The sequence below is a fragment of the Pleurodeles waltl genome, chromosome 7 (assembly GCF_031143425.1).
Source record: "Pleurodeles waltl isolate 20211129_DDA chromosome 7, aPleWal1.hap1.20221129, whole genome shotgun sequence".
NCBI lineage: Eukaryota > Metazoa > Chordata > Amphibia > Caudata > Salamandridae > Pleurodeles > Pleurodeles waltl.
This window is the reverse complement of record NC_090446.1, coordinates 309118474-309190562: the sequence shown is the minus strand read 5'-3', so window position 1 is coordinate 309190562 and position 72089 is coordinate 309118474.

The window sequence follows — 72089 nt, the reverse complement described above, 5'->3', positions numbered from 1 at the left end:
CCCAAGTCTCCCGATAAAAATGGTACCTCACTTGTGCGGGTAGGGCTAGCGCCCACAAAAGGACATGGCCCAAAACACAAAGTGGACACATCACATTTTTTCAGAGAAAACAGGGCCTACCTGTGGATTTTGGCCTCTAGCTCAGCCGGAACCTAGGGAAACCTACCAAACCTGTGCATTTCTGAAAACTAGAGACCTAGGGGAATCCAAGATGGGGTGAATTGGTGGGCTCTCTTCAGATTCTGTTACTCAGAATCCTTCCCAAACCTCCAAACCTCCAAATTTGCCCAAAAAACCCTTTTTCCTCACATTTCGGTGACAGAAAGTTCTGGAATCTGAGAATCTGAGAGGAGCCACAAATTTCCTTCCACCCAGCGTTCCCCCAAGTCTCCCGATAAAAATGATACCTCACTTGTGTGGGTAGGCCTAGCGCCCACGAAAGTAAATGGCCCAAAACACAAAATGGACACATCACATTTTTCCACAGAAAACAGAGGTGTTTTTTGCAAAGTGCCTACCGGTGGATTTTGGCCTCTAGCTCAGCCGGCCCCATGGGGGGCAGAAATGGCCTAAAATAAATTTGCCCCCCCAACCCCTCCCCGGGAGCGACCCTTGCCTACGGGGTCGCTCCCCTTGGGTGATATTGGCGCAAAAAAAGGAAATACCCGGTGCCTAGTGGTTTCTGCCCCCTTAGGGGCAGATTGACCGAGAATTGGCCAATCTGCCCCAAGGGGGGCAGAAATGCTCTAAATACAATTTGCCCCCCAGGGGAGCGACCCTTGCCTAATGGGTCGCTCCCCATCTCTAAAAAAAAAAAAAAAAAAAAAAAAAACACACAAAAAAATGTGCCCTGGTGCCTAGAGGTTTCCGCCCCCAAAGGGGGCAGAAATGGTCTAAATACAATTTGCCCCCCAGGGGAGCAACCCTTGCCTAATGGGTCGCTCCCCATCTCTAAAAAAACAAACAAACAAAAAAAAAAAAACACATTTTTTTTTTAACCTGGCGTCTAGAGGTTTATCGGCCTAATAATAGGCCAATCTGCCCCCAGGGGGGGAAGAAAAGGCTTTCCAAAAAAATGCCCCCCCCGCGAGCGACCCTTGGCCAAGGGGTCGCTCCCTCATGCCAGTTTCACACACAAAAAGAAAATCCCTGGTGTCTAGTGGGCGTTTCAAAAGCCGGATTGCAAGCAATCCGGCTTTTGAAACGCTCAGAGAGACTTCAAAGGGAAGCTGAGCTTCTAGCGCAATGGGAGGAGGCCCTCTGTGATTGTCAGCGCGCGATGCGCGCTGACGTCTCGGGGGTGTAGGGGGGTCGGGGTGGAAGGGGTAGGGCTTCCCCTTCCATCCCTGCCTGGGGGGGGTGGGTGGGGAGCTCATGGGGGGAGCGCTAGCCCTCCCCCCAGTTCCCGGGTGCAGGATGAGGTGATCTCGTCCAAGGCACCCAGGAACCGGTGCCTTGGATGAGATTACCTCGTCCAGGGCACCGTAGGGGTTAATATGGTGCCCGGCTGGCGCTGTGGATTGGCGCAAGCTGGCACTATACTTTTTGCCGCAAAACTGCGTATGCACAGTTTTGCGGCAAAAAGTATAAATCTGGGCATTCGTTTTTTAATTTTATGCTGGTGATGTACGCGATTATGATGGACTTTTGTGTAGTATCTAGATATATATTTATATGATTTTATTTGTTTTTAGATTTCACTCATTGTGTTTTTATGTTTGTATGTTTGAAATATTTTATCTTTATTTATTTTATTATTCATTAGCCATATGAGGTTTTTTTGTGTCTTGTTTTATTGTGCTGTACTACGTTTCTGTGGCTTTTAACCACCTTGTATGGCCTCTGAGACAAAATAAAGGTTTTTCTTAACTGAAGTGCTAAAAATAAATTCAGAATCGTTGTATTTATATAATCTCTGGGTGTGTTATTTTCTGCAGGTGCTAAACTTAAGATATTAACACTATCGGTGGTAATAGTTTCATTTGTTAACATTGTACCTAGATTTCTTGCTGGTATGTTATCTGAAGAATCTGATGAACCATTTGTTTCTGATGTTTTACTGTAATTGTTTATTTCTTGTGGGATATATTTCCAATCTGGATTAACAGCAATTCCATATTCTTTAAAGATTTTACTATTTTTTGCTAACCATACTGCTGCTTGTTTGACTTTACTTAGTCTAACATATTTGAAATGTGTATAAGGTTTATAAACTAAATTTCATTTTCACATTATAGGTATTGTCATGTCATCATTAATTTGCCTTGATGATATTGTAACAGTTGTCACAAAATCTGCAGGTACATTAACCACAGCACCAGTTAATGATTTTTGAAAGCCATGTGGTAATGTTTTAATTTGTAGAAATTGAATTCTTGGTGGAACTAGTATTTATCCTAATTCAGATAAATGTAATTGCACTGGTATATTTGGAAATGTAATTCCATTGATAAATGAAAAGGGTGGTATTTTTTTGCTGCTAATGTGTGAATAGCAAGTTCTGAGTATATAGTCCATTGAGGGGTTATGTTACATTATTTTAATGCGGGATGTGAACTAATGTTGTTGATATTTTTATAGCACTTGTTTATACCATAATTGGTTATAAATAGTACAAATGCATTCTGGACCGTATAATATTTCTTTATGAAATTTGCCAATTATATTGAATGTTTGTATATTTATTTGCATATATGACTAATTGTTTGCTGTGTTGTATATTTTGGAATGTTGTATATGTGCTTTTTGTTGGAATTCACTAGATATGATAAGGAAACATTTCTTATACTTTTTAGTGCATTTTCAAATGTGTTAGTTTCAGAATTATTAAATTGCTTCGTAGTTAGATTTGTTTGTGATACAGAATTTGGTATTGATATTCAAAGCATTTTCTGTTTGTGTATGAGGTATGAATATGTTGCTAACTGTATTAATATGTGTGTGTGTGTCATGTCCCAAAATTGTATTTATTGTAGTATTTTCTGTTTTTGTTTTGTATTTTAGGTGTGCTGCCTAAAGTGTTTTTATTGCCTTTAAATGTATGGGAGTTGGTTCATCAGAAATATAATTTTCATATGGAACTTTAATACTGTTTGCAAGTTGCAAAATAAGTTGTATTACTCCTTTGCAGCTCATTATTTGAATAGTAATATATGTTCCATTTGGATGAGGCATTCCATTGTCACCCCATGCTGTTTGAATTTAAAATGAAGTAAGTATGTGCATTTCTGACAAATTATATTCTATATGTATTAATGGAGAGTAATATCCCTGAATGCAAATTTACTGTTACATTTAATGCAGTTTTATTATCAGGATATAAAGGATCAATACAATATAGAATGACACCATAATGAGGTGTTATTGTGTTGTGTATAGTTACATCAGCAGGATGCACATGCATTTGATTATTAACTAAATGCATTTCAGTATATAAGCTATCTCCTAGATCCATAATGTAGTGTAAATAATTTTGATTCCAAGTATTAGCAGGTTTATAGTAGTTATGTAATATTGTAAAAGTACTATTTGGTAGGCATTCGCTGCTCCCTTGGATTCATTTTACATTTCCATGGCCTTGATCAGAATTAGTGGGTATATTTTATTCATAGTAATGTTGTTTATATATTTGTTCTACATTTTATGTAATGGTTCTACTTTGATTATATTTTTTGTTAATTATAAAAAAAGTAGTTTGTTTCATTTTTGTGTATGTATTTGTTTATGAATAGCTATTGGGTTGTGTAATGAGTTGTAGGTATGTTGTATATTATTGTGGAGGTTGTTAAAGATGGTTAAAAATTAGTGTTGGTTAATGTTGTAGGATGGAGTAGGGTGAGTAGTATGTTTTTTGGAGTAGAGTGTAATATAGTGGAGTGGGGAGAGTACAGAGTTATAGACTATTTTGGATGGGAGTAGATGTAAGTGTTTGAGTGGTAAAAAGTTTTGTATAGTGTATTGTGCTATAGCTAAGCAGTTTTAAGTGGTGTGTATATGGTGTGTATGCACTAAATTTATATGTATTGTTTTGTATAAGATTGGGATGGGTTTGAATAGATTGTAGTGGTGTTTATTGAATTAAAGTTAAAGTTTTTGGTTGTGGTTTGTTGTTTTGTATTTGTTTAGATTGTATCGTATTTTAGTGGATAGGTTGTGTGTAGGGTCGATTGGTGTGCAGTGGGGCTGTTTAAATTAGAGTGGTGTGTTCCAGTTTGGTTTCAATTGTATGGATTTTGCTTAATTTATTTTTATTGGTATGTTATCTGTTTGTGTACTTCTTTAGGTTATTTGTTGTATTGCTTTTATATTTGTTAAATATATTATACATTTCTAACTTACCTTTTAGAGTTCTTTTTGCCCTGTAAAAAATTTTTTTTTTTAATTATCTTATGTTTTTCAATTCAATTGAACTTTATATGCACAACGACCATAAAAGCACATAGAAGAAAACACATAAAAAACCATTGCATTATATCATATAGTACAAAAACAATTGATCAAGTCCATGAAAGTCATCTAGATAACAAGAAATAAAATAGAATATAATATAACTATAATATGCATACATTAAAAAGGACCTTATAAGTCGTTAAGCAATCTGCAAAAGTATGACTCCCAATAAATATTAGAATAGCTGGGGTAAACATGGGTTAAACATGGGGTAAACAAAATACACAATACTAAGCCAGTTTGAACTGTAACCCTGAAAAAAAAACCACACAATTCCTAAGACCTTAGCTCTCCTAGCAACGATTACCTAAAAAGGTGGTGCAGGGGTTGTAAACCATTAAGAGCTATCAGAATCAACTCATAATCCACAAAACTGCCTATAGCACCTTGCACCCATGATCAAACCTAATAAAAGTATCATATATCAATAAATCAATGCAGCCTGATCATTGAAGACAATAAAAGATCAATATGTTCTAGTGAAATCATTGATTCTTAAGATGCCTTGATACTCAGAAAGTCCTTTTGTTAGTAACAAAATGAAGTAAGTATGTGCATTTCTGAATAATTATATTCTATATGTATTAATGCAGAGTAATATCCCTGAATGCAAATTTACTGTTACATTTAATGCAAGCCATTATATTTACTGGTTATCATCACCCCTTTGTGAATTGGTCTTGGCCACAAACTTATACTTACTCGATCGATTCTCACTTAAAAATTTGGCAGGCTAATGCCATACGGAGACAAGAAATCTGAGTATACAATTAGTCCTGTAGTGTTTATCCTAAACAAACACAGTGCCACCAGAAAGTTTGCAATCCCTAGACATAAGCAGAGAGGTCGGAGCTATTGATGTCTTGCTACGCAGTAGCCTGGACAGACAGTAACAATATGATTAAATGACTCAGAAGCCAACCCACATACAGGACATAAAGCAGATACATACCCCTCGGACAAAGTGCTCCAAGAAATGTTCAAAGGAAAACACCCATACCTAAATTGCAGGTAAAGGCACTTAGCCAGAGGTTGAGAAACAATTTCCAGGAAGGGCTCAAACAACAGAGCAGTTTTAAGATCTAGAAGCCTTTCTGTTAAGTGGCCCAAATTGGTCCTAGAAAGTTGGTGCTCCAAAATGTAACACCAACTTGACAACCTGTTTATCCACCTTATGAATCCACTGGGGATTATCCCAGAGTGCCAATAACTTCAGCCTCCTACTCCAGCTATAAACAAACCTCAACCAAGGTGTTTTGAGAGCATGGTTGTGGCTTGATAAATCCCGTAAACTATCTCTGTAATATTCAATTCGAGGGTTGACCAAATGCTCACCCAGTAGAGGAGAGGTTTCAACTGGGCAAGGTCAGACACACCATTGATGCCTACATCGTGGCGCAGGGGGATGAGTGGTGTACTAACAGGAACAGCCAATAGGGCCCTATTAAAATTGTTTTCAGCAACTACTAGCCTGTGTATGTTTGTGTACACCCAAATTTCAGCTTCATAGATGGCCGCATTCAAGGCTTTAGCACGGTAGGTCTCAAGAGCAGGTAATATTGATCAAGTGAAAGTTGCTTCAAAGAAGCATACAATGGCATTAGACCTGTGTATCAGCTTGAGCAAACTCTGTGCAGTTCGGGATTAGCACCTAAACTTATCTGTCAGAGTGACTCCCAAGTAGTCAAAGCACAACACCCTCTCGAACTTTGCATTGCTCAAACCTGACACAATTATTTCTAGAAGAGTTCTTACTAAAGACCATGTATTTCATTTTTGTGTAGTTTATCTCTAAGGTCTTTCCACACAAAATGACAGAAACGTAGTCAATACATTTTGGAGACCCATAGGTGACTTAGAATTTTATAACGAGTCATCCGCAAAAAGAAGAATCAGAATATTTTCCTTGTTTATGGTGGGTGAATCGTTAACACACTATCTCAGGGACTCTGTTGCATCATTTATGTAAAAAGAAAAGAGAGCGGGGCAGTGGTGGAATTGATTGGTGTGTGGCAAATTGGAGTAGGATGAATTAAATTTGTATGAGATGTATTGGATTGAAGTGGGGGTGGTTTGAAGTGAAGTGAATTGGAGTGTGTGCAATGTTTATTATTGGTGTTGGGGAGATTAGAGAATGTTTTATTGTTTTGGATTTGTGTGGGGTAGATTGTAGTGGGGCATATTGTTTTGAATAGTGTTGGAGTATATTAGAGTGGGGCAGATTGTTTTGGATTTTAGTGAGGGTAATCGTAGAGTGGTGTGTTGTTTTTGATTGTAATGTGCTATATTGTTTTTTAAAATGGATTAGATTGGTGTGTATTAGATTGTTTTGGATAGGAGTGGGGTAGATGGTAGTGGGGAAAATTGATTAGGATTTGAGGGACGATATTCTTTGTGATTGCAGTAGAGTATATTGTTTTGGTTTGGAGTGGGGCATACTGTTTTGATTTAGAGTGGGGTAGATTGGAATGGTATAGATTGTTATAGTTTGGAGTGGAATGTATTGTTGTTTGTTGGATTAGAGCGGGCTATATATTGTACAGAAAGTGGAGTGGATTTGATTGAAGTGACATGGATTGGATTGAAGCGGAGTATATTGTATTGGGGTGCATTGAATTGGTGTATGTTTTATTGGATTGGAGAGGTATGGATTGTGGTGGATTGGAGAGGGGTGAATTGACATGGAGTGGGTGGATTGGGGTCAGGTGGTTCGGATTGGAATGTGGGTGATTGGAGTGGCACGTATTAGACTGGCATATTTTATTTATCGTACTGGAGTAGATTGTAGTGGGGAATATATTTTTGCTGTGGGGTGGGTAAGACTGTATTGGATGTGTTTGATTTGGTTTGGGGTGGACTGGATTGGAGTGGGCATATTATTTCAGATTAGAGTGGGGTAGATGTTTTTGGTTTTGAGTGTGGTGAATGGAGTGGGGCAGATCTGAGTGTGACAGATTGTTTTGGATTAGAGTGGGTAATATTAGAGTGGGATGGACTGGGGTGTGGCAGAATGGAGTGGGGACGAGTGGAGTGGGGGCAAATAGTTTTGGAATAGTGTTGGGTAGATTGGAGTGGGACAGATTGTTTTATATTGGAGTGGCACTGATGGGTGTGAGGCAAATTGTAGTGGTGCAGATTGTGTTGAATTCTAGTAGGGCATATTGGAGTAAAGTGAGTTTTTTGGGGATTGGAGTTCTGAGATTGCTTTTGATTGTAGCATGACAGGTTGTTTTGGATTGGAGTGAGCAGATTGTTTTGAAAGGGAGTGGTATAAATTGGAGTAGGATACATATTTTGGTTTAGAGTGAAGTGTATTGTGGTGGACTGTATTGGAGTGGGGTTTATTGGATTGTGCTGGATTGAATAGGTGTGTGGTACATTGGATTGTTGGGCTGTGCATTGTGGTGGATTGGAATGGGGAATTAGATTGGGTTGAGGTGGATATGATTGGGATGAGGTGGATGGTATTAAAGTGTGGTGGATTAGAGTTGTGTGGATATATATATTTTGGATTGGATTTGGCATTTGGAATGCTTCATATTTTTTGTATAGGAGTGAGAGGGAATGCTGTGAATCTATTTCTGGATTGGACTATTGCTAATTGGAGTGGGGCAGTTGTGAGTGTGGCAGATTGTTGTGGATTGGTTTTGAGCAGATTAGAGTGTGGTGAATTTGTTTGGATTGTAGTGGCAACACCTTTTATTGTAGTGGTTAGATTGTTTTTGTTTGCAGTGGGAAAGATTGTTTTGGATTGAAGGTGGCAGATTGTTTTGAAATGGATTGGGGTAGATTGGAGTAGGGTAAATTGTTTTGGTTTGAAGTGCAGTTTACTCTGGTGTATGGAACTGGAGTGGGGTAGATTATGTAGAAGGTGGGATGGATTTTATTGAGGTGAGGTGGATTGGATTGAAGTGGGGTACATTGTATTGTGGTGAATTGAACTGTATTTTGTATTGGATTGGAGAGGTATGGATTGTGGTGGATTATAGTGGAGTGAATTGGCATGGACTGGGTGGATTAAGGTGAGGTGTTTTTGACTGGAGTGTGGCACACTGTAGTGGGGTGTTTTAGACTGGTGTAGATTTTTTTGGGATTGCAATGTGGTAGATTGTAGCGGGGTAGATTGTTTTGGTATGGAGTGGGTAAGATTGTAATGGGTTTGATTGTTTTGGATTGGAGCAAAGCAGATTGGAATGGGCAGATTATTTTGGATTTAAGTGTGGCAATTTGGATTGTGGTAGATTCGAGTGAGGTAGATGTTTTTTAAAGAACTGTGGCGGATTGGAGTGGGACAGATTTGAGTGTCACAGATTATCTTCAATTGGAGTGGGATATATTGGATTAAGAGGGATTTAATTGTGGCAGATTGGAGTGGGCAGATGTTTAGATTTGTGTGTGGTAGATTGTACTGGGGTAGATTTTAGTGGGGTAGTTTGTTTAGTATTAGAATGGAGGAGATTGGAGTTGTGTGGTTTGGAGTGTGGTAGCTTGTAGTTTGGCAGATTAGAGTGGTGCAGGTTGTAGTAGGACATTTTGTTTTGTATTGCAGTGTGGAGGATTGGTTTGGAGTGTAATGTGTTAGATTGGAGTGGGGCAGATTGTTTTGTATTTGAGTGGGTTTGATTAGAGTGGAGTATATGTTTGGATTGGAGTGTGTCTGTTTAGAGGGGGGGCAGATTGGAGTATGGTAGATTGTTTTTTATTGGAGTGGTTGAGAATGGAGTTGGAGGGATTGTATTGCCGCAGATTGTTGTAGATTTGAGTGAGGTAGTTTTTTTAAGATTGTTAGGTTGTGGTTTTTATTGGGGCAAATTTGAGTGTGGTAGATTATTTTGGAATGGATTGGTTGTGAATTGAGTTGGATGGATTGTAGTGGGACAGATTGCAGTGGGCAGATTGTTTTGATATTAGTATGGCAGATTGTTTTGGATTGGAGTGGTGTAGATTGGAGAAGAGTAGATTGTTTTGATTTGGACTATTGTGTATTGTGGTGGATTGGATTGGAGTGGAGTATATTTGGGAGGGAGTGTAGTGGATTGTATTGTGGTAAGGTGAAATGGATTGGAGGTGGGTTAGCTTTGATTAGGGTGGATTGGATTGTTGTGTAGTGAATTGGATTGAAGTGGGGTGGATTATGGTGGACTGGAGTGAGGTGAATTGGGATGGAGTAGGTGAATTGGGGAAGTGTATTGGATTCGAGTGGTGCAAATTGGAGAGTGGTGGATTGGAGTAGGGTAGAATTGTTTTGCTGGAGTGGATGAAATTGTATTGTTGTATATTGTTTTGATTGTAGTGTGGGGGGATTGTAGCAGTGTATATTGGAGTGTGGTAGACAGTTTGTGAGTGGAGGGAGTGACTCTGGAGTGGGGAAGATTGTTTTGAATTGCAGTGGGCCAGATTGGAGTGGGGCAGACTGGAGTGTGGCAGATAGTTTTGGAATGGTTTGGGGTAAATTGGAATGGGGTAGATTGTTTGGACAGATTAAAGTGGGGCTGACTGAAGTGTTACAGGTCGTGATGGTTGGAGTGAGGTATTTTGGAGCGGTGCATATCTTTTTAGATTGGAGTGACAAGATTATTTTTTATTGTAGTGGGGTAGATTGTTGTGGTTTTAAAGTGGGTCGGACTAGTTTTAATGTGAGTGGTATAGATTGGAGTATGGTAGATATTTTTGGTTTGGAGTGTTGTGTATGGTGGTTGATTGGATTGGAGTAGGGTGTATTGGATTGTGGTTAGTGAACAGGTGTGGCAGATTGGATTGAAGTGGGGTGCATTGTAGTGGATTGGAGTGGGGTGAATTTGATTTGGTCGAGTTTTATTTGATTAATGTGAAGTGTATTGTATTGGAGTGGTGAGGACTGGAGTTATGTGGTTTTGAGCGGATAAATATGTTTGAATTTGATTTGGGCAGTTTGGATTGGTTTATATTTTTTTGTATAGGAATGGGGGAGAATGTTGTGGGGCACTATTTTGGTTTGGAGTTGTGTTGAATAGAGTGGGGCAGTTTTGAGTGGGGCAGATAGTTGTGGATCGGAGTTGGGCAGATTGTAGTGTGGTATTTGTTTGGACTGAGTGGTGAGATTGTTTTTGACTGTAGTGGGCAGATTGTTTTTGTTTGTAGTGGGGCATATTGTTTTGGATTTGATTGGGGCAGATTGTTTTGAAATGGAGTGTGGTAGATTGGAGTAGGGTAAATTGTTTTGGTTTGGAGTAGGGTGCATTGTAGTTTATTGGATTGGAGTGGGGTAGATTGTGGAGAAAGTAGGGTGGATTTGTTTGAGGTGAGGTGGATTGGATTGAAGTGGGGTATATTTTATTAGGGTGGATTTAATTGGTGTATGGTGTATTGAATTGGAGAGGGATGGATTATGGTGGATTGAAATTGGGTGAATTGGTAGGGAGTGGGTGGATTGGAGCGAGGTGGTTTAGACTGGAGTGTGGAGGATTGATGTGGGGCATATTAGACTGCTGAATATTTTTTTAATTGGAGTGGGATACATTGGTTAAGAATAGAGGCCCATATTTATACTTTTTGACGCAAAACTGCGCTAACGCAGTTTTGCGCCAAAAAAATTTGCGCCGGCTAACGCCATTCTGAAGCACCATGCGGGCGCCGTATTTATTGATTGGCGTTAGCCGGCGTTAGCCGACCGGCGCTGCCTGGTGTGCGTGAAAAAAAACCACGTACACCAGGCTGCGCCGGCGTAGGGAAAAATGGCGTTTGGGCGTCTAAAAATGGGGCAAGTCAGGCTGAGGCAAAAAAACCGTCTTAACCCGATTTGCGCCATTTTTTTTGGGCGCCCAACCCCCATTAACATGACTCCTGTCTTAGCAAAGACAGGAGTCATGCCCCCTTGCCCAATGGCCATGCCCAGGGGACAGGTCATTGGGCATAGTGGCATGTAGGGGGGCACAAATCAGGCCCCCCTATGCCACAAAAAAAAAAAAAAACATAATTACCACAACTTACCTTTTCTTCCCTGGGGTGGGTCCCTCCATCCTTGGGTGTCCTCCTGGGGTGGGCAAGGGTGGCAGGGGGTGTCCCTGGGGGCTTGGGAGGGCACCTCTGGGCTCATTCTGAGCCCACAGGTCCCTTAACGCCTGCCCTGACCCAGGCGCTAAAATCCGGCGCAAATGCGGGTTTTTTAGTCCCGCCCACTCCCGGGCGTCATTTTTGCCCGGGAGTATAAATCCGACGCAATAGCATCGCAGTAATTTTTTTAGACGAGAACGCCTACCTTGCATATCATTAACGCAAGGAAGGTGTTCACGCAAAAAAATGACGCTAACTCCATGAACTTTGGCGCTAGACGCGTCTAACGCCAAAGTATAAATATGGAGTTAGTTTAGCGTCGAATTTGCGTCGAAAAAAACGACGCAAATTCGGCGCAAACGGAGTATAAATATGCCCCAGAGTGTGTAAGATTGTAGTGGGTTTGATTGTTTTGGATTGCAGTGGATTGGATTGGAATAGTTAGAGTAATTCAGATTGGAGTGAGGCAATCTGGACTGTGGCTAATTATTGTGTGGTAGGTGTTTTGGGATTGGAATGTGGTGGATTGGAGATTGGAGTGGGGCAGATTTGAGTGGGGCAGATTGTTTTGTATTGGGTTGGTTATAATGTAGTGGGGCAGGTTGGAGTGTGGCAGATTGGAGTGGGTAGATCATTTGGATTTGTGTGTGGTAGATTAGAGAGGGGCATATTTGAGTGGGATAGGTTGTTTAGCATTGGAAAGCAGCAGATTGGAGTTGTTTGCATTGTAGTGTTTTGTGGATTGAAGTAGCATATATTAGAGTGTGGTAGATTGTTTTTTATTTGAGTGAGTGAGTACGGAGTGTGGTAGATTGTTTTGGTTTTGGATTGGAGCGGCCTAGATTGGAGTGGGGCAGACTCAGAGTGTGACTGTAGTGTTGCGGATTGGAGTCAGCATATTGTTTTGGACTGGAGTTGGGTGGATTTGGAGTGGGTCAGATTGCAGTAAGTCATATTGGATTTGGGTAATGTTTTTTGGAATGTAGTAGGGCATATTGGAGTAGGATGGATTTGAATGCTGCAGATTATTTTGTGACCTTTTGTAGTGGGGTGTATTAGAGTGTGGTTGATTGTTTTGGATTGTAGTGTGGTGGATTAAAATGGTGGATATTGGAGTTGGGCAGATTGGAGTGGTGTAGACTGGAGCGCTGTAGATTGTTTTGGAATAGAGTTGGATGGATAGAAATGTGGCAGATTGTTTTGGACTGGAGTGGCGCAGATTGTTTTGGATTGGAGTGGTGCGTTTTGGAGTGCTGCAGATTGGAGTGTTGCGGATAGGAGGGAACTGCACAAATATGTATTAAAGCATTAATTGAGAAATTACATATAAGAAAGCAACAGTGTTCCATACCAATATTTATAAAAAGATAATCCTTATCTTTTTAGAACATCTCCAAAATTAAAAGGATACAAAGGCTACATGTAATGTTTAGAGAAAATTAATCTACATTGTAAACTTGGTGAATCTGTATGTATTATTATTAAATGTATTTGCTTTAATAATACAATCCTAATGTCTTCTGAGCTGTAGAATGGAAATAAGAATAAATGTCTGGAGCATTCTGGCCAGTGGATGCCACTTGAATTTATCCTAATAATCCTGTCTGTTTTGTTTAATTTATGATAGTAAGAATCACAATTTCAATTAAAATGTTTATCCACACTTGTTTTTTGTACCTATCATCTATCTTCCTATCGTCAATGTAATGTTTGCTTCTTTGTTTTTGCACATGCTCCTTTGCTGACAAACTAAACTATTGAATAATAAGGTGGCAGACGCTGCTTTGCCACTATATTATAAGCAAATGGGCTGAGTGAAAGTCAGAGATTAAAAGAGGACTGTGCAATGTAATGTAAAATGTAAAATGCTGATGTGTTTGATGTTTGTTTTATTATGCAGTACTTTATTGTATTGCAGTTATATCATAAACAATATTTTGTAGGCTCTACCTGACTGGGGAGAGGCGGTACAGGGGCTAGGGGAGCTATGATTTGCCTTATGATGCTGAAGTATGATAATTAGAGTAGGTGTGTTTTAAGATTTATTATTAATGAGGGATGCTTTGCCTTTGCAGTAATTTAGTCCCAGTGTGTACAATAGCATTGGTAGAGCATACCATACACTATGCATTTATGTGCGTTTTTTGTCTGTTTTGGCTGTAAAGGGTATTATTTTTGTGAGCTACGCAATATAAGCAAAGAAATGCATATACAGTAGTGCTTATTGTAAGCTTAATCGTCTTTTGGCGCTGGCAGAAATTGGTTGGGCAGCTCTATAGATGTTACAACACTTTAAAGAAAACATAACTTTTGGATTTTCAATTTGTAACTGTTGAAAATTGCTCTCTCTACAGGGTCAACCCAAACATTTTGCCTTGCTCCTACATTTTAGTGGAGTTTTGCTTATGATCCTTAGAACTCTGTGCACTCTACCACTGCTAACCAGTGCTAAAGTGCATGTGCTCTCTCCCTAAAACAAAGTTTGATTGGCACATACCTGATTAGCATATTTAATTTACATGTAAGTTCCTTGTAAAGTGGTATACCATTTACCCAGGACCTATAAATTAAATGCTACCAGTGGGCCTGCAGCAACTTATTGTGCACCCCCTTAAAATTTGCCCCAGGCCTGCCATAGCAACTTAAAGACTTGGCATTTAAAACCACTTCTCAAGAGTTGGACTACCTTTTTATTGCATATACGTCACCCCTAAGGTAGGCCCTAGGTAGCCCATAGGGCAAAGTGCTGTCTAATTAAACGAATGGACATGTACTTCTTAGTTGCACATGCACTAGTAGTGAAAAACTCCTGAATTTGTCTTTCTCTACTGTGAGGCCTACCCCTCCCATAGAATAACATTGGGGATTCCTTATTATACTTAATATGCTGTAATTCCTAAACCAGAGGTGGTAGAGATGTCACGTTTGTTATCTATGAACTTGTAATGATTAATCCTTTTTAATGATAAAGTCGGATTTGTCAATACAAGTTTGAAAATAACACTCTTCGAAAGTTCAAAGAACAGATGATGGATGGAATGCTGAACAAATCAAACATTCACCCCCAATCACCGATCTGGGTTTAATCCATTGTTTTTTTGCTCACCATGGCACCCCAGTTTGGATCCAGCCATCTGCAAATCAATCTTGACCCTGCTTACCATGGGAACAGTCCAGCCTGAACTGCCAGGCTAGGCCCTCCCTGGACCGTAAACAAGCATTCTTGGACTGGTTTTGAAGTTTCACCCCTCATCAGCTAGGATAACTTGATTCCAGTGGCACACTGAGCCCGGGCCCACATCTGGTCATACCCTTCCAACTTAGGGAGACAAAAGCAAAAAGAGCAGATGATAGACGGAATGCTGAACAAATCAAGCATTCAACCCAGCCATAGATATGGGTTTAATCCATCCTTCTTTTTTTCTCAACCTGCCACTCCAGATTGGACCCAGCCATCTCCAAATCAGTATTGACCCTGCTTGCAATAGGACCAGTCCAGCCCGAACTTCCAGACCAGGTCCCCCTTGGACCAGAAACAAGCATCCTGGGACCAGTTTTGCGATATCCCCTTCATCAGCCAGGCTAGCTTGAATCCAGTACAAAAAGAATAGATGATGGATGGAATGTGGAACAAAAGAAACATTCACCCCCAGTCACAGATCTGGGATTAATCCATCAGTTTTTTTGCTTGCCATGTCATTCCAGTTTGGACCCAGCCATATGCAAATCAGTCTTGACCCTTGTCCTCATGGGAACAGTCCAGCCCGAACACTAGGCCAGGTCCTCTCTGGACCAGAAACAAGCATCCTGGGACCAGTTTCGGGGTATAACCCCTCCCCAGCCATGCTAGCTTGAATGTGGTGGCATAGCAAGCATGGGACCCACATCTGGGCATACCCTTCCCACTTAGGGGGAAAATTGCAAAAAGACCAGGTGATGGACAGAATTTTGAATAAATCAAACATTCACCCCCAGTCACAGATCTGGGTTTAATCCATCGTTCTTTTGCTCACCATGCCACCCCAGTTTGGCTGGGTCCAAACTGGAATGGCATGGGCAGCAAAAAAACGATGGATTTAGGCCCAGATCACTGTACTGGGGGTGAATGTTTGACAGTGTTCAGCATTCCGTCCATCACTTGTTGTTTTTGCTTTGTCGTCCTAAGTGGGAAGGGTATGCCCAGACGTGGGTCCCGTGCTTCCCATGCCACTGGATTCAAGCTAGCCTGGCTGATGAGAGGTGAAACCCCGAAACCGGTCCCAGGATGCTTGTTTCCAGTCCAGGGAAGACCTGGCCTAGCAGTTCGGGCTGGACTGTTCCCATGGGGAACAGGGTCAAGACTGATTTGCATATGGCTGGGTCCAAACTGGAATGGCATGGGCAGCAAAGAAACGATGGATTTAGGCCCAGATCACTTTACTGGGGGTGAATGTTTGACAGTGTTCAGCATTCCGTTCATCACTTGTTGTTTTTGCTTTGATCACAATATTCTCACACTTCTTGATGCTGATACCTGTTGCCGCTACTGCTTTAAGGCAGCCTGGCAGCACTGCTGTTACTGGGTCAAGTGTAGCAGAAACGTAGGCCACAGGCCTCCTTGGATTGCCATGCATTTGTGTAAGCACAGGCCTCCATCTCACTGCAAAAGAGAACAAACAACTTTCTCTCAGCTCCAGGAAGGCAACCAAACAATTATTATCCCAGGGTAATGAATCAGACACATCCTTGTGTGACAGCCTCTGAAAGGCTTGGCCACTAGGGAAAATTTGGGTATCCACTGGCGACAGTAGCCCGCCATTCCCAAAAACATCCTGACGCCCCTCTGGATAGTTGGTGGATTAATTTTCAGGATTGCTGGAATCCTCTCTTATGACACCTTTCTCTCTCCTAAGTCAATTTGATGTCCAAGGTACTGAACCCACTGCAACTTTAATAGGGACACTTTATGTCCATTCTCAGCTAGATGGTTCAGCAAAGCAATGGTGTCTTGCTTACAAGCTTCCTGTGTTTACAACGCCACTAGTAGGTTGTCAATATATTGTACTAGGACTGAGTTGCAGGGCATGACTAGGGTCTGAGGATTTATTTTGAGGATCTGATTGAAGATCAAAGGGCTCTCAGTATACCCTTGTGCGACTCAGCAACATGCCAAAACAAGGTTCTGGAGAGAAAGAGGAACTGGCTATCCTTGTTCAATGGTATAGAAAAGAATGCCTGTCACAAATTGATAACAGTGAACCACTTATGCTCACATGAAATCTATAACAAAATTACAGCTGGATTTGGTACTGTGGGACACCATGGAACAACAATGATGTTCACTTTTTTCAGATCTTGAACAATGCAATACTTACAGCCAGGCTCCTGCAAGCCCATAATGGGTGAGTTACATGGACTTCCCATTATCTCTTTTAAAATATCTTGTTGCATCATGAATTTGATTTGATTACCAAAGTAATCCCTGCAATTGTTTCGAATCGGTCAAATTGTACTGTGGGGTTCTTGGGTACTCAACATTAGGTTTCACTATAACGTGGACAGGCTCAACACCTTTGATGAGACCTATGTCCTCTCCTGAAAAGTCCCCAACTTCAGGCTTTACCTTATCTCCGAGATCCCGCTGTAACTCATCAATTGTCATCATGGGGAACAGTGCAATGGAAAGACCGTCTCTTGACATTTTAAAGGCAACTTCCTCACCATGAGTTTGTAGTTCAATACCTCTTGAGAAACAATAGATGTTGCAATTTTGGTTGCACAAGAGGTCTCTTTCCTAGAGAATCACTGGACTGGAAACACTTATCATGAGCTGGTTATTATCTTCAAAGGACCCAATTTTAGCAGGCACTTCTTCTGTTACTGGGTTTCTCATACACTTGTTTGCAACTCCTACAACTTGGATTTATTTTTTCAGAGAGGGGTAGGTTTAGAATTTCCACTGTTGTGGTAGTAGAACGGGTAGCACCAGTATCGACCAAGAACAATATGGGGTGGTAATTCATCTCACCATCCACAAATGGATCACTCTGGGCTACCTCTAACACTGGCCCAAGCACGCAATCTTCCCCCCCTCTCAGGCACTATCATAAAGACATCTAAGGACGGTAGTTCTCGAACACTTCAAATATAGGGAACTGCTGGAACGCACCCTGATTTTGGCAAAAATCTTGGTTCAGATTTGGGACCTGATTTGAATTCACTCTAGGATCTCATGCATTCTGCTGTGCATTTGAGCTTGGGGAACCTACATCGCTGGTGCTTGAGGCACATTCAAATTTTGTGTTCTCTGTCTGAGGATTCATACGACATTCTTGCTTCCAGTGCCTCAACTTAATACAATAATGGCAAGGATTTGTCTTTTTCAAAGTTGCCACATCAATTCCAGGACTCAGATTAATTGGAACAACACGTCTTCTACCCTGCCATGGGAACCCATTTCTACCCTGCATCATCGGAGCTCCCTGTTGATACACCCTTGCATATTACCTATATCTCCCACAAATGGTTAATTCTGACTTCCTCTTTGGGCTGCTTTCATCTCTGCCACCATCAGCTTCTCTTTCAAATGTTTATGCTTCATTTCCATTTCTTTACTGCAATATTTTGCATAGCTCAAAATCTCAACTGACTTATTCTCCTAACAAATCAAATGCTGTTGATTCATCAAACTAATCTTAGGTCTCAATCCCATCACAAACCTCAACACAAACGTTCTCACATCTTTAGGTTCAAGAATCCACTATACACTATGTTTAAACACCTACAGCAATCTCTCAATAAAAAAACATGCGCTGACTTTTTAGGCTCTTGTTTTCATTTCAATCTTAAGCCAATCTATGTCTTTTGCTGGTGTTTTACCTTTCAAAAAGGTCATCCCTTGTTGATATATTTTCATCCCCAAAGGTGAAGGGGCATTCGTTATTGGATTTCTCTGAGGCTCTCTCTCTGGCCATTTTATAGCCACTTTACGTTCCACCCACAAGAACGTTTTTAAATCCACCCACAAAACCTGCAAAAGCTTCACAAATAGCTCAACCTGTTTATACCATTAGACGGTTTTCTCTTTCAATCTAGGAAAAATCATTGGTGAACGACACAAGATTACTCCTACTCCAAGGCACATAGACATAACTTCCACCAGGCACTTTTATTAATTGGAAAGCTGAGGTACCTTCTCCATTCTTTATGGACGGAGGAGGCTGTTCCTTCGGTTTCTTTTGTTTTTTCTTTTTCTTCCACCTTCTTTCCCAATTATCCAACTCTCTCCATCTTCAAATGCTCTTAATTAATTCTCCAGTTTGCATTTTCATTCCTGCTGTTCTCATACTACAAATGTCATTCTCATTAAAACATACACTTTTTTTTCTGCAGTGACTTGGTTCAACTCAGATCTATCTAATATGTTAGAACCAATTCAGGCAATTTATCATGAGTTTTCCCTGCATGCTTGGTAACACCTTTGCACATGAACACAAGTTTGTTTTCCTGGTAGGTATCCAGTCAGGAAATATCAAGATTCACAGATATCAGTTGGCTATATTGGACTCCCCAGAATTTTTGCAGGCGCCAATTCTGAAGTGTCGAAGGTGTGGCCCTCCGAAGGCTAATAATGAGCATCTTTTTTATTCCTGCACTGTCATTAGAGGTTTCTGGAAGAATGTCCAGACCATTATAAAAGACATTCTGGGAACTGACATTAATTTGAACTCTAGCCTGGTTTTGTTTGGGGTAGATGGAGTTTCACCCTGCCTTTTAAACAGAGCACAGAAGGGTCTGTTATTCTGTCTCCTATTACTCGTTAGAAGAGAGATCTATAAGCATTGAACTGATCCATCTTGCCCCCTCTGCAGTTGACTGGCTTGAAGTCCTACATTGGACATGTCAAATGGACATTGGGTGTAAGGCTAGTAGGCTAAAGTCTGGACCGACTATCTTAGGTGGAGTGGTACGATGGCAATGGCATCAGTAGAACAAATGGTCCTCTGATTACACCTGGCACCGCTATGAGTGACAAGACCAAAGGCCAAAGCTGTAGCTGTGGAGCTGATGCATTTACAGAGGGCAGAGGGTCGTATACAAATCGGACGCCTGAGTTTGCAGAAGCCATGGTGCTATGAGGACAAAAAAATGAAAAAAAAAGATTCCCAGGTATCATCTCATCTAATTCGAACTTCAATATGACCACATGCACCATATTTTCTCTCACTGGAGTCTGAGTTATTTCTTGGCTTGATCCTGAACTTTCCCCTTCTCCTGGGGACCCATTAAAAAATCTAATCAAATCATCTAGGACTTGATAATTACTTCCATTTTGTACAATAGGAGTACTGGGTATGGCTCTTTTCACCCAGACGTGAGCTCCAATTAAACAAGTCAATGATTTGTAATCTTGGAGTGGACCCTCCTACAGTGACAAATCCTGTCTGATTTACGGTTGACCTTGGGGGAAAACATGAGGTTTACTTATGTGTGTCGGTATTAAAGTAGTTCTTCCTTTAGGAACTGTCAAAGTATGTGCTTCAGCTCCCATTGACTCAGGTTTGTACAATGGGACTGCAGGACCAATGGTGAATAGGATAGTAATCGCACCTGAGGCATTCTGGACTACAGGGTTAGCAGAGGTATTAACTCCTGAACTCCATCCCATCAGTGTTGGATTCACACTTACACCTGTATTTGCTGGTGCAGACGACACTGCTAAACCTTCATTTGGAATGGGCTTCTCACTCCTCCAAATTGGGTTTCATTCTTTCAGGGTGGATATGCTGATACAATGATCCAAGATGTCATCACTAAAATCACCACTGTTACCATCTTTTTCCATGCTTTCTATATTCTTGGCCTTTCCCCCTTTCAGTGTCTTTGACTTTCCTTTCTCCTTACCCGTCTCTTCACACACTAATCCTGGGTACAATCTAGCTCCCTCCATCATGTCAGTCCTCCACGTTTTCTGTTCTGCATCCATCTAGCATCTGCACAAGTAGGAATTGACTTTTGAACCCTATCCTGAAATTCCTCTCTCTGCTTAGCTCGAGCTGCATGTTCCCAAGCATTAAGGCCCTGATTTAAGCTTTTTGCTGCAAACCTGCGTTAGCGCATGTTTGTGGCAAAAAGTATAGCGCCGGACAGAACCATTCCTAGATGCTGGCCGGGCGTCATATATAAGGAATGACGCAAGCTGGCACAAAGGGTGGGCTAGCATCAAAAAATTGGCCGCTAGCCGGGTGGGGGTGGCGGTGTAAGATAGGGGGGTTTAGCACCAAAAAATACGCTAGGCTGGTTAGAGTAAAAAAAAAAAGACTCTAACCAGATTAGCGTCATTTTATGGCACTAAACCTACCGTGCCACATGACTCCTGCCTTAGAAAAGGCAGGAGTCATGCCCGCCACTACAATGGCCAGCCCAAGGGACAAGGGTCCCCTGGGCATAGCCATTGCACCCTGTGCCATGTATGTGGGCCCATTTCAGGGCCCCCTATGGCACTGTAAAAAATAAAATAAAATACTTACCTGTACTTACCTGGGATGGGGTCCCCTGTCCTCCGCTGTCCCTATGGTGTGGGTGGGGGTGTCCCTGGGGCCTGGGAAGGACACCTGTGGGCTTATTCCAGGGTGTTCCACCATGGACATAGGCCCACAGGTCCGCTAACGCCTGCTCTGACCCAGGCGTTAAAAAATGGGTCAAAGCAAGCTTTGCACCATTTGTTGACCCCTCCTCCCTCCTGTGCACCATTTTTGCACAGGAGTATAAATGAGGCATTTAGGCCATAGAGTCATTTTTTGCACAGGAATGACTACCTTGCATCTCATTAAGGCAAGGTAGGTTTCCATGTCCAAAAAATGACTTTAACTCCATAAATTTGGTGCTAGACTGGTCTTGCGGGAAACTATAAATATGGACTTAGTTTTGCACATAATTAGAGTAAAAAAAATGACGCTAATTTGGTGCAAACAGAGTTTAAATATACTCCTAAGTGCTTCATACAGTGAAGGTCTAAGTCTTAGTTTCACAGCATACAGTATTCTCCTCAAATTTTCAATAATTCTCTGATTAAATGTGCCATAGTATGAAACTCTCAATGCAGCTTACTTCTCTGTGATCTTATGCAATTGGATCAGCCAAATACATGTTTAGAGACAAAAATTTATAGCCATATGATGACCTGGTGTATCTTTGGGCGGTGCTTCTTTCCTAACCCGAACAGGTATTTGCACATATCTTCTCAGTAAGTGTCGTAAGGCTTTGAAATTTTTTTTTTCAACAATAATTCTTAGCAATTACAACTTTTAAATCAATTTCAAACTAAAATTAACACTTCACCCACAGTTCTCATCTGCGAGTAACATCCAGGAACAGGGCAGCACTTTATGACATAGGCAATACCAGAGCAGCTCAACACCAATCGACCAATACCAGGGTGGCACACTGTGGCGTCAACTTCACTGCTTGCAGTGGCTCACTCTCCTTTTTACAAACGCCCTCTTCTCAATGCTAAACACGAGAAACAAATTGCTAAACAAATTTAACAAATAACTTTGTCTGCTCCACTAAAGAAATTGAAGTAATCAATCACACTAGAAATGTTCCACTCTGACTCATGCTTGAATGAAAACCTTGACTTGCAGAGAATCTCTCGGGTTGGTGTAACTCCTCCCTGTGCACTAGAAGTTTATCAAACCAATCACACCTTACTCTCATGCAAAGATAAATGTCCCAACCTCAACTGTGCCATCGACAACGTCTCCCAACAAGCACCACCAAACTTAGCACTTACAATATAGGTCCTTATTATGAACCTGGCGGTCGGTGATAAAGTGGCTGTAATACCACCAACAGGCTGGCAGTAACTATGGCCAAATTATGACCATGGCGGAAGGATCACCGAAAGACAGCCACTGTGACACACCGACTGCCAGTGCGGAAACGACAGCCACCACGGTGGTAGCCGCCTACAGCCAGAAGTCAAAGTTCTGCCCACCATATTACAACAACACAATCCGCCACCTTTTCCGGGGCGGTACCAACGACATCAAAAGCCTGGCGGAAACAGACCTCAGAAGTGAAATCACACACCTTTGGAGACACAAGGAAGAACCATGCCGCCATGGAACCCGAACTGCATGTTTTTCCGATGATATTCTATGTTCTGCTCCACCACGAACACCAATGCCGGCAAAGACGACGACGGTGAGTACAGCTGCCTAGCACACAAGGGAGGGGGGAGAGGAAAACAACAGTGACACACACACGCACTATCCACACCCCAGACACACACACCATACACACAACCAGCTTCCCAAGAAAACAAGTTAATCCCCGTAAATTGGCTGCATAATGCAAGGACAAAAAAAATTTGACAAAGTTATTGTAATAAGATCAACACAGTACAAATAATAATTTAGGCTATGTAACAGATATATACAAATGTACAGAACAAAGGACACTGCCCAGTCCTCATTTTGCATGGGCCACATGGCCACAGGCCAAAGTCCAAGGCCCCACTTGTCACCTACATCAACATGAAGAGAACACTGCAGGGGCATCAGCTGGTAAATAGGCAGGCACCTCAGGGGGATAGGAAGGAGGGCACCTCAGCCGGGAGCTGAAACAAAACCACTGGTTCTGGAGGGGGCAACATGCCCTGTGCTTGGTCCTGGGGAGTGCAAGGCCACAGTCTCTCATGTGGGTGTCTTGTCCACGGGTTCTGGAGGGGGCAACATGCCCTATGCTTGGTCCTGGGAGTGCAAGACCACAGTCTCTCATTTGGGTGTCCTGCCCACTGGGTATGGAGGGGGCACCATGCCTTGTGCTTTGTCCTGGGGTGTGATGAGCTACAGTCTCTCGAGTGGGTGTCTTGCCCACTGGTTCTGGAGGGGGCAACATGCCCTTTGCTTGCTCCTGGGGAGTGCAAGGCCACAGTCTTTCATGTGGGTGTCTTGCCCACTAGTTCCAGACGGGGAACATGCCCTGTGCCTGGTCCTGGGGAGTGATGGGCCACAGTCTCTTGAGTGGGTGACTTGCCCACTGGTTCTGGATGGGGCAATATGCCCTGTGCTTGGTCCTGGGGAGTGCAAGGACACAGTCTCTCGAGTGGGTGACTTGCTCACTGGTTCTGGAGTGGACAGGCCGCACAGCAGCCCATGGATGCAGGATTACATTGCATCCGCCAGCGGTAACGGCTGCACTGTGTTGGTGGTGGTGGGAGGCTCCTGCACATCCCCTGCCCCCTCAGACGGATGCACTGTGGTGGTGTTGCTGGTGGTGGAAGGCTCCTGCACATCCCCTGCACCCTCGGATGGATGCACTGTGGTGGTGCTGCTGGCGGTGGGAGGCTTCTGCACATCCCTTGTACCCTCGGATGGATGCACAACCATGGTTGGTGGTGGGGGATCCGTCACAGCTGCTGGTCCAGGCTCCTTGCCCTTCCTGCCTGCTGGTGCAGGCTCCTTGCTCTTTCGGGTGGCAGGTGCAGGCTCCTTGCCCTTCCTGCTTGCTGGTGCAGACTCCTTGCTCTTTTGGGTGGCAGGTGCAGGTTCCTTGCCCTTCTTGCCTGCTGGTGCAGGCTCCTTGCCCTTTAGGCTGGCTGGTGCAGGCTCCTTCCCCTTCAGTAAATGTGGCCTGGATTCCTTTCCACCACAAGTAGGTGCGGATGGAACTGGGCCCGTGGACTGTGTGGCTGAGGTGCTTGGCTGGGTTTGTGATACCCTGGCCATACGTGCAGGGCAGGGGAGGGGTAGGGAAGAGGTCAATGGTGGATAGGAACAGTTTTTAGGGACATTGGGGCGGGAAGAGGGAGAAGGAATGGGAGTGGAGGATGAGGGAGTGGTTGTTGGCGTTGTCTGTCTGCTGTATTTGGGTGCAGGTGCATGGGCTGTATGCTGTTGTGAGGTGGATGGCTGTTGATTGTCTGAGTGCTTGCGTTTGTGTACTTTAGAAGGGGGGGCAGACACAGTGGGATAAGACACAGGGGATGTGTGCATGGATGTTGTGGAGGTGTCTGCCAGCGAGGTGTGTGCTCTGCTTGGTGTGGTGGTGGATGATGATGTAGTGCATGCAGATGTGAGTGTGTACGTAAGTAGGTGGGAGGAGGAGGAAGAGGGGGAGACAGTATAAATAGTGGATGTTGTGTCTGCAACTGGATGGTGTTTGTGTGAGTGCCTGTGGGATGAAGTGTGGTGCTTGTGTTTGCCTGTGACACTCTTGGGCGTTGTCTTGTGTGCATGCTCGTCTGTATGTGTGCCTGGGATGTGTTGGGGTTGAGGAGAATGGGACTGGGCAGTGGAAGTTGGAGGGGGGAGGGTAGAAACAGGGACAATGGCTGCCATCAGAGAGGAGGCCAGAGCCTGAATCGATATCTGTTGGGCCGCCAATCCAGTGTCAATGCCCTCCCGGAATGCATTAGATTGTTGCATCTGGGCTGCCAGCCCCTGGATGGCATTCATAATGGTTGACTGCCCTACAGAGATGGAACTCAGGAGTTCAATAGACTCCTCACTCAAGGCAGCAGGGCTTACTGGGGCAGGGCCAGAGGTGCCTGGGGCGAAGGAGTTGCCCACCTTCCTGGGTGAGCGGGCATGGGCAACTCAATGAGAAACTGCAGGAGGGCAGTGCTGGTTCGGAGGGTGGAGGATGTACTTGTAGCTGGGGTGGTCACGGAAGTGTCCGCCATCACCAGGGAGCTTCCATTGGAGGAGGTATCTGTGTCTGAACTGTCCCCTCCAGTCTCCGCCATGGTGCTCCCCTCGCCCTCTGTCCCACTGGTGCCCTCAGCGTCGGTGGACTCTGCCTCCTGGGTCCTGTGGGATGCAACTCCCTCCGTCGCCTGTGCCTCTGCTCCTCCGCCAGATGATGCTAATGCACATAAGGACAGGATGAAAAAACAAAAAAGGGGGGGAGAGAGACAAAGGACACACTGCTGCACCAACAGCACCGTTGGCGTACACAGCACCCTCACACACAGGGAACAGGCCTACGCACTATGGATTGCACTACCAGTGATATTGCTAGCCACCAAGGCATGGTGAGGGGCACACACAGGCAAATGCAGCACACCTGGGACCCACACAGCCCTGACCAGTAGTGGATGACTACGAGCTAGGTAGCAGTATTATCCCTTCAGAACCCTAGCCACCAGGGGACCTACGCTGCAATATCAGGCCTGGCCTAGGGGCACCCACTGACACATATCTACCACCCAGATACCACCCTACTATGTGTAGGCTGTAATGGTGGGCGCTGTATTCACCCCCCTTGTGGCTGCTGTGATGCCCTCAAGCGCCCATCCAGCTCTGGATAGGCCACTGCCAGTATGCGGGCCATCAGGGGGTCAGGGTTTGACAGGCACCCCTTCCTCGTTGGGGGCCATCCCCAGCTGGGCCTCCGCCGTCTTCCATGCCCAGCGTCTCAGGGCCTCCCACCATTTGCGACAGTGAGTTCTCCGCCTGCCATAGACCCCAGGGTCCGCACCTCCTTGGCGATGGCACGCCATATAGCCTTCTTTTGATGGGTGCAGATCTAAAGAGGCAATACACACAGGAAAATACCATTAGACAACGAGTCGAGCCTGTTACACATATGGCCCACCATACCCGTTACCATCACCATTGGAACACACATAGCCCAGCACATTACCTGTATGCCACCAAGAGGACATCCACCCACCCCCTTGCACAAGGCCTTCACACACACCATTCCATGCATCCTTCCCAAATGCATCATGCCCACAGTGTACCCACCTGTTGGTCTGGAGCCCAATACAGCAGTCTTTAATAGGTTAGGACCCCATCCACCATTCTCTCCACCTCCTCCGAAGTGTAGGCTGGGGCCCTTTCCCAAGTCACACGGGCCATGGTAGGTTCCAGACACAGGTCACAGCAGCACATGCAATGCAGGTCCTCTCCTATGGAAAGACAAGTAGCAAGTGATGAATTTGATAGAAAATGGCCATCACGTCCGTGGCGGTGCATACCGTCACCGCCGGCGTAGATCACCATTGGCCACTGTACCCCATAGGGCTCAATGTTAACCATTGAGGAGTTGCACTGAGTTTCCTGACCGCCTCCTGCAATGGTGCACAGCGTCAGCCGAATTACCTCACACCCACCTGTCCCTCCACACAGGACAGGTGGACGCCATTTCAGGGGGGGGCAGGCCTCTGGAATAATGCTGCATCAAAAGAGATCTTAGCACATACTGGACAAATCACACTGACCCATTACCTGTTTACAGAATGCAAACTACTGTTCTAGCTCCATTGCTCAGTTTGTGACCGGCTCCTCACTCTTTTGTCCCTTAGATTCCTACCACTGCGGATGAATAGGAGATGGAGACATACCCCCGTGTACAGACCCCTGGTGGACTTGGCAACACTAGAGGACAGGCACATTATCCACACCTATAGACTTGACAGGGCCACAATCACAGAGCTGTGTGCCCAATCGGAGTCTGACCTGATATCTGCAATCCGTCACCCCACTGGGATCCCCATCTTGTGCAAGTACTATCGGTACTCCATTTCCTGGCAACTGGTTCTTTCCAAGTGACAGTGTACTTGGCAGTAGGAATGTCACAGCCAATGTTCTCAAATGTGCTGCAAGAGTGTTGTCTTCCCTGATAAAACACATGTGCAGCTACATTGCTTTCCCCCAGGTTGAGGATTTGGCCACAGTGAAGGCCGAGTTTTATGCAATGGGACATATCCCCAATATAATTGGTGTGATTGATGGAACACAGATTGCATTTGTCCCCCACACCCCCCAACAGAATGAACAGGTGTTCAGGAATCGTAAGAGTTTCCACTCCATGAATGTTCAGATGGTGTGCTTGGCAGACCAGTACATCTCCCACGTCAATGCTAAGTATCCTGGGTCTGTGCATGATGCCTTTGTCCTGAGGAATATCACTATCCCAGATGTGATGGCCCAACTACAGAGGCACAGGGTGTGGCTAATAGGTGAGCCCTAGTTCCCACCCAGTAGATGTTAGTGTATTGGTATGTTGTGGGCCATATTGGATAGTGTGTGTCTAAATGTTTTCCCTCAATATTTGCAGATTACTCTGGTTACCCAAACCTATCATGGCTGCTGACCCCTGTGAGGAATGCCATGACAAGGGCAGAAGAACATTATAATGAGGCACATGGGTGAACCAGAAGGGTTATTGAAAGGACCTTTGGCCTCCTGAAGGCCAGGTTCCGGTGCCTCCATCTAACAGGTGGAACCCTGTGCTACTCACCCAAGAAGGTCTGCCAGATAGTAGTGGCATGCTGCATGTTGCATAACCTGGCCCTCAGACGCCATGTCCCTTTTCTGCAGGAGGAGGAGCCTGGAGATGCCCATGTGGCAGCAGTAGACCCTGTGGTCAGTGAGAATGAGGAGGCAGAGGGTGAGGATGAGGACACCAGAACATCTGTGATCCATCAGTACTTCCAATGACACACAGGTGAGACAGTGTAACTTTACCCCCGAAGTCCACTCTGATGGGCAAGGAGGACCAGGCAACAAAACTGAAGTTTAGTAAATTATTACAAATATGTAGTCACTCCAATATTTGAGCATATTAAAATCAGATTATAAAGGTGGAGAATCAGAATTAGCAAACTGAAGCATTGAAATAGGTTCAATCACCTCAGCATGAAGCATGTGAAAATTACGGTCACAGCAATGCAAAAATGAAGAATTAAGAATTGACATTCTATGAACAAATGTAGGTTTCTTCTATTTAGCAGTAATAAATGTAGGGATGTCTAGCTAGGTTCTAAAGCAGTATGGGATGCAGTATAGAGGACTCGGAACAGAGCAAGGTAGTTGTCAGCATCGCAAAGAAGTCTTCAGAAAATAAATATTCCAGTGTTAGCATGAAGCTATACACTATAAGTGCAAGGGAGTCTAAGAGGTCTGCACCTCTCGAAGTCTCAAAGAATCTGCCATAATTCTAACAGTGTAAACATTAAATTAATGTGGAAAGTTCCAGGACCGTCCGTATCTTCTGAACACATCATCAGAATCCCAATTATTTCTCCTTCTCACAGAGAGCACTCGCAACATGAGGTGATTCTCCCATCACACGAAACACTAATGACCTTGGGCATCTCCACACGAGATGAGCAAATAATATATGGTTTCTTCTGTCCAAAAAACTGTCCAGTCCGTGATAAGAAGTTCCTTCTCATGCCTCGCTATCACTAATACACAGTTCTCCTTTCCCTAACTAATGAACAACACATTTTCCAAAGAAAAACAAGCAAAGCACAGAAAATACATTTCACATTAAAATGAAGGCCTGCATATGCTAATTTAGCAAGCCACGGCTAATATGCGCTTTTATCTCCTTCTGTGCCCAGGACGTAATGGTTATGTCCTGAGGCACAATGCTCCTGTGCCCAGGACGTAACCATTACGTCTGGGCACAGAGCCCAGAGGGTGCGCTAGCGCTCCCTCTGTGGGGTTCCCCCCACCCCCCAAAGGCAGGGATGGAAGGGGAAACCCTTCCCTTCCACCCCCGACCCGCCTACCCCCCCTGTGACGTCAGCACGCGATTGGAGGCAAGGGTCGCTCCCCGGGGGGTGGGGTGGGCACGGGGGCAAATTTATTTTAGGCCATTTCTGCACCCCCTGGGGGCAGATCAGCCTATTGTTATTAGGCCAATCTGCCCCCGGGGGGGCAGAACCCTATAGGCGCCAGGGATAAAAAAAAATGGGATTTTAGTTTTTTGTTTTGTTTTGTTTTTTAGAGGTGGGGAGCGACCCCTTAGGCAAGGGGGGGGGCAGAAAGCCCACCAGAGGCCGGGAAGTTTTTTAAAAAAAATAAGGGGGTGGGGGCATGGCCGTACCCCCACCCCAAATAAATGGGGCCAAAGTTGTTCTGCCCACCAGTGGGCAGATGGGGCAATTACCCCTGATCCACACCCCAGGGGGCAGAAAGTCTACTAGATGCCAGGGAATTTAAAAAAAACTAAAAATATTGGGGAGGTGGCTACCAACCAGTATGGGCCTGGTTACGCCCCCATCTCAACTGAAGGGGGTAACAGTCTTTCAGCTCTTCCCCGCACTCTAAAACATCTTATCCCACAGCAAGCAAGAAGACATTTGATTATTTGGGGTTTTAGTTTTACATTTGGGCCATGAGAGTTGGCTTACTCTCAAAATCGTCCCACTTGGAATGGTGAGGGCTGCACTTTATAGACTTTGGGACGCTGTCATGTAGAAACATCCACAAGACCTAGACACATCTGAAAACTAAACATCTGGGTGATTCCAGGATGGTGTGTTTCACATGCACCCCGCACCATTTTGTACCCACAATCCCCTGCAAACCTCCAACTTTGCTGGAAATCACACATTTTTCCCACGTTTTTGTGATGGAACCTTCCGGAATCTGCAGGAATACACAAAATTCCTACCACCCAGCATTGTGTCATCTATACCGATAAAAATTCTGCTGCACTTGTCAGCCTAAAAATGTTTTTTTGCAAACTGCCCTTTTGGACCCCCTTTGTTCCCCCTCAATATGGACATGTTTTTGGCTCTTCCCTTTCACAAGCACTTGGCCCATCTACACAAATGAGGTATGTTTTTCACCGGGAGACTGAGGGGAACATTGGGTGGTATGAAATGTGTCCCAGTGCGGTGATCCCACACAGAAATGTTGGAAAAATGTGTTTTTTTTAGCTAAATTTGAGGTTTGCTGAGGATTCTGGGTAAGAAAACATTGGGGGATCCACGCAAGTCCCACCTCACTGGACTCCCTCGGGTGTCTAGTTTTCAGAAATGTCTGTGTTTGGTAGGTTTCCCTAAATGGCTGCTGAGCCCAGGACCAAAAACACAGGCCCCCCGCAAAAACAGGTAGTTTTGTATTTGATCATTTTGATGTGTCCAGATAGTTTTTTGGGGCATTTCCTTTCCTGGGCAGTAGGCCAACCCACAAAAAGTGAGGTACCATTTTTATCGGGAGACTTGGAGGAACTCTGGGTGGAAGGAAATTTGTGGCTTCTCTCAGATTCCAGAACTTTCTGTCACCGAAATGAGAGGAAAAAGTGTTTTTGGGCCAAATTTTGAGGTTTGCAAAGGATTCTGGGTAACAGAACCTGGTCAGAGCCCCACAAGTCACCCCATTTTGGATTCCCCTAGGTGTCTAGTTTTCAAAAATGCGATGGTTTGCTAGGTTTCCCCAGGTGCCGGCTGAGCTAGAGGCCAAAATCCACAGGTAGGCACTTTGTAAAAAACACCTCTGTTTTCTGTGGAAAAATGTGATGTGTCCACATTGTGTTTTGGGCCATTTCCTTCACCGGGCGCTAGGCCTACCCACACAAGTGAGGTACCATTTTTAGCGGGGGACTTGGGGGAACGCTGGGTGGAAGGAAATTCGTGGCTCCTCTCAGATTCCAGAACTTTCTGTCACCGGAATGAGAGGAAAAAGTGTTTTTTTGGCCAAATTTTGAGGTTTGCAAAGGATTCTGGGTAACAGACCCTGGCCAGAGCCCCACAAGTCACCCCATTTTGGATTCCCCTAGGTGTCTAATTTTCAAAAATGCGCTGGTTTGCTAGGTTTCCCCAGGTGCCGGCTGAGCTAGAGGCCAAAATCCACAGGTAGGCAGTTTGTAAAAAATACCTCTGTTTTTTGTGGAAAAATTTGATGTGTCCACGTTGTGTTTTGGGGCATTTCCTTTCGCGGGCCCTAGGCCTACCCCCACAAGTGAGGTACCATTTTTATCGAGAGACTTGGGGGAACGCTGGGTGGAAGGAAATGTGTGGCTCGTCTCAGATTTCAGAACTTTCTGTCACCTGAATGAGAGGAAAAAGTGTTTTTTTAGCCAAATTTCTAGGTTTGCAAAGGATTCTGGGTAACAGAACCTGTCAGAGCCCCACAAGTCACCCCATCTTGGATTCCCCTAGGTGTCTAGTTTTAAAAACTGTGCAGGTTTGCAAGGTTTCCCTAGGTGCCGGCTGAGCTAGAGGCCAAAATCCACAGCTAGGCACTTTGCAAAAAACAGCTCTGTTTTCTTTGTGAAAATGTGATGTGTCCACGTTGTGTTTTGGGGCATTTCCTGTCGCGGGTGCTAGGCCTATCCAGGAAAGTGAGGTACCATTTTTATCGGGAGACATGGGGAAACACAGAATAAAACAAGTGTTGGTGCTCCTTGTCTTTCTCTACATTTTTTCCTTCCAAATGTAAGACTGTGTGTAAAAAGGACATCTATTTGAGAAATGCCCTGTAATTCACATGCTAGTATGGGCACCCCGGAATTCAGAGATGTGCAACCACTGCTTCTCAACACCTTATCTTGTGGCCATTTTGGAAATACAAAGGTTTTCTTGATACCTATTTTTCACTTTTTATATTTCAGCAAATGAATTGCTGTATACCCGGTATAGAATAAAAACCCATTGCAAGGTGCAGCTCATTTATTGGCTCTGGGTACCTAGGGTTCTTGATGAACCTACAAGCCCTGTATATCCCCACAACCAGAAGAGTCCAGCGGAGGTAATGGTATATTGCTTTAAAAGATCTGTGATCGCAGGAAAAAGTTACAGAGTAAAACGTGGAGACAAAAGGCTGTTTTTTTCACCTCAATTTCAATATTTTTTTATTTCAGCTGTTATTTTTTGTAGAAACACTTGTAGGATCATCACAAATGACCCCTTGCTGAATTCAGATTTTTGACTACTTTTCAGAAATGTTTAGCTTTCTGGGATCCAGCATTGGTTTCTCACCCATTTCGGTCACTAACTGGAAGGAGGTTGAAAGCACAAAAAATAGTAAAAATGGGGTATGTCCCAGTAAAATGTCAAAATTGTATTGAACAATGGGGTTTTCTAATTCGAATCTGCCTTTTCCTGAAAGCTGGTAAGATGGTGATCTTGCCTCCGCAAACCCTTTGTTGATGCCATTTTCAAGGAAAAAATCACGAGCCGCCTTCTGCAGCCCTTTTTTCCCATTTAAAAAAAAAAAAACATTTTCACTGTATTTTGGCTAATTTCTTGGTCTCCTTCAGGGGAACCCACAAAGTCTGGGTACCTCTAGAATCCCTAGGATGTTGGAAAAAAAGGACGCAAATTTGGCGTGGGTAGCTTATGTGAACAAAAAGTTATGAGGGCCTAAGCGCAAACTGCCCCAAATCGCCAAAAAAAGGCTCGGCACAGGAGGGGAAAAGGTCTGGCAGCGAAGGGGTTTTACACTATGTTATAATAGCAAGCATAATATCAAAATAAATGCAAAGTATAAGCAATGGAATCATGAGCTCATGGGCAGTGTGCTTTTGATAAATGCAATATCTCAAAATACAAGTGTAAATGTGACTGGGAATTACAAACGCTAGACATCAGAGCTTACACATATAAAGGAAAACATTAGTTTCTACAGTAAATGCACCTTCAATAATAAAGTTTGATGCTTCACTTTGCATTAATAAGGTTATGGCACCCAGTGCATATGATGTTGATTACACTGTTAAGTTACTTCTGTAACGTGTAGGGAGGCAATCAAATCTGCACTACTCCAAAAACATGACATGTGGTAGTTTGTTTTTCCATCCTTTTACAAAACTTTCAATTACATCCTAGCATTAAGAGGTGTGATGGCATCATTTTTAATATTTACATAGTCTATAACAAAATCAAGAAATGTTTGCATTAGTGCCTGTTAGGACACCATTCACATTCTGGTTTTTCACTTTTGCTAGGAGTGAGTGTTACTTTGCTTTAAGTTGCCATCTTGTTGCAGCCAGCTAAAGGTAATATGAATCTATGATAGGTTAATGTGCAGTGGCTTTCAAGAAGTTTCAGAAATTTGGTTAATCAATCAATCAATGAAATAGAATTTATAAGAGCAGCTAATCACCCACCAGGGTATCCAGGAGCTTGTATGTCTGATCAGCTCAGTCGAACAGCAAGGAATTGAGGGCACTACGCAACATTGGAAGTAAGGTCATGGTCTGGAGATGTATGGAGAGACTGTTCCAGGTTTTTGCTGCTACGTGGGAGAAGGATCATCCTCTGCTTCTGCTTTAGTGGATGCTGGGAGTATGGGCAAGTGATAGGGAGATGGAGCATAGTCTTCTCGATGGTTGGTGGAATTTCAGACGGTGGTTAGTGTAGGCGGGTCTTTGGTTGTGTAGAGCTTTGTGTGCATGGCTGAGCAGCTTGAATTGGTATCTCTTCTGCACAGGTGAGGTGTGGTGTGATGTTGTAGTGAATCCTAGTTTGTTTTAATGGGATAACGGGAGTTAGCTTAGCCTTTGGCTTGCAGACTCATGCCCCCGTCACCTCTTGTACAGTTCATTATCTTAATCATTGCAGACAATACAATTTACCGCATTATATTAAATGAAAACTATTGAAACATTACTGCATCTTCGTTATTGCCTGTGTTTGGTTGAGACATAATATATCTGTGAGAAAGAGGTAATCTCTGTTTAACCACGACACTCCTTAGATGTCATACTTCTGAGTCCATGTGTAAAGGCTGCCACAAATCACCTTTAACTGTTTGGGTTGTTGGTGAGGTACTGCTAGTGAGCCAGAAGGGTTGGGACTACAGTTGCAACTTGTTGTAGGATAGGCATAGTCACCTACAAACATAAGTACTGTCATCCTTAAACCAGCAGTCTTGCCCAGAGAAAGAGTCCAAACTACGACATGGCTTAGCCTTTGGCTTGCAGACTCGTGCCCCCGTCACCTAGTGACTTTTAACCTACTTAGCTTGCTCTGTCTGTCGATTTATTTAATTAATTCTTCTAAGTTGGCTGCCTTGTTTATAGTTAGGCCCTTTTGTTTAGTGTTATGTTATCAGTGTGACCGCTCTAAGGAATCAACTCATACAACAAAGACAAACAAACTGTAGGTTGTAGGATAAGCATAGTCATCTACAAACATAAGTACTGTCATCCTTAAACCAGCAGTCTTGCCCAGAGTAAGAGTCCAAACTACGACAATGTGGGATCGTCCGTGTAGGTCAAGAATGACTCTGACTGTGGAGATCTGTATGGTGCTAAGTCTTCATAGGAGGTGTGTGGCGATTCCTACATAGAGGCTGTTGCCATAGGCTGGTGATGTGGGCCTGTGTCATGTGAAGAAGCAGGCGGAGGAGACAGTGTTGATCTGTGATTACATGGTGGGATTGTTGTCAGTGATGATTCTGGGGTTTCTGGCGTGTATGGAGGGAATGGGTGCATCTGTGGAAGTTTGTTTTGGTGGTGGAGCGGTCGCCGGTGAGTGAATGGATGAGTTGGGTGTCCTCTGCTTAGAAGATGATGTTTAGACTGTGGAATCTGATGATGTTGGCTAGTGGGGCCATCTATGCGTTGAAAGCATGAGGCTGAGGGAAGATACCTGGGGAACACTTCAGGTGATACCTTTAGCTACGGAGGCAAAAGGAGGTAGGTAGATTCTATGGGTTTTTCCAATAAAGATAAAGTGATCCATCTGAGTTTGTCTCCTTGGATGCTGATGCATTGAAGACTTTTGATCACTGTGTGGTGGGATATGGTGTCAAAGGCTGCTAAGAGATCAAGGAAGATCAGGGCTGCTGTTTCTTCTTGGTTGAGGAGGGTTTGGATGTCATTGGTGGCTGCAATCAAGGTGGTCGCTGTGCTGTGATTCCTGTCGAAACTTGATTGAAAAGCATTGAGTAGCTGGAGCTGCTCCAGGTATGTCATGAGTTGCTTGTTGATGATTTTTTACAGTGCCTTCATTGGGAATGGGAGCAGGGAGATTGGCCGGTAGTTTTTGAGTATGCTGGAGTCTGCAGAAGGCTTTTTGAGTAGTGGTTTGACTTTGGCGTGTTTCCAAGCATCTGGAAATGTTGCAGTGGTGATAGAAGTGTGAGCAGAGTGGTGAGTTCATGGCCGATTCTTTGGTTTCAAAGGTGTCCTGGGTTGAGAGTAGGTAACAGGTGGTTAATCGGTGGTTGGTGTTGCTGACGTCTCTGTGGATGAAGTCCGTAGGTGTAGTTTGAGTTTCAAAGTTTCTGTACATGACGCAATCTTGTTGTAAAAGAAGTTGACAAGGTTGTCACATAGCTCCTCTGAGGGTGTGATGTTGTTTTCACTAGCAGCTGATTTGGAGAATTCCTTAATGATTGTAAAGATATCCTTGGTGTTGTTGCTGTTGATTTTTATGTATGTGGCTACTGCTGCCTTCTTTGTTGCAGTCAGCAAGAAGTGGTAGAGGTTGAGTGAGGTCTTGAATGCTGCCCTGTCAGAGGTGTCTTTGCTGGTGTGCAAATTTCTCTTCAGCTGTTTGCTGACTCGTTTAGCTGTTCCAAGATCAGGGTGTACCAGCTGACCTTTTTGGTGTGTTATCGCTGGATGGTGCTCTTGATAGGTGAGATGGTATTGCTGCAATTGGTGACCCAGGAATTGAAATTCTTCACTCCCTGTGTGATTTTGGTGGCATGTTGGTCTCAGAAATTTTACTCCACTCCTGGTGGGGGGCACTGGTCATCTTGGGGGTTGTGCCTCGTGGGGTGGAGATGCTAAAGTGAATGATGAAGTGATCGGTGCATGTGAGTTTGGTGACGTGGCAGTATTTGATGCAACTGCTGGAGGTGAAGATGGGGTCCAGTCTGTGTCCTGGCGTGTGCGTAGGGTCGTGAATGATCTGAGTCAGTCCAAAGCTGCTCATACTATTGAGGAGGTGTGCGGTGTTTTGTCATTTGGGTCATCAATTTGGAAGTTCAGGCCGCAGAGGAAAATGTAGTTCTTAGAGTCTAGGGGCGCAATGAAGTCTGCGATGGTGTTGCAGGAGTTGGAGCATGGGACTGGGAGTCAGTATGCCAGTGTCCCTCTGATGGCAATTGTTAGAAATGGTTCTGATGAGAGAATTTTCCTGAAACTTTTAGCTTTTTTTCTCCCAGTCTTTGCTGACTCTCTGTGCATGACCATAGGACTCTGGCCACTTCCCCACCATCTAGCAGTGGGAACGTGGGCTCACCCATTCTATCTATGGTAGGAAAGAGCAGGTAAGGACAAGGTTGAGGTGCTGTACCCAGGAGGGCCCTGTGAAACAGGTATACTGCATACCTTACCTGGGGAAGGTATGGCCCTGGCTACTAGGGGAACATGCACTGGCTATGCCACCCTCAGAAGACCCCGTTAACCATGTCCTAGATCTATGGTAGAAGCCTGCAGGGGCACTAGTGTGCCTGAACTCAGGGTGGGAGTCCTGAGGCGGGGGCCAACTCTGAGTAGTCTTACGCCTTCCTTGGAGGGCCCTGATGGTAGGCGGAAGGCAGGGCATGGATAGAATGGTGTACCCTGTTCAGACAGGGGAGCACCTCCATGTGGGTGTCCCCTACCTATCGGGGGTCTTGGAGGCATCCATAAGCATGGGCCAGTGCTCTACTAGTGGCCGTGGGAATACTCACATGTGTTTGCACTACCTATGAGTGCTGCTCTACCCACAAGGTAACATGGGAGATTGAGTCTTATTAGGTCTGTCTGGAATAGTGGATTGCGGAAGAGCAGCCTCATGATATTTAGTATTGTTGAATTCAGAATGAGAAACCCCTTCTGATGGTAAAGGAGGTTTTGTCATTGATGCCCTAGAAATGCCACTTCTAGGAAGTGGAAATTTTGAGGTGCCAAAATGTTTCTGGTGCCTTGTAAATTAGGCTTCATTCTACGGGTCACAGGGAAAGAGCACATCTGTACATTACCCATGTGACCATTATAAAACTTGGGCATTCAGAACGACAGATCCCTTCCATTTGGGCCCTGGATAGATTGGTTGGGGAGAGAGGTGTTTGACCCTTGGCCTTTCAAAGTCAGGGCATGACCCTACTAAATATAAAGATCTGCATTCGAGACTCTCAGGGCAGACAGGGAGGAAACTTAGGGGGATATCTGTGGTTCAAAGTAGAAACCTTTGAACCACCCTCAACCTCAAAGGAAACATCTAGTACAACTAGGGCTACTCAACATCTGCAAGGCAGAGTAAACTTTACGGCGATGTGCGACCAGTGCTGCTGGAGTGCATGGGCACACTGCCAGAAGATCTGTTGTGCTCAAGATACGAACTGCCTGAGGAGAGGATCTGCACTGCCCTTCCTGTTTAGAGACTGGCCTGGGTTATTGCCTGCTGCTGTCTAGCATCCCGAAGGGTAACTCTCCAAGGGCAGGATGGCTTGCCCCTGTTCTCTGAGGAGGTCTCAGGGATATCAAAGGGGGACTTACATCGACACACCGGAAATATCAGGAGAGCGGTGCCCTCTGCTTCGTCTACATTGTATGCTGGACTTCACCTGGCAGCAGCGGCGTTAGTGTGGCCTAAGTATTGTGTCTGAAGACTGGAATTGCCTCTTGCTGAGCTTTCCAATGACTGGCGGCACTTCAGGTGAGCGGCCCTGCATTGTGGGGACCACTGCATGTCGAAACGTCCTCTTGGTGTAAAGAGGATCACCCGGTGTGGGACCCCAGGGGGCCCGCTATTGTTGAGTGTGTCACATTTCATCATGTGAGCCTCAGCCTCGTGCTCATTGTGTCTGGTGCCATGTTCATTGGTTTCGACCCCTGGAGGTGGGAGTGCAACCTGAGTTGTGCTGTACTTGGCCTTGTATGGAACAAATTAACTTGAGTCGAAGTGTGTGACTGGGGAGTCTGGCGTGACTTCAAGTCACAGTGTACTAGACAATGTGCTTCATTCTAGAGAGGTACGGAAACCAAGTTCTGAGTCTGACCAGATGGTCTAGTGCAACTCAAGTTATTGTGTACTGGACGTTGTGCCTCTCAGAGGCGTGCAGGATTTACATCCTATGTAGGAGGGTCTGGTGCAGTTTAAGTCATCACGCACTAGACGGGTGTCTCTGTCCAAGGAGGTACCGCCGTGGGAATTGGCTTGTGAATGGTCGTATGGTCAGGGTGCCTCAGATCAGCAGACCCCTGATGTTGTGCCTCCAATTTCGGGACATATGGCACTGAGCACTTTTCATGTGGAATCATAACCATCTGTTAGTCTTTGTGCCCCAGATGCGGTATCTACTTGTACATGAGGTGTGGGCCTAGTAACTTGTCATGTGCCACTGAAAGTATTGAGGGCGACCCACGTCAACAAGCCCTGATGGCGCCTCTACATTCCAGAGGTGCTGAAATTGGTAACTATTTGGTAACATTTGGCTGGGCTGGGCACCTCAGTGTCTAACTGCAGCCCCAGTGACCCTCCACCTGTGTTTTGCAGACCTCTGAGTGAACCTCCTGTGGGGAACCTGAATGTGGCCACCTTAATTGTTTACTGGCAGTTGTCTGTCCTTTCTCCCACCTTGGCCCCGGAACTCTGAGACTGGTGACTTAGCTGTGAGTGGCCCAGTAACCAGGGAAAGGGTGATGCAATCTTTGGTTCGTGGAGGGGTGGGATAGTTGAAGTTGGTTGGTGGATGAGGGGCAGTTTGGGATCTAGGATGCTTGCAAACACAGTGACGGGTATCAGGGCACCGCATTAGGGTGCGGGAAGTGTGTGCATGCGCCGGCTGGTTCTTGTGACACCGCATCGCAGTGTTGTAATTTAGCAGTGATTAGATTAAGCATTAGCAGAAGACATCTTGTATTTAGTAACTATTGTGAACATTTTGCGGAATCCATTTTGTATTCATGGCAGCCATTTTCTCTGCTACATGCTGCCATGTGCTCACCATGTGCTCTGTCCTACCTTTCTGTTAACTGCTCTTGAAATCTGCCTAGTGACAAGTTATATTTGGCATCTCTTACTTTCGCACATGCTCAGTAAGGTCTGCAGCTGTTAGTCCTTGAAAACTGTTAGCTCCTCCTACCTGTCGACTGTGCATTTTCCACATGACCTTACATGTATACAAGTCTTGTTTCCATAATTGTACCATCTCCTTTTAGCCCCTGTGTGGGTATAAAAGGACCATGCTCTCTCAGTTCAGTGTGCTACTTCAGACATTACCCAAGGGTGCTGTCTGAACTGTATTACCACCTCATGAGGTTAATAAACTTTTGTCTTTTATTCCAGTTTCTGTGCCAACTTCTTCCTACATGGTCTGAGGACTTTGTGCAGAGAAAGGTGAACCCCTTGCACTAGTAGGCCTTGCTGAGGCTTACTTCAACAGCAGTGCAGAGTGGATGTGAGGGAGTGAGTGTGGGTGAATGCGAAGGCATGGCCGTGGTGCTGCTGGTCACGCTTATCCTGTCAGGAAGTTCGTACAGTTGGCATTATTTCTTACTAGTCCGACTTCAGGCGCAGTGCTACGCGAAAGTGTTGTAAAAACTTGTATGTACATTTTGGTGCTACCGTTGAGCGCTGGGGTGCACTCTGAATTTATGTGTTACACTGATTGTGGGGAATACTAGAGTGGGTCTTGTGCTGACAGTGTTTGTCACTTTATATGGGTGCGAGGAGGGAATGTACCATTTTGCTCATATGTACATACAGTAGTAGTGCTTAACACAGCTGGGCCTGACTTCCATTGCAAATTGGGCATAGTCCCAAAGTTACATTATACCCGTACTGTGTAGACAAGGTGTGTGTTCAATGCAGTCTTTTTATACATTCACTGTCTGTGAAGTCTCCTTTGTGCCATGAGCGTGGTTGTGGCAGGGAAGTGCTGTGTCTTTGCTTTACAAATTGTCTCTGTGATAAGCCTGATTGCTCTGTGTCAAGCTGTCCAAGGAGGAGCACAGGTAAAACAGTAAGTGTAATCACCCACCCTTGATGGGAGTGGCTGGTTCTGCCTGGCTAGGGTCCTGTCTTAGCCAACCAGAACATGTCACCTCCAATCAGTAGTCTTGTCATCCGTGTGGAGCTTGACGTTGAGGTGTTCCATGATTGTGGTGGTGTTGTCAGTGGAGATGGTGCACCTTATGGTCTATTTGTGTACTATGGCTGTTCCTCCTCCTGACTTGTTGGTGTGATCTTGGTAAGCGATTTTGTATCCATCAGGGATCGCAGGGGCAATGTCTGAGGCAGAAGTAGGGTTGAGCAAGGTTTTGGTTAGGAAGGGAATGTCCAGTGTGAGGGTGGTGATGAGGTCCTAAAGTGTGGTGGAGTGCTTGTGCATCAAGCGTGTGTTGAGGAGTAGGCAGTGGGGGTGGTGCACTGCTTCTGCTGTATTGTGGTGTGAGTATGGTGTGTTGTTGTGCATCATGGCAGTAGGTGTTCAGGTGCAGGTGAAGGTGCATCTAACACAGAATGGTCCTACCATTGAGTGTGGTGTGTCACAACAGCAGCTTTCACTGGGTCTTCTGGTGTTCAGAGTGACAAGGGTGGTGGCGCCCTATCTGTGGGTGGGTCGGGGACCAGGGGTCCTGGTGCTGGGTGTAGTCGAGGCATGGACAGGCACAGATGGGATTAGCTTTGGCCCACCTTTGGCGCACACATGACACACCCGCTACGCACAGCTGTGCTGCAGCCTCTATTCAGCAGGCCCTGGGAGGAAGGAGGTGTGTTTTTTAGGCAGTGGGTGGGATTAGGCAGAAAGTTGGAAAATAGACAGCAGGGATGAGGGGGGAAATCCAGCGGCAGGCGGGAGCGAGTGGCCCAGGGGCACAGCGGTGAAGAAAAAGCAGGTGAAAATTGAGGGAAACAAGAGAAAAGCAGTTAACAAAAGAAGGTAAATGAGGGAAACAAGAGAAAAGCAGTTAAGAAAATAAAGCAAAACGCAGTTTAAAAAACAAGGCAAGAAACAATAGAAAAGCAGCTCAGAAAACAAGGCAAAAACCGGGAGAAAAGCAGTTAAGAAAATGAGGAACAAGCGAAGGAACAAGACAGAAGCAGTGTTGAATAGACAAAAAATAAACACAACAAAGGAGACAACAGAAGAATGCAGAGGAAGGGCGATGCAGCAGCAGAGGGCGAGCTGGGTCTGGGGACCTGGTAAATGTTGTGGAAAAAAGACTAGTTCAAAAGGTTTTAATATTTTATTTTTTTATCTAATATTCTTTTATATAACATTTTATTTTTCTCCAGATCAATGGGTGCTTCAGCACCTACAGCATTCCCTAGTTTCAGTGCACTAGGGGGCATACGAGGGGTTTGCGCTGGCTACGGCGCAAGCCTCCCAACCATATCTATGAGGCCACACAAAGTCACTTTGAATGGCTTTGAATGCCTCATGGATATGGAGTAAGACAAAGCAGCGCAAGTCACTGCGTTGCCTTACTCCACGTCAGGGAGGCTTTCCATGGGCATTGCGGTGGGTCTTCCCAGGCAACACCCATGGATTTTGACGGTGCCCCAGATTTACTTAATCACGTAAACCTGCCAAAACCTTATGCCTCTCCAGAGCAGGCGTAATGAGGAGAAATATCTTCATTTCTCCTCGTTTTTTCCTCTGTCTATGTGTGATGCATTCTGCACCACACGTTGAAAGAGGAAAACGCCTCTTGGGATTGTTTTTGAGCAGGAAGGAGCCCCTTCCTACACAAAAACAATTCTGCATGCAAAGCAGGCACGCTTGCACCATGCGTTGGTGCTAGGCAGCCAATTGAGCACCAGCGCAGGGGGGAAGGACAGGAATGCACCATATTGCCCTTTCACATTGGCGCAGAACAGTAAGAGACTTTCGGCACTGCCCTGCGCCAATTCCCCATAAATAAGCCCCCTGGTATCCAGAGTTGAATTTAATTGAACATCAATCTTCCCACATGCCCTTCCAATCCAGATATGGCTCTAAACATTGGCATTTTGCAGAGCAGAGAAACAACAGTTCTGTTCGAAAGGTTGCATTGAGTTTGGTGATGTACCTGAATGATTACAAGAATTTGAAAAGACGACTTTCATTTTTTATTATATTGTCCTTATTTCTTCTGGCAACATACCATATTACTTATTTGTCACTAATAATCTAATATATATGCTCATGTGATTCCTCTAAAATTTTGATTTAAGATTTCAGATTCAGCTTTTTAATTGTACTATTGCTTAATTAAACCCATTATAAAAAAGTTAAAAAAAAAAAAAAACACGTTTGCGTGGGTTCTTATGACTAAAAATGGGCACAAGTAAACTAAGATAATGTACTCTTACATTCCACGTAAATCAATTCTCGAAACAGAGATGTGGTGTCATCAGTCTTGTGTGTGGCTCAAAAAGCCAAATCATAAAACCACAATGACGGACTTCAGTCCGATTTTCTCAGGGCGCAATGCACACAGTAAACAAAAAAAATGCAAAATTAGCCTTAGTCAGAGTACATTCCTCAGTATGAAATCACTGGCGCCCAAGCATGCTGGGTTCTAAGAAACCGAAAGATTTGTCCCCGGGGCAGGAAGAGAACTGCCACATTTAACACAGAGAACTGCCACATTTAACACGAGCCACTGTATATATATATATATTCCAGACTACTGGGTATAATTATATGGTACAAAATGTCACATAGTTCGTGAGAGAGTGGCGGACTTGGAACGAAGCACAGAGAGAGTGTGAGAATGCCAGACTTATCCCCAAGCACATTCGGCAGAACAATTTAACAATGCCCCGTCGCAGGGTATGTTGGAAATCCCATTTTTAGATTAAGCCACCAGGGGATGACGACGATGGTGTACTTGTCTCAAAGTACAGCACGTATTCAAGAATTCAAGTTCTTCTGTGCAGCAGCAGAGTGAGAACAGTGCTGGAGAAGAATGGGAACTAGACAGATTTCGTCCCTATTGGTTTGTCACACCTCTTTCCAGGTGCAATACGTGATCGCCTGCAGGGGTGTAGGAGACAATCATTTTCTGGAGGGAACAGCGACAGCCTTGGGGGCTTCTCAATTGACCCTATACAAATCGCACATTGTTTGCGAAATGCAGGCTCCGATAAACGTACACAATTATATAGTTTGGACGTGACATAGGGAGAAAATAAGGCATGTTGTCAGTTAGAAAGCATGTTTTATTGTGATTTACATTCACAAAGTATTTAGATCAAATGTGAAAAAAACATGTTGATTAACCTTGTATCTTCATGCACCAAGCAAATAAAGGTAGGAGGGAGAAAAGGAAGAACATACCTTTTGTGCCCACCGATCATGCCTCTCACCTCATGCAAACTGAAACCGCACTAGAGATATCAAAAGTAATCAGGTACAATCATTGTAAATTGTGCTCTGAAACGGTAGTTCTAATAACACTTCTGCACCTCTGTGCGATCTTGGGCAGGTCAGCCACACATCAGTGAAAACTGGGAGCATTTACACTGAAGAAGCTCTTGGTGTTACAGACTATTTAATACATGGGATTCTGTGATCTCTGATAAACAGCAGTCATTAATTTCTATATAATCGGCTACTTCTGATGTATCTGTATCAAGTCACCGATTATAAAGAAAATACGTCAGAACTCGATTATTACAGTCCAGTTTTGACCTGCATTCTGCCAGAGCCAGCAGCCAATGTGAAAGGCAGGTCAGGACATGGAACATAATTAAAGCAGCTGTTTAAAGAAACATATGCTCTATTTTATTACCTTAAAATTACAGAAGCTATCACTAAGGCAGTGATTCCTAACCTTTTGACTCCTGAGGACCTCCACTGAATCACTACTGGAAGCCGGGGACCCCTAAGAAATTTATATAATTTAAATTTCAAACATTAAAACAGTAATTATTAAAAAATACACAAGCAAGTCCACACCAAACAAATACTGAAATTACTAAAGATCTAATTATTTTATAATGAACAAATATCCAAGAATCAAAACATTTTAATGGTAAGGTTAGCGCTGCATCTCAGGTGACTAACTTTTGAATGTTTGGTCTTATTTAGGAAAGCTGAATCCTCAGGTCAGATTCTACATTTCCCAAGCGATTTCTGTTTTTATTTTTTAGGCATGAAAGATCTGAAAAGGCTTTTTTCACATAAATATGTGGTGGGGAAAGGAAGTAAAGCATAAGGGCCTCGCATCTCTCCATAGCCTTTCTGTCATGTATGATTTATTTGTTTAATAACACCTCTCATACCAATGTAAGGTGTTGGAGCACTTTACAGGGGACTACAAGGTGTAGGATTCACATGCCATCTACACTAAGAGTACTTGTTGTGGAGAAGCACAAACACGGGATTCAGAACGTAACACAATGGTTAGCTTTGGCTTTTATAATAAGAGTATATTTCTATGCAACAAACATTTATTAAGAAAAATGAAATACTGGGAAAGCAAAACATAACTTTCTAATTTGTGTCATGCAGTTTGCATGTAGCTCTTTGATGGCAGTTCAGAGCTCATTGTGATAGATTACGATTTTAACTTATGACCTGCACAGTAACAAAAGATTCTCTGTGACAAAAGTAGTAACCCACTGTGCCAGGCACATGAAATACTGTCCTTTGCATGATACATGTTCTTAGCAGCATGCATATCAACCATCTGCACTACGCTAGATGAGTCAAAACTGCCACTAGACAAAACCCCAACCTTTCTCCAGCAGGTACATTAATCACCAGAGTTACCTTGGTGCTTTTATTTTTGCCCGAAAGCCTCTGGTGAATGCTAAGAAACAGGGGTGGCAAGGCAGGGGGATGAAAACAAAAAAAACACTTAATCTGTGTATGGCTGCCGTCTCTCCTCAGGTCCTCTTCTCTTCCTGAGTCCCAGCAGCACAAAAACACACAGGCTCCCAGACTCCCCTGAACCCATCAAAATGCGGCTGTCATCAGCATGACAGCAGCGTTGTGATTGGTCTGAGCAGCCTTGTTCAGCACTCAGACAGGGATTGGGAACCTGTTCATGTTCTCCACCTGTCTGTGCAATACAGCCGGGTGGGGAAATACTATGTGCGCATGTCTGTTTGGCCGGCCCAAGACGGCCGGTTAAACCTTCATGCGCACTGATGGTGCACATTCCACTGCTCCTCTATGTGACACAGCCCATCCCACCCGCCCTAACTTGGCTCTGCACTGAAAAAGAAAAATGATAATAAAATTGTTTTATTATCATTTCATTTTTCCTTTTATGCACTGCTCAGAGCATTAGGGCAATGCTCCTCCCCCTTAGCGGAGGAGCCACAGCTGCTGGATGTGCAAGGAACTTTGCAGTGCTTTAAAACTGCTCCACAAAGGAATTCATACCTATAAAAACATGTGTTTCTAGATGCTTCAGCTGGAGAAGTGCCTTTTTGCTGGCAAAGGTCTGCGGATTCCCTGGGAAAGTGTTACAGACCGTTGGGAGGCCTCAGACCACAGGTTGGGAACTGCTGCACAAATGTTTTAAGTGGCTTGTGGGTAAGTTGATGGTGTGACCATGTATTATATGGGCTATTTTACCCCTTGGCATAGATGCATAAGAATACTGCACGTCATCTTGGAGTTCCATACTTTATAAACAAGCATTGGCAAAGCCAATAGGTCTCACCTATGCAGAGCTATTGGCTTTGCTAGTGTGTTTTAGCCATGTTGTAAACTAGCATGGCTGCTGTTCAGTGTGGCTATAAGTTAATGGCATAAAGGAGAATGACATGTCATATATGTTGTTGACTGGTGTGGCATTGAGTGTGGAGCAGTGAGTAGAGTGTCGTAGAATGTAGTAGAGTCAGAATGGAGCGGAGTGGAGAGGCATAAAGAAGAGTGGAGTGGCATGGAGTGGAGTAAAGTAATGTGGAGTGCCCTAGAGAAGTGGTGGAGAGTACAGTGTTGCAGAGTAGATTGGCATAGAGGGCATTGGTTTTTAGTAAAGTAGTGTAGAGTGCATTAGTGGAGAGTGCACTGGTTTAGAATAGAGTGTACTACTATAGTGGTGAAGATTAGAGCCACAGAGTGGAGTGGTACAGCATAGATTACAGTGGCACATAGTGCAGTGGTGCGGAGTGCTGTGTCATAGGGTGATGTGGTGCATGGTAGAGTGGAGTGCTGCAAGATTTGCTTGGGCACACGCAAGAGTCACAGCAAGCAATCAAGAGACATCAGAGGGACAGAAAATGCTTACTTTAGATCCTTAGGAAGGCTGCTAATGCCTCATTTCAGGGTCAATTATTAGGTGTTTTTTCCTGTGCCTGGGGCAGTTGGACCTCAAAATGAGCCCCGACTTTACCTTTCCACCTGGCCCCTGAACATAAACAGCTATCCACGAGAGGAAACACATCTTTACTTAGTGTGAGCCTTCACAAAATGTTAAGAGAAAAACAGCGATTTTAAGTGTTCTGCTTTAAGGCCTAACACAATACTTTGTGTTATATACTATGCTCTCTGTAGCAGCCACATGACCCCTCAGTTTTACTTTGTGACACGCGATTGCACACAGACTACTCCGGCCAGTGCATTACAATACAATTGCTTACCAGAAACTCGCTGGAATCAGATATTTGCAAAAGTCCCTTAAACACATCAGCTGCCTTAAAATGCAGTTTAATTGTGACCAAATATGTAAGCCATTGCAACATATCAACTAGCAACAGGGGTAAAACTATCATGTTTTCCCCTGTTGCTAGTTTATTCTGTTAAACATACATGCCGTTATAATCCTTCAAAATCTCGGTTTATTACAAATACAATTTCAGAATGATTCGATCTGGAAGATGTATTAACACCAAAAACATTTAGAAAATCAACTTTTTAATAAGGCGTCACAGACTCCCGGTAAGAAATTAGGTTGGTTGTTGACTAGGGTGTGAGTCCTGGTCAAGCAGCAACCTCAATCCTTGTCACGGTGAGGCGCAAGCCAGCCCTAAATTAACCTGTGCTCATCCCCCTCAGTAGCTTGGCACAGAACATTCAGGCCTAACATAGAGGTAATATGAAAAGTATTTGTGCAACATTTCAAACTGTAACACATTAAAAACACAAGAGAATCCCACATCAGTTTAGAAAAAAATAGTAATTTTAAAAAAATAAACCAAGACCATAGCAATGAACATCCAATCAGTAGCACTGTAAATATGCAGGTTTGAAGATTTGATATTAATTTTTATAAAGCACAGCATATGCCCGAAAGCGTTTTGGTGCTAGGGTCTACAAAAGGAGACAGATGCTGCAGATGATAAAAGACCCACCACTAGATAGTGAGTGGGAATAGCCATGTATTGACATGCTTTCTGAAAGTCATCAGATTCAACTGGCATTTGAGGTGGCAGAGTATCCAATTCCAGAGCTTGCATGTGAAGTATATAAAGCTTCTCCCACCCCAATAGGCAGTATGGATTCTGGGCACCCTGACTGTGTTAGAAGATGTAGATTGAAGGCATCTTCTGGGAGAGTACCAAGAAAATGTGTCCTCATGGGAATCAAGGCCAGTGAGATAGAGCGCTCTGTGCGTTGTACACAGCACCAAGAAACTCACTCTCTTTTTTATTGAAAGCCAGTGAAGCTCCTCCAGAACCTTTGAGACTGGATTGAATTTTCTGATATTTTTGAAGAGTCATCCAACAGCGTTCTGCTCTCTCTGCAATTTCTTAAGGAAACCTTGCTGCACCCTCAAATAAAAAGGCATTATAGTAATCTAATCCCAGTAAGAACAGGGAGATAATGACAACTTTCTATAAATCTGGTGGAATAAAAGGCAGGATTTTCCTCAATGTTTTTAGCTGGTAAAAGAAGGTGGATATAAGCTTATTAGTCTGTTCTGAGAATACGAGTTTGGAGTAAAACATTATGCTGACGTTTCCCACTTTACGAACTCGGGAGGGAAGAGAACCCAAGGTCTGTGGCCACCATGACTTGCTCTAGAAAGAGGTGTCCCTACCCAAGCAGAGTCCCTCAGTTTTTTCAGATTTCAGTTTGAGGCGTGGCTGCTCGTCCAGCTGATCACCGATCGCATACAGTTGTTAAACAGATGCACCACCTCCTCGATTTTAGTAGTGATGGCCACTATGATTTGTGTGTCGCCAGCATAGGAGATGGTTGAGAAGCCAAAAGATCTTATATGTTTTGCAAGGGGGGAACACGTAAATGTAAAATAGGGTTGGGCTGAGTGAAGACCCTTGCAGGACACCACACTGCAAGCAAAAAGAATTAGAGAGGAAATCTCAAAACAAGAACAATTGCACTCTTTCCATGAGGAAGGTGCTCAGAGGATCCTATGTTAGCCCACTGAATCCTATCTCCTCTAATCTTTGCTTCAGGACAGAGTAGTTACCATGTCAAAGGCTGCAGATAGGTCTAATAGGACCACCGCAGCCTTACATCCATTGTCCATGATGTTCTGTATCTCCTCTGTTGCTACTACCAGTGCTATCTTTCTACTGTGAGACTTTCTGTAGCCAAACTGGGCTGCATACAGAATCTCGTTCTGGTCTAGGTATTGCAAGATTTCAGTGAAAATAGCACCAAAAACCACAACGCACCAAATGTGGATATCTGGCCGACCGTGTTGGAGTGCGAGCTGGCCAAATGGACCCCATTAGGCCAACTGAACAAGGTACTGTAGGTCCTGGTTGCGGAGCGTTGTGCAGTTCTGCACCAAGGATGTGTCATACAGCCAAGGTGATGAGTCTGTTCTGAGGTGCTGCAGAGCTGCGATGCGAGGTCCTGTGTCAACGTCGAGGATGCGTTGTGCAGTTGAGGTGATGCGTCAGTTCTGAGGAGCTGTGACACTGTGATGCGAGAACCTGCAGTGCCATTGAGGATGCTGTAGTTGAAAAATGCAAGGGTCTGAATCGGGAAAGCTTTATGCAGGCGGTGGTCCCAATGTCGAGCCACAGCCAGTTGCGTCTCGACAACCCTTGCAGCCGAGGCGGTATGTCGATTCTGCTCAGGATTCTGTTGCACAGCAGAGGGGATGCGGTGGTTCAACTGGATTCACAGATGGGTTGTCAGAGTACCTTCAGGCCCACTTCCAAGGATCTAGGACAGGGGCGACACTACTTGGAAGGGTAGGACTCATAGGTGGTAGAGTCCAGGTGCCTGTTTCTTGGTTGCTGGAGCCTATAGTCCCTGGGTACTCTGGTCAGGAAACCAGCCAACCAGCCCTTAGATTCACTTTGGAGTCCTAATTTCATTTGATGCAGGTCCAGTCCTTCTCGCCCAGGCAAGAGGGCAGCAGGTCAGCACAGCAGGGCAGCAGCCCTACAGACCAGCAGTGTAGCAAAGTGGCAGTTCTTTCAGCAACACAGCATTCCTTCTTCTTGGCAGAGTATCCACAAGTCTGGAATTGTACTGAAGAGGTGGTGTCTGAGGCTCAATATTTATACCTGGCGCCCTTCCTCCTGAAGGTGGGAGAAACTTCTAGAAATTCTCTTTGGAGTGTACAGGCTTCCTGCTTTCCCTGCCCATGCTCCAGACTAACCACAAGGGGTATGCAGCTTTTTTGTCTGGAGGCAGGACACATCCTATTCAAGTGTAAGTAGGGGCTGATATCAGCTCTGCGCTCCTATCCTGCCAGTGATGGCCCATCCAGGCACACTCAAGCTTTCTATTGTGCACGGCCATCCAGGTGGTATACACAAAGCCCAACTGCCCGCTTCACTGAGTCATGTGACTCAGGATCAGTCTGCAGGCACCATATGGACAAGGAAATGCCAATTTTCTAGAGGTGGCATTTTCCGATTTGTAATTAGAAATTCAACTTTACTATTAAAGAGCCATTTTAATTACACTTCTTTAGACACCAGACTCAAGCTGTCTACCTGCTCCAAATTGAAAGTTTCAGCTCATTAAATGTAATAAGGTAACTCCAATGTTGACCTATGGGAGAGGTAGGCCTTGCAGTAGTGAAAAAAAAATGTAAGTTTTTTTTTCAATACCATGATATGTAAAACTAAAAGGTACATGTCCAACTTTTTAAAAGCACTGCGCCCTGACCTCAGGGCTCTCCAGGGCATACCCTAGGGGTGACTTATATGTATTAAAAAGGAAGGTGTGGGCCTGGCAAAAGGTTTATTTTGCCAGGTCGACGGGGCAGTTTAAAAACTACACACAGGCAGCAATGGCAGACCTGAGACATGTTTAAAGGACTACTTATGTGGGTGGCACAAGGGGTGCCTCAGGCCCACTAGTGGCATTTAATATACAGGCCCAAGGTATATGTAGTACCACTTTAATAGGGACCTACAAGTAAATTAAATGTGCAAATTGGGTGTATCTAATTCTACCATGTTCAGAGGAGAGAGAGAGACACAAGCATGTTACTAATGATTAGCAGTGGTAAAATGCACAATCCCAAGGACAGCAAAAACGAATTCAGCAACATATGTGAACTTTACATCAAAGAATTTGGAGATGACCCTGCAGAGATGGCTAAGTCAAACACTCCCCTTAAGCAGGTTATGCAGTGACTTACAACACACCACTTAGCAAAAAACAAAACTATCTTTAATAAGTCTAAGATAACAACATTCTATAGAAGGGTGATCCACAAGGAGAGATCACCGCAGTGCTCGTGAAAGTGAGGGCACACCAAAGGACAAATGTACGACATTTATTCTATCAATAAGAGTCTGTGAACAGTTATAAACATAGTTTGACAAATGCGGCAAATTGCCAACTCCTTGTTCAGCTTCGTTTTTTTTTGCGGACATAGTTCATCAAAAATAATTCATAGGCTGAATATCATTAATCTCCCTCTCTCGACTCCAACCCCCATGCTGCAGCTGCCCTACCAAACTCCTAATCTATTGGATCCGAAAGTAAATGTCTTCCATTTCCAGGGTTCAGTGAGAGAATAGGCCATAAGGACAGCATGCACAGACCAATTTGCGACTTTTCCCATGACACAGTATGTTTATGACAATTTTAGACTAGTTCCTGGGCACAGAAGTTACGAGGCAATACTAGACATGAGTCTAGTTAAACAAACCAGGCATGTCCATGTAAGAGTGAACATTACATGTGCACATAAGGATATTAGGCATTCCCATATAGCACCGTGTGCCAGGAGAATACCATGGCTGAACAGGCATGCAACACCCATTGAGTTGAAAGGCCTTCAGCACCGCCCTCCCTCACCTCTCCCATGCAATGCATGTCTTAGCCCAGGCTGCTGCAGCTTCCAGGTCACACATAGTTATTTAGGTGATGTGCGCTGGGCTGATATGGAGATGGGGCCTCAATGACAGCCTCCTACAGAGTATTTCCTAAGTCATCTAACAGCTGAGATACATTAAAGAACACTATTAGGAATCTGATCCAGAGTTCGATGTTGGAGATGTGGATAAAAAACAGACCAAATTATTCTGCTACAAATTAGTTGCCATTTACCTTCAGGTAACTGCATTTAATATATAACATAAACACCTAAAGTGAAGAATAAGGCCCTCATTACAACATTGGCGGTAAATCCCGCTTACCGCCGTGCAGAAGACCGCCAACACACCGCCGCGGTCGCGGATCCCCGCCACTGCTATTACGACCCACAGCTCGGAATCCGCCAAAATCAGACACCCACACAAGTCCGCCACACCAAAGGTCAGTGATAAACTGGCGATAACAAAACCTCCACCATCACGCCAACAGGAATACGCCCACACTATCACGACCCACGAATCCACGCGGCGGTCTTTCAACCGCAGTATTCCATTGGCGGTACACACCGCCGCGCTCAAAATACACACACTCTTACAAAGCACTACCACATTGGACAAATCGAAATACACACACCTGATACACATACACACACCACTCCCACACACCCATTACAATATAAAACACACACCCACATCACCCACAAACCCTTACAACGAGAAATTTGAAAGAAGGCCAGAGAGAGACACCACCAGAAACAACACTAGCATCCACAGAGACACAACATCATCACTCACACAACATCCACGCACCTCAAACAACACACACAAACACATCCCCTCACACATCACAACACACACCACCTCACACATCACCCACAACACCCCATGGCACCGCAAAGGCACCCCAGGTTCTCAGAGGAGGAGCTCAGGGTCATGGTGGAGTTAATCATCCGGGTAGAGCCACAGCTATTCGGATCACAGGTGCAGCACACCTCTATAGCTAGGAAGATGGAGCTATGGTGCAGAATAGTCGACAGGGTCAACGCAGTGGGACAGCACCCAAGAACACGGGATGACATCAGGAAGAGGTGGAACGACCTACGGGGGAAGGTGCGTTCAGTGGTCTCAAGACACCACCTTGCAGTGCAGAGGACTGGCGGCGGACCCCCACCTCCTGCCCCACAACTAACAATATGGGAGGAGCAGGTCTTGGCTATACTGCATCCTGAGGGCCTCGCAGGAGTAGATGGAGGAATGGACTCTGGTAAGTCAAAGCTTTTACTACTTCATCCCCCACCCTACCTGCATGCCAACACATAACCCCACCCTCACCCCCATCACTGTAACTCCTCACAGATGTCTCATTATCACAAACCACACATCCCAACACCAAGCCCTGCATGCAACAACAGAGCATGGACACCCATCACCAATGCATGGCCACTGCACATACCCACACACACCCCTAAACAATTAGCACACAAGCTCCTACACAAGAATGCAAGCACTGGGGTACAGGGTCACCCACCCATTGCACACCATGGCACACACAGATGCAATAATCATGCCTTCACACCCTTGCATGACCCCTACCCAATGTCACAGCACAGGAGGTTCCAGACGTGTCCACTCCCCCCACAGAAGAGGCCCACAGTGATGACAGCAGCTCTGTCCAACTGGATCTAGATGACCAGCCCGGCCCATCTGGGACCCCAGGACAGTCAGTTCCCCTCACACTGGCACAAGCCACAACAGAGCCTCCCCCCTCTGGAAACACCAGCACAGCACCCACCCAGTGGGCCCATACCTCTGTCCCCAGGAGACGTCAAGCAGCAGTGTGTCCACCACTAAAGGGAACCCAGGCTAACCCACCACCCCAACAAGAACAGGTACCTGGGGGCAGTGGGCACACGGTTCAGGGAACAGAGGCCCAGGAACAAAGGGGAACTGGGAGGGCTGCTGTGCGACAGGGGGAGGACAGGCCCAGGGAACCCACTCTCTATGAGGCCCTCTCCAACATCATGGGAGCCTACCACCATTCCCATGAGACGATGGCAACGGTACTGGCCAAGTTTCAGGAGACCCAGCGGCTGCAGGAGGAACAGTATTTGGGCTTCAGGGAGGAACTCAAATCCATCAACACCACCCTGGGCACCATTGTAGGGTTGCTGAAGGAACTCGTCAACACCAGAAGGGACACTGTGGCACAACAAGGGGCCCCTGACACTAGCCTGGACGATGAACTGCCCACCACCTCCGGATGCGATAGTGGACAGGAGGCACCACCACAGGACCACGACACCAGCACCCCACCCCGTGCAGAAGGAGAACCACCCCGCAAGCGGTCCCTGAGATCCAGGACAAAGACAGAGAACAATGCCAAGACCCCGCCAAGAAATGAGACCACCCTGATTGTCATTCTTTTGTCCCACTTTGTCACCCTGTCCATCCATCAACTGCCCCAGCTCCACTTCCTATGCCCCTTTGGACAATGCACCTGTGAGACTAATAGACTGGACTCTGCCATGGACATTCCTCCACCATCACCCCTGACCATTTCAATACCCCCTCCACTATTTAGCACTTAAATATACACCCTTAAATCACAAAACTCTCTGGAGTGTATTTGCAATAACTGTGGAAAAACAGCAATATCCATTGTATTGTCAACATACCTATGTCACACAGCTCTAGACAATGAGGAAACAAAGCAGATGTCGCATAGTGGGACCCACATCTGTGAAATCGAAAGGGATAGTGGCAACTCAGGGTCCATATACTGGGTGTAAGTGACAGACAGATGTGAGGTAGAACTAGAGCATCAGATGTAGCAGGCAGTAATGTATTCTTACCTGTGTCTCAATGGAAGTATTGATGAATAACCTTATTTCTATTGTCGATATCCTCTTCTTCAGCTTCCTCGTCTTCACTTTCCACAGGCTCCACAGCTGCCACAACCCCTTCTTCAGGACCATCCTCCTGCAGAAAAGGCACCTGTCGTCGCAAAGCCAAGTTGGGCAGCAAACAGCAGGCCATGATGATCTGGCACACCTTCTTTGGTGAGTAGAATAGGGAACCACCTGTCATATGGAGGCACCGGAACCTGGCCTTCAGGAGGCCGAAGGTCCTCTCTATAACCCTCCTAGTTCGCCCATTTGCCTCATTGTAGCGTTCCTCTGCCCTTGTCCTGGGATTCCTCACTGGGGTCAGTAGCCATGACAGGTTGGGGTAGCCAGAGTCACCTGCAAATGTCAAGGGACAACTGTTAGACACACACTAACCCTTAGGGACAACCCCAGACCCAGACACCTAGTTACACTGTATAGGGTCCATGTCCTCACCTAATAGCCACACACAGTGCCTCTGGAGTTGCTCCATCACATAAGGGATGCTGCTATTCCTCAGAATGTAAGCGTCATGGACTGAGCCAGGAACCTTGGCGTTCACATGGGAGATGTACTGGTCGGCCAAACACACCATCTGCACATTCATCGAATGGTAACTCTTCGGTTTTCTGTACACCTGTTCACTCCTGCGGGGGGTACCAAGGCCACATGTGTCCCATCAATGGCACCTATGATGTTGGGGATATGTCCCAGGGCATAGAAGTCATTTTTCACTGTGGGCAAATCCTCCACCTGAGGGAAAACGATGTAGCTGCGCATGTGTTTCAGCAGGGCAGACAACACTCTGGACAACACGTTGGAGAACATAGTCTGGGACATCCCTGATGCTATGGCCACTGTCGTCTGAAAAGACCCACTTGCCAGGAAATGGAGTACTGACAGCACCTGCACTAGAGGGGGGATCCCTGTGGGATGGCGGATAGCTGACAACAGGTCTGGCTCCAACTGGGCACACAGTTCATGGATTGTGCCACGGTCCAGTCTGTAGGTGACAATGACATGTCGCTCTTCCATTGTCGACAGGTCCATCAGCGGTCTGTACGCCATCTCCTCACCTGCCCCAGCGGATGTGCTCTATGGCGGAGAACAGCGAGCAGAGGGTCAGCCAACACTGAGGTACGAAAATAACAACTTTATAGCACAATATTTCAAATCCGCTAGGTGCCTGTCTCTGTGTGTATGCAAGGCCTAGATATGTGTGACACATTTTAAAATAATGCCATGTGGCCCCCTGAAATGGTGGCTGCCTGACCTGTAATGAGGGACAAGGGGATATGAGGTAACTGCGCTGGCGTTGTACACCGTCGCGGTAGGCGGTCGAAGACCGCAAACCTGCATTGGTTAACATTGGGCCCTATGGGTCCCAGGAGCCAATGACGCTGCGGACGTGACCGCCATTTTCTCTCTGTACACTCACTTGATACCTGATCTTCGACAGGAGAGGACCTACACTACAAGTGCTGCTGTGACCTCAGCCTGGAAGAGACAATGGCTCATGTGTCTGGTGAAAGGGCCCCTGCCTTCACCACGGAGGAGTTGGAGAAACTAGTGGATGGGGTCCTCCCCCAGTACACGCTACTCTACGGTCCTCCAAACAAACAGATAAGTACACTGTGTGCATGCTGTATGGGCAACGCCTGTGTGGAGTGGTGTGGATGGAAGATGGGGGGGGAGAATGAGGCGTGCATGAATTGACGGTGAGTGCATGTGCGTCATGGCAAGGGTAGGGACGCGGGCCAATGACTGTGATGGTCCGGACGGTTATATCTTCTCCTTTTCCTCTGTACTATTCCTGTAGGACAGCGCCCACCAGAAGAAGGATATTTGGCGTGCCATCGTCAAGGAAGTCCGGACCCGGGGGGTCCACCACACACGGAGCACCCACTGCTGTAAAAGATGGGAGGATATTCGCCGCTGGAGCAAGAAGACGGCGGAGGCTCAGCTGGGGATGGCCTCCCAACGTGGGAGGGGTGCCCGTCGCACCATGACCCCCCTGATGTTCCTGATCCTGGCGGTGGCGTATCCGGAGTTAGATGGGCGCTTGAGGGGATCACAGCAGCCACAAGGGGGTGAGTACACTCACATTCAGCTGATTCAGCGCACATTGGAGGTGTCTGAGTGGGGGAGGTGGGCTGTGGGTTCCCCTAGGACAGGGCGAGTTTAGTAGGCAAGGTCCCTTTGTAAGGCAGCCCATGTGGCACCCCAACCCACCAGTGTTCAGAGCCAACCACACCTAGTCAGGCTCCTGTGACTTCCAGGTGTGCAGCAATCGGGCATAGGCCTTTACCCCATGTCCCTGTGATTAATTAGTGAACTCTAAGTGCACGGTGTAGCGCAGAGGGCTTCTGTGTCTGTAGTGTCCGCCAACGGTAGCGGTATTGCATGCACTGCACATTTCTTTCTTCTGTCTCCCCCCCCCCTTTTTGTGGTCTCCCTGTTCTTGTGTACAATAGCATCATCACGCGGAGGAGCAGTGGCACCGGAGCAGGAGGGAGCTGCATCCCACAAGGCCCTGGAGGGCGAGACAACGGACTCAGAAGTCACCAGTTGGACAGAGAGGAGCTCCACGGCGGGGACAGGAGCAGAGACCAGCGACACGGACTCCTCCTCTGATGGGGCTCCCTTGCGGTGGCAGGCCCTTCTGTGCCCCCCGCATCTACAGGTTCAGCCACCACCCACCCTACCAGCACCGCCCTCCCAGCAGCCCCTCAGCGTGTGCCCCGTGGCTGCTCACCCAGGAGGGTGGGCATCTCCTTCGCCCCAGGCACCTCAGCCCCTGCCCCTGTCAGCCCTGCTGCCCTCAGTGAGGAGGCCATTGACCTCCTCAGATCCCTCACTGTTGGGCAGTCTACCATTCAGAATGCCATCCAGGGGGTAGAGAGGCAGTTGCAACAGATGAATGCATACCTGGAGGGCATTCATTCTGGTCAGGCGGCCCAACAACGAGCTTTTCAGACTCTGGCCTCAGCACTGATGGCAGCCATTGTCCCTGTGTCCAGCCTCCCCCCTCCAACTTCCTCCACCCAGACCCAATCCCTGTACCTCAGCCTATCCCAAGCACACCCTCAGACCATCATGCACACACCTCAACACACAAGGGAATCTCTGGCAAACATAGGCACCTCACATCCCACAGGCACTCACACAAGCATCATACCCATGCAGACATACCAACATCCTCTGCCTCCACTGTGTCCCCCTCCTCCTCGTTTCCCTCCTCCCTCCCTGTCCCGTCTACACTCAAACCTGCATGCACTACATCTTCAGCCACTACGTCCTTCACCAGCACACCCATCACCACACACCGCTCACGTGCACTCACCACCCCCACTACCATTCACACATCCCCTGTGTCCTCTCCCAGTGTGTCTGTGAGCCCACCTCCCAAGGTACACAAATGCAGCCAGACACCCACCCAACAGCCATGCACCTCACGACAGCCTCCAGCCCATGCACCTTCATCCAAAATCAGCAAATGTACACTTCCTACAACCACTACCTCTTCCTCCACTCCCATACCCCCTCCATCCACACGTCCCAGTGTGTCTAAAAAACTTTTCTTGTCCAACCTTGACCTCTTCCCCTCACCTCCCCCACCCCTTCCGTCCCTTAGGGCACGCCTTTCAAGGTCCCAACTCAGCACCTCAGCCACCACATCAGTGGGACCAGTGGTGGCAGCAGTAACTGGCTTCTGGCGTGCGCCAGGTAGCAGGGCAGCCAGTGTGCAAAGGAGCAAGACACACGGACAGTCCCCCACCTCAGAAGCATAAGAAGTTGGCCACTGCCCGGAGGGAGAAGGGCAATCACCTGCCACCAAGCCCTCTCCCAAGACTACAGTTGGGAGTGGGAAGACAGCTGCGCCAACATCCAAGGTGGGGAGAAGGGACACCGAAAGAAAGGCAAGTCCCCGCAAACCTGCACGGCGGACAAGACCGCCACCAGCACCGCTGCCCAAGGCACCGCCGCCACCAGCACCGCTGCCCAGGACACCGCTGCCACCAGCACCACTGCCCAGGACACCGCCGCCACCAACACCACTGCCCAGGACACCGCCGCCACCAGCAGCACCGCTGCCCAGGACACCGCCACCAGCAGCACCGCTGCCCAGGACACCGCCACCACCAGCACGTTCACTGAGCCACCCACCAGCACTGCAGGCCAATGAGCGCCGCAAGCCCCGCCGCTACTGAGGCCGCCACTAGCAGGATGAAGCACTCTGGGCACAAAGCCCCCTCCAGAACCAGTGGAGAAAGCCATCCACTACCTCAGTCCTTGGCAGGATGAAGCACTCTGGACACAAAGCCCCCTCCAGAAAAAGTGGAGAAAGACATCCACTACCTCAGTCCTTGGCAGGATGAAACACTCTGGGCACAAAACCCCCTCCAGAACCAATGGAGAAAGACATCCACTACCTCAGTCCTTGGCAGGATGAAGCACTCTGGGCACAAAGCCCCCTCCGGACATCCACTACCTCAGTCCTTGGCAGGATGAAGAACTCTGGGCACAAAGGTCCCTCCAGAACCAGTGGAGAAAGACATCCACTACCTCAGTCTTTGGCAGGATGAAGCACTCTGGACACAAAGCCCCCTCCAGAACCAGTGGAGACTGTTATCCACTTGAGAGACTGTGGCTTTGCACTCACCAGGATGCAGCAGTGGGCAAACCACCCACTGGAGAGACTTGAGAGACTGTGTCTTTGCACTCCCCAGGATAAAGCAGTGGGCAAACCACCCACTGGAGAGACTTGAGAGACTGTGGCTTTGCACTCCCCAGGATAAAGCAGTGGACAAACCACCCACTGGAGAGATTTGAGAGACTGTGGCTTTGCACTCCCCAGGATACATCACTGGGCATGGAGCCCCCTCATGGATCTGGCGTTGTGCACTCATCCGGCTGAGATGCCCCCCTTCCCTTCCCCCTGAGGTGCCTGTTGTATTTCTATCTGATGCCCCAGCAGTGTTCTCTCCATTTTGATCGGGTATCTTGTGTAGGCTTCGCCCATGCATTTTGGGCCCAGTGGTCCACGGACTATGTAGGTGCAGTACATGGACTTCAAATCTTGATGTGTATATTTGTAAATAGTGTATATATCTTTTTGGGTACTGTATTTGAATTGATTACAATTGTTACAATAATTTCCTTTTGTCTTTGCATTCTTCAGGGAGGGTTGGGGGGTGTAACTGTAATGTATCAACATGTATTTGTGTGTGTGTGTTGTGTGTGAGTGTGGGGGTGTTGCGTGTGTGTGTCACTCTCTTCCCCCCCCCCCTGTGTTGTAGGTGCAGTGCAGTACTCACCGTGGTCTTCTCCGCCGGTGTTTGTGTTCCTGGTAGAGGAGCAGGAAGACAAAGGCAGGTAGTATATGAAGTTCTGGCTCCATGGCGTCCTGGTTCCTCGTGGGTTGTGTAGAATTGAGCGTTTTCCCTTCCAAGTCCTGTTTTCGCCGTGTTTTTGTTCGCAGTGAATCCACCCCGGAAAAGGTGGCGGATTGGCCTGATGTAATACTGTGGGCGGTACATTGTCTTACGCTTGTCTGTTTGTTTGTACCGCCGTGGCGGTCGAAGTGTTAAAGTGACTGTCTATTTTGGCGGTTTCCGCCGTGGTCGTGATTCCAATTTTTTAACCGCCAGCCTGTTGGCGGTCTTATCGCCACTTTAACACCGACCGCCAGGGTTGTAATGACCACCTAAGTGTTAAAATAATCGGTGGGAAATGCATAATTTTATGTTATGAAAGCTCACTTGACTAATATTGTACCTGCAGTTGTATGCGGTTGTATCTGTATGCAACAAGACAATCACAAAATTCATTTTGGTTGAGGAATTGGTAGAACAGTGACTTGTATGTGTAGTTCTCTGAGGTGCCAGCATGGGATTGAAAGCCCTGTGAAAATGCCAGTCATTATTTTAAAATTGTATTACACACAGTATAAGAAAAACTGATGGAAAATGTGCAAGGAGATTTAGGGGAACATTTACTAACTTTTTTAACTTTTTTGCGGAAATCAAAGTTGCTGTGCTGTGTTGCCTGAAAGGACAGTGCATCGCCATGTCTACAAAGAAAGGTTGCTGTGTTGTTTTCATTTCTGCCTGTGCTGGCACACTTTAGGATGACATACGCCAATGCACACACCCTTGTGTCACAGTGCAAGGGTGTGTGTGTGCTGTCAAGCACAGGTTTTGAACTGAAAAGGTAGCACCAGCACAAAATGCTATGCTTCGACATAGTTTATCACTTTTCCCACCTTGTAAGTGTGCTGTATGGTGCTGCACCCATGCAAAGTTGGAAATGTGTGGAGAAATAAAAACATTTCCCCAAATTATAGCGAGCAAAATCAATAGAGTGCACTTGTTTGCATCACTTTTGTTATGTGGTGCAGATTGTTATAAAATCTTCCCCATGTGCATTAAAAAGATATTTTTAGTTATACGCCACCAGAATGCATTAAGTGCAAACCTTTTTTTATGTTTCCATTAGAAGAACATACTCCAGAACCTAGCTGAATTCCCCCTACTATTACCTATCAAATATAATAAACCTTTGTCATCATGAACCCTCATATGACTTAATTAAAGCCACCTAATGACTCCTAAGCAGCCTTTAGATCTGCTGATCAACCAATTGCATACATTTACATTTCTTTCAGGTAGCAGTCACACTTTCACTGTCTGCCTCTCACTTGGCTTCACTGAACATGGAAAACTGCTCCCTTTTTCTTTCAGCCAAAGGTACTTCAAGGTCCCGATTATCAGTTCTGGAATGGCTGTTTATTTATTTTTTTAGATTTAGAAACGTACTGTAAAAATAAAAAAACGATTAGGGATGTCATTCTGCATAGATTCCATCCACTTCACCCACTGAGGATGTCCAAAAGGCAGTTTCTTGTATAGCGTGCTATGTTTATTTTTTCATTGTTTCTCATGTTTCATGGTATTGCACTCTCTCTACTTTGCCAGCCCACCTGCAAGGTGGCAAAAAATACATGGGCCCCTATTGGGGACAGTGTGGAGAAAAGCCTGTACGGTAGCCCGGACTCCTTCCATGACAATTGCCCATATATCAACAAGGCAGGGGGGAACATTATATACTCTACCCTATCAGCCAACATTCTCCATTCCTTCCCTCCCCTGCCCTCCACCCCACCTTACAACAATCCCCTGTACACTTTTACAGACAGCCCCTAAACACTTTTACCATTTGCTAAAAATTGGTGGTAAACATTTGCATTAAACCCCATGGAAAAGGGAATACCATGTTAAATGTTAAATACACCAGGTAAATCCGGGACCGCACAGTCATTTCCCGTTCCGTGGGGTTTAACTCATAAATGTACTGTACTGGTGGATTGTTGCCTCACAGTACTAGTAATACTGATATGGAGTTTGCACCCCAATAGTTCAGTGCAACTTGAGGGATGAAAGGCACAGTTATCACATCCCACCTCATCACAAATACACCGGAGGGTACTTCACCACACTTTGACTTAAATAAAAGGCAGAGAATGTAAGATTACATCAGAACAGATCATGAGGAAAAACGTTCTATTAGATGCCACTGAAATATTGTGTTATTAATACTACCATCATCACCATTTCTAGATTGAATTATGCCAGTGCTTGCTATGCTGGCCTTCCTGACTCAACTATTTAGAAGCTTTAACATGTTTGGAGTACGGCAGAATGACGTGTCATGAATTTTCTGAAAATGGAATAGGTTCTCCAAGGCTCAATGAAACTGCACCGGTTGACAGTTTCTAAGAGGATCCTTTGTATGGCACTCTACTTTGCTAACAGATTCTGTTATGAAACAGGCAACATGATATGTATTTGCTTGCTTCCAAGTTTAAGCAATCCCTTCATTTTGGCTCTTCTCTCCTGCTATTAGTCCTCCATTTTTAGACACATTCGGTGGGTGAGTAGAAGGGGATGTTCCTTCTCTTTTATTGCTTCCTGTGTTTGGAATGCATGGAGTCTTGACCTGTGCATCATTGAGGGCCTCCCTGTGTTTAGGAGTGTTCTTAAAAGTCTTCAGATTTATTGATTATCTTCATATCTTTTCTAATGTATTAGTCTGTTCAGTACCAAGATACCTTAGGACATTTGTTACATTTTATAAGTAACTAATCTCAACTCCTATATTTAATGTATAGGGTTCTTTTGGAGATGGAGCATTATCACTTGACAGATAGCTCAGGTGTCTGACGCCTGACCTACTGGTAGTCTCTATCAACATTCCCTACAAAATTACTCCCATACTCCCAATAGCAAAGGGAGCCCATTTGTCACTGTAATCATTTCTAATGAACCAGGTAGCCCTGTGAAGCCTGACACCTAGGTTAGGATGCGAGGGCTTGTCTAACAGTTTTTCAGATATGTTGATCCTCTCTTGAACACATATGCAGGAACGAAAAGGCTTCCAATATAACAGATAAAGGCCCACATTACAATCCTGGCAGTCGGTGATAAAGCGGCGGTAATACCGCCAACAGGCCGTCAGTAAAAAATTGAATTATGACAACGGCGGAAACCGCCAACACAGACAGCCACTTTAACACACCGACCGCCACAGTTGTAGCAACATGCACCGCGACGGTAACCGCCAACAGCCAGATGGAAGACAATGTACCGCCCACCCTATTACAACAAGCCAATCCGCCACCTCTTCCGGGGCAGTACCAACGCCATAAAAAACACGGCGGAAACAGTACACACAAGGGAAACGACTCACCTCTGGACAATCAGGGAACAACCACAACGCCATGGAGCCCGAACTACGGGTGTTACCCGTGCTGGTCTACCTCCTCCTACACCAGGAATACCAACGCCAGCGTAGTCGACCACAGTGAGTACCGCACCTAGCACACAGGGGAGGGGGAGCAAAAAGAGAGTGACACACACGCAACCCCGCCACCCCCACCCCCAACACCATACACACAAACAGATACAATAACATTACATATCCATCCAGTACCCCTCAGGAATAATGCAAGGACAAGAGGAATTGAATAAAGTGAGTGTAATAAGATACAATAGTAGAAATGTGTGATTCAAAATCAAAACAGTATATACATATATACAAATGGATGGACACTGCCCAGTCCATAATGTCCGTGGGCCACAGGGCCATATCACATAGGCCAAGGCCCCTCTTGACTCCTGCCTCAATACGGAGAGAACAGTGCTGGGGCATCAGGTCAAAAATACACAGGCACCTCCGGGGAACGGGTAAGGAGGGGCACCTCAGCCAGAAGATGGTACTGTGCCACTGCTCCTGGAGGGGGCTACATGCCCACTGCCTGGTCTTGGGAAGTGGAAAGCTACAGTTTCTCAAGTGGGTGGTTTGCCCACTGCTTGGTCCCGGGGAGTGCAAGGCCACAGTCTCTCAAGTGGGTGGTTTGCCCACTGCTTGGTCCTGGGGAGTGCAAGACCACAGTCTCTCAAGTGGGTGGTTTGCCCACTGCTTGGTCCTGGGGAGTGCAAGGCTACAGTCTCTCTAGCGGATGGCTTCTTCCACTGGTTCTGGAGGGGGCTTAGTGCCCAGTGTGCTTCATCCTGGCAAGGAGGAGGTGAGTGGATGCCTTCTTCCACTGGTTTTGGAGGGGGCTTAGTGCCCAGTGTGCTTTATCCTGGCAAGGAGGGAGTGAGTGGATGCCTTCTTCCCCTGGTTCAGAAAGGGGCTCTGTGCCCAGTGATGCAGCACTTGGGGAGTGCCAGGTCACAGTCCCTCGCCTGGGTGTCACACCCACGAGATTTGCAGTGGGCAGGATGCCTGACACTCCATGGAGGCAGGACTACAGTCCATTTGCCGGTGGCTACGACTGCACAATGGTGGTAGTGCCGGTGCTGGTGGAGGTGCTTGCAGTGGTGGGGGGAGGCTCCAGCCCTTCCCCTGCAGCCTCGGACGGCTGACCACTGGGGCTGCTGCTGCTGGCAATGGTGCTGAGAGTGGTGCAGGTGGCGCTGCAGTTGGCGGTGCAGCTGGCGGTGCTCGTGGCAGCGGTGGTGGCAGTGGAGGTGTCGCGTAGGCTCTCATTATCCTAATGAGACTACTGGATTTCGAGCAGCAAGATCGTCCACAGTGTGGGAGACTGAGTCTGACCCACGGTGGATGACACTTGTCACTCCAAATCCGGGCTTTGCTCCGGCTAACTAGCAGTGCCTCATCTCTCCCAAATGGTAAAGATGATTGGGCAGCCAAGCGCATCACATATTAGTACTTCTCAGGGAAGTCGTGATCACTCAGGTCACAACCGGTTCTCTCATACACAGTGCGGTCTCATATATAAATGACAATAGAAGCAGTGTAAGTTTTAAAGATTGGTTTAATAAAACGACTGCATTTTGGATAGCAAAGTGTGAGCTGCAATAACCAGAACTACACAACACAACAGTATTAAAAAAGTGACGATCAGAGTGAAGCATAGGAATAATGCTATCATAGTGCCACAAGGTTCGGTGGACTATTCCCTATCTAAATCATATTGCGAGCACAGCAAGTTAAGCTCAAATCGTGCCTTTCAGGTTCCCCAGGAGGACATTAACCCTCACACCTGAGCAAAGGCCTGTAATCTGTGTCAGCATCTGCAGCGGAGCATTCAGCATACAGTTGTGGTTCCCTGGCTGGAATCTCCCTCTTGACGTATACTAGGACTAGAAAGTGTTTTAATAGCTAACACAGCAGGTGTTCTAAGAAAATGTCCTTACGTAAGGATGTGTATTTTCTACGAATGTTGGAGAGTAAACATCTACAATGTTTACCGGCAATGTACCAGACTGTAGCCTTGACTGAAGCACAGGGTGATCAAGAATGCGTTGTTTAAGAACACAGTGCTGAACTAAGAAAAACAGTTAGATAGAAGAAATTAAAACAAGACCGCCCAACTGGTTATTGTAAAAATAACAATGCGAAGCTGAATAAAATATATCTAGGTCAAGGTGCACAGCGGCCTAGTGTATTAAACTAACGTGCATGGAGCTATACTTAAAATGGCTACACAACAGTGGCAGTGGTGGGGGGAGGGTCCAGCCCTTCCCCTGCAGCCTTGACCGGCTGCACACTGGGGCTGCTGCTGCTGACAGTGGTGCTCACAGTGGTGCAGGTGGCGGTGCTGGTGGCGGGGCTGATGGCGGTACTGGTGGCAGGGCTGGTGGCGGGGCTGGTGGTGGGGCTGGTGGCGGTGCTGGTGGCAGTGCTGATGGCGGTGCTGGTGGCAGTGCTGATGGCGGTGCTGGCAGTGGTGGGGGGAGGCTCCAGCCCTTTCCCTGGAGCCTCGTATAGCTGAAGTACCATGGTTGGTGTGGTGTGCTCAGATCCAGCACCAGGCCCCCTATCCATCCTGCCTGCAGCGGCCGGCCCTTTGTCTTTGCCCATGGTAGCTGGTGGTCCCTTCTTGCCCTTGCCTGCTGAGGGTGCCTCCTTGCCCTTGGTAGCTGGTGGTTCCTTCTTGCCCTTGCCAACTGCTGCAGGCACATATCCAGTGCTGACGGGTGTCTCCTTGGATCCTCTCACACCTGCAGTAGCTGCCAAAACTACAGTGGCCGTGCACTGGGTAGCTGAGGTGCTGGCCTGGGTTCTGCCTACCCTGGCCTGAAGTGAAGGATGGAGGGGAGGGGCAGGGAAGAGGACAAGGGTGGAGAGGAAAAGCTTTTTAGGGACACAGGGGCAGGAATGGGTGAAGGTTTGGGAGTGGAGGAAGAGGGAGTGGTGGTTGGAGGTGTCAGGCTGCTGTGTTTCGGTGCAGGTGCATGGGCTGGATGCTGTTGTGAGGTGGATGGCTGTTGGGTGTCTGAGTGCTTGTGTTTGTGTACTTTGGGAGGAGGGGGCACAGACACAGTGGGAGAGGACACAGGAGACGTGTGCATGGATGTGGGGGTGGTGACTGCCAGTGAGGGGTGTGTAGTGAAAGGCGTGATGGAGGTAGTGGTTGAGGATATAGTGCATGCAGGTGTGAGTGGAGATGCTACTGCATGGGAGGTGGACGACGACGAGGAGGGGGACACAGTGGAGGCAGTAGATGTCGGCATGTCTGATTCTGGTGTCTGATGTCTGATTCTGGATGTTGTTTGTGTGAGTGCCTGTAGGATGATGTGGGGTGCTTGCATGAGCCACTCCTGTGTGTTGTCTTGGGTGCATGCTGGTCTGATGGTGTGCTTGGGATAGGCTGGGGTTGAGTTGAATGGGGCTGGGTAGAGGAAGTTGGAGGGGGGAGGCTAGAGACAGGGACAATGGCTGCCATCAGGGAGGAGGCCAGAGCCTGGAATGATTTCTGTTAGGCCGCCACGCCAGAGTGAATGCCCTCCAGGAATGCATTTGTTTGTTGCAAATGCCCTGCCAGCCCCTGGATGGCATTCACAATGGTTGACTGCCCAACAAAGATGGATCGCAGGAGGTCAATAGACTCCTCACTCAGGGCAGCAGGGCTGCCTGGGGCGAAGGAGATGCCCACCCTCCTGGGTGAGCGGGCACGGGAAACACGCTGAGAGGCTACTGGGAGGGCGGTGCTGGAACGGGGTGGTGGCTATACCTGTCGTTGGGGTGGCCATAGAGGTGTCCACCACAACGAGGGAGCTTCCATCGGAGGAGGTGTCACTGTCTGAACTGTCCCCTCCAGATTCCACCGCAGTGCTCCCTTACCCTCCGTCCCACTGGTGCCCTCATGGTTGGTGGATCTGTCACCAGTGCCTCTGCTCCTCTGCCAGATGATGCTAATGCACAGAGGGACAGGGTGACAAAACAAAAAGGGGGGGAAGAGACAGAGGATATACTTGGTCAATGCCAGCAACAACACCACAGTTGGCGTACACAACACATAGGGGACAGCCCTATGCACTAGGCAATGCACTACCAGTCACAATACTATTCACCAGGCCATGGAGAAAAATGCCTATCGCCAATAGCAGCATACCTGAGACCCACAGAACCCTGCCCAGTAGTAGATGCCGACTAGCATGTTTAGGGGTGGAGTGCAACAGACCCTGCCCAACACTGAACCTACCCTGCAATGTTCGACCTGGCCTAGGGGCACCCACAGGCCCACATCCCCTACCCAGATAACACCCCACCACGCATAATTTGCAGAATTGGAAACTGTACTCACCCACTTGTGGCTGCTGTGATGCCCTCAAGCACCTATCCAACTCCGGTTAGGCCACAGGCAGTATGTGGAACATCAAGGGGGTCAGAGTTTGACGGGGACCCCTTCCTCGTTGGGAGGCATTCCCCAGCTGGGCCTCTGCCAGCGTCTCAGGTCCTCCCAACGTTTGCAACAGTGGGTGCTCCGCCTGTCATAGACCCCCAGGGTCCGCACATCCTTGGCAATGGCACGCCATATACTCTTTTTCTGATGGGCACTGCCCTGCAGGGATATAAACATAGAATAATGCTATCAGTCATACCGTCCGGCCTTACACGAGGCCTTCGCCCACAGCACTCCATGCATTCATGCCCCATACATCGTGCACACAGTGTACTCACCTGTTGGTCTGGAGGCCCATATAGCAATCTGTACTGGGGTAGAACCCCATCCACCAGTCTCTCCAACTCCTCCAAAGTGAAGGCTGGGGCCCTTTCCCCAGAGACTCGAGCCATGGTCGCTTCCAGACACAGGTTACAGCAGCACTTGCATTGTAGGTCCTCTCCTGTAGAAGGTCAGGTAGCAAGGGAGTGAACAAATAGAAAATGGCGGTCACGTCCACGGCAGTGCATACCGTCACCGCCGGCGTACATCACCATTGGCTACTGGAACCCATAGGGCCCTATGATAACCAATGAGGAGTTGGACAGCGGTTCTCGGCAGCCTCCTGCAACGGCGCACAATGCCAGTGGAATAACCTAATTTCCACTAGTCCCTCCACACAGGACAGGCATCCACCATTTCAGGGGGGGGCAGGCCATGGCACATAACTGCGTCATAGCCGGCATAGGCACATTTTGGGAATAAACATACTGTTTCTGTCACAACATGCAATGCATTGTACAATGAGGAAATGTTGAAAAGTGACCAGATGCTCATCGTTTTTACCCCTAGAGTACGAGCGCTGAGGATGAATAGGAGATGGAGACATCCCCCCCGTGTACAGGCCCCTGGTGGACTTGGCAACAATGGAGGACAGGCACATTATCCTCACTTGCAGACTTGATAGGGCGACAATCCAAGAGCTGTGTGCCCAATTGGAGCCAAACCTGATCTCAGGTATCCATTAGTCCACTGGGATCTCCCCTCTTGTGCAAGGCCTATCAGTGCTACATTTCTTGGCAAGTGGCTCCTTCCAAGCGACAGTGGCCATGGCAGCAGGAATGTCTCAGCCAATGTTCTCAAACGTGCTGACCAGAGTGTTGTCTGCCCTGATGAAACACATGCGCAGCTACATCGTTTTCCCCCAGGTTGAAGATTTGGCTACAATGAAGACTGACGTCTATGCAATGGGACTGATCCCCAACATCATTGGGGTAATTGATGGTACACATATTGCCTTTGTACCCCCCCCCCCCGGAGAAATGAACAGGTGTTCAGAAATCAAAAGAGCTTTCATTCTATGAATGTGCAGATAGTGTGCCTGGCAGACCAGTACATCTCCCATGTGAATGCAACGTACCCTGGGTCTGTGCATGATGCCTTTATCCTGAGGAATAGCAGCATTCCATATGTGATGGCTCAACTCCAGAGGCACCGAGTGTGGCTAATAGGTGAACCCATGGTCCCCAAACAGTGTCTGCTGGTATATGGGTGCGGGGTTGGCCCTAAGGGTGAGTATCTGGCTAACAGGTATCCCTCGATATTTGCAGGTGACTCTGGTTACCCCAACCTCTCATGGCTACTTACCCCAGTGAGGAATGCTAGGACAAGGGCAGAGGAAAGTTAAAATGAGGCACATGGGCGTACAAGAAGAATTATTGAGCGCACCTTTGGCCTCCTGAAGGCCAGGTTCAGATGCTTCCATCTGACAGGAGGATCCCTGTGCCACTCACCCAAGAAGGTGTACCAGATAATCGTGGCATGTTGCATGTTGCACAATCTAGCCTTGAGATGCCAGGTGCCTTTTCTGCAGAAGGATGGGGCTGGAGATGGGCGTGTGGCGGCTGTGGAGCCTGTGGACAGTGACGAAGAGGAGACAGAAGATGAGGATGTGGACAACAGAACAACTATCATACAGCAGTACTTCCAGTGACACACAGGTGAGACACTGTAACTTCACCTTCCATTGCGGTTTTGTATAGTTAATTTTCTATAGGCAGGCTGCTGTTCCCACTACTCTGGCCACTTACTGTACCCTTTGACATGTCTTTTCACAGATCTTTTTGCCCTACTCTGGCTCCTGGTGTATTGACTGCAGCACATTACAGGTCATACCTATGTATACTTAACTGTACAGTCTAATTGTAATGTCTTCAGATTGTTAAACAAATACATCCTTAAATCATTTGACAAACTCTATACTTGTATTTTTTAAGAGGGTGTTTATTTCAGTGCTGAGAAGTAAATGGGGATGTGCAATGGGCTTGGGTGATGATAGAGGAAAGTCCAGGATAGAGTTCATTCTATTTTTATCACAGGTGCATTGTCCAAGGATGCATAGGAAGTGGAGCAATGGCAGTTCAAGGTGGACAGGGTAACAGAGTGCTGGTGGCCTGTTGTTCCTGTGGCAGGGCCTCCTGTCCACTAGAGCTGGCGGAGGTGGAGGGCTGTTCTTCATTGTGGCTAGTGTCAGGGGCACAATGGTGTGCCACTGCCTCCCTCATGGTGTTAGCCATATCAGCCATTACCCCTGCAATGGTGACCAGGGTGGTGTGGATGTCCCTCAGGTCCTCCCTGATCCCCAGGTACTGTCCCTCCTGCAGCCGCTGGGTCTCCTGCAACTTGGCCAGTGTCTGGCCCATCGTCTCCTGGGAATGGTGGTATGCACCCATGATGTTGGTGAGTGCCTCCTGGAGGGTCGGTTCCCTGGGCCTGTCCTACCCCTGTCGCACAGCAGTCCTCCCAGCTTCCCTGTTGTTCTGTGCTTCTGACCCCTGAACCGTGTGCCCACTGCCACTGACCCCAGGCCCCTGATTGTCCTGTGTTTGTGGGGTTGCATGGGGTCCCTGTAGTGGTGGACACACTGCTGATTGACGTGTCCTGGGGACAGAGATATGGGCCCACTGGGTGAGTGCTGTGCTGGTGTTTCCTGAGCGGGGAGGCTCTGTGGTGGTATGGGACTGTGGCTGGGTAACCGACTGTCCGAAAATCCCTGATGGGCCAGGTAGGTCCTCCTGATCCAGGCATGCAGAGCTGCTGTAATCACTGTGGGCCTCTTGATGTTGCTAGTCCCCCACACAACGTCTCCGGTGACGTTGTGTGGGGGACCTTTGGGTATGTAAATGCAGTGTTATAGTTCCAGCATGTGTCATCTTGTGCATGGGTATATTGCCCTCTATGATTGATATTGCCATGGCAGATTGGCCTTAGTATGAGTTGTTATTTGGTGGGCCAGGTGATTGTCTCTAGTGTGCATGCAGTGGTGATGGTTGTCCATGCAGGTCTATGAGTGGTGTCCATGCATTGGTATATCATGCAGGGCTTGGCATTGGGATGAGTGGGTTGTGATGGTGGGGTTTGTGGTTAGTGATGGCATGCAGGTGGGGGGGGGATGAAAGTAGTAAGGATTTGACTTACCAGAGTCCAGTCCTCCAGCTACTCCTGCCAGACCCTCAGGATGCAACATTGTCAAGACTTGCTCCTCCCATTTTGTTAGTTGTGGGGGAGGAGGTGGGGATCCACCACCAGTCCTCTATACTGCTATCTGGTGTCTTGCAATCACGGAACATACCTTCCCACGTAGGTTGTTCCACCTCTTCCTGATGTCATCCCCTGTTCTTGGGTGTTGTCCCATTGCGTTGACCCTGTCCACGATCCTCCGCCATAGCTCCATCTTCCTTACAATGGATGTCTGCTGCACCTATGATCAGAATAGCTGTGGCTCTACCCGGATGATTTCCTCCACCATGACCCTTAGCTCCTCCTCAGAGAACCTGGGGTGTCTTTGTAATGCCATGGGTGTAGTGTGAGTGGTGTGTGTGAGGGTGTATGGGGTGATGTTTTGGGGTGTGTGATGTGAGGTGCATGGATGGTGTATGGGTGATGGTGTTCTGTAGCTCTGTTCCTGTGGGTGATCTTGGTGTCTCTCTCTCTCAGTTGTAAACATTTTTGAGTCATAAAGGGTTGTGGGTTATGTGGGTGTGTGTTTTATAGTGGTATGGGTGTGGTGTGTGTATGAGTGTCAGGTGTGTGTTGTTTGAATTGTCCAATGTGGTGTTGTTTTGTTTGAGTGTATGTATATTATGAGCGCAGCAGTATGTACCGCCAATGGTTTAATGAGGTTGAATGTCCGCTGCAGTGATTCGTGGGTCATAATGCTGTGGGCGTAGTTCTGTTGGCGTAACGGTGTGGGTTTTTCTCCTGTCCGTTTATTATTGACCTTTGGGCTGGCGGGCTTGTGTGTGTGTGTGTGTGTCTGTATAGTGACGGATTTCTATGTGTGGGTCATAATATGGGTCGTAGTATACCACCGCGGTCACAGTATGTTGGCAGCAGTCACCATGGCAGAAAGTGGGACTTACTACCAATGTCATAATGAGGGCCAAAATGTCCTTTGGTACAATTGTCTTACAAACTGGAATTTGTTTTGTTTGTTTATTGTAGCTAAGAGGGTGCCATCCACAGAGGCCCTCTATCTTTTATGTATTTTCCCCTCTCCAAACCACAGTTTTCTTGTGACTGTCCCTACCACTTCCCAGGCCAGGCTAATTCCTATTATTAGTAAATACATTTATGGTCAACAATTATAGTGAATATGGCCATTCTTCCCGAAAGAATTTTGGTGGAATTTGTAACAATGTTGCATCTT